The 60,680-nt window shown below is 41.8% G+C and overlaps 3 protein-coding genes and 1 long non-coding RNA gene across 5 annotated transcripts; 2 read left to right on the top strand and 2 right to left on the bottom strand.

Annotated features, from left to right (window-relative positions):
* Nucleotides 1-1,237: 1,237 nt before the first annotated feature.
* On the top strand, nucleotides 1,238-11,599 carry CDCA4 (cell division cycle associated 4). Its single transcript, XM_075150931.1, is given in 5 exon segments — nucleotides 1,238-1,458; nucleotides 5,287-5,367; nucleotides 7,442-7,601; nucleotides 7,604-7,719; nucleotides 7,867-11,599. Coding segments are annotated over 4 exon segments (1,071 nt in total). The 5' UTR covers nucleotides 1,238-1,458; nucleotides 5,287-5,328; the 3' UTR covers nucleotides 8,623-11,599.
* On the bottom strand, nucleotides 4,086-6,220 carry LOC142082675 (uncharacterized). Its single transcript, XR_012673783.1, has 3 exons — nucleotides 6,131-6,220; nucleotides 5,521-5,628; nucleotides 4,086-4,168 (listed from the first exon to the last, which is right to left on the bottom strand). It is a non-coding gene; the product is annotated as an uncharacterized LOC142082675 (long non-coding RNA).
* Nucleotides 11,600-17,511: 5,912 nt separating the features above from the next.
* Nucleotides 17,512-32,590, top strand: LOC142082677 (SERTA domain-containing protein 2-like). Its single transcript, XM_075150935.1, has 3 exons — nucleotides 17,512-17,693; nucleotides 20,738-20,856; nucleotides 28,969-32,590. Exon 3 carries the CDS (start codon nucleotides 28,973-28,975, stop codon nucleotides 29,822-29,824), a length of 852 nt encoding a protein of 283 aa, XP_075007036.1. The 5' UTR covers nucleotides 17,512-17,693; nucleotides 20,738-20,856; nucleotides 28,969-28,972; the 3' UTR covers nucleotides 29,825-32,590.
* Nucleotides 32,591-35,947: 3,357 nt separating this feature from the next.
* Nucleotides 35,948-49,639, bottom strand: CLBA1 (clathrin binding box of aftiphilin containing 1). Of its 2 annotated transcripts, none has more exons than XM_075150933.1 (6): nucleotides 49,343-49,639; nucleotides 45,898-46,578; nucleotides 42,223-42,371; nucleotides 40,588-40,717; nucleotides 39,186-39,299; nucleotides 35,948-37,725 (listed from the first exon to the last, which is right to left on the bottom strand). In XM_075150933.1, the coding sequence occupies exons 2-6, from the start codon at nucleotides 46,354-46,356 to the stop codon at nucleotides 37,558-37,560; spliced, it is 1,020 nt and encodes a 339-aa protein (XP_075007034.1). In that variant the 5' UTR covers nucleotides 46,357-46,578; nucleotides 49,343-49,639; the 3' UTR covers nucleotides 35,948-37,557. The 2 variants fall into 2 exon arrangements, with proteins under 2 accessions (XP_075007034.1, XP_075007035.1); XM_075150934.1 differs by lacking the exon at nucleotides 49,343-49,639 and adding an exon at nucleotides 47,862-47,961.
* Nucleotides 49,640-60,680: the final 11,041 nt, after the last annotated feature.

The raw sequence follows: 60,680 nt of genomic DNA on the forward strand, positions 1-60,680 counted from the left end.
CTTTCAAAATTTTGACTCGTATTTTTGCACCATGATGGCATAAGCACAGTGCAAGAAACTGTAAAAAACCAAGGGGAAATCCTGCACTTTGTAACCTGTCTTGTCCGAAAAGCTGATCTTGCTGTGCTATGGAAATGTTATTTCCTCCTGCTTTCTCGTATCAAGCTACAGCTCTCTGTTGTTTTACAGCCTTTCTACCGAACCTCAGCCCCAAGCCCAGCTGATGCCCCCTCCTGCTGCTGTCTAGCCCACCCTTTCTCCATTTTCTTTCTCTCCTCGTTCCCCGCCCCACCGCGCCTCCGGGGGCAGCAGATCCTCCCCCTGCCCCAGCCGCAGGCAGCAGCTGCCGTGCCTCTGCGGCTCCTTCCCGGCAGCCGCAGCCAGGGCAAGCCCGGCTCCCCCCCGCCCTCCTTCTGGCTGCTTTGGAGACAGCCGGCACGTAGCTGCAAGACCGAGAAAGCGACCGAGAAACGCTCGGTCGGCCTAAGTACTTGCAGATGTGCAGCAGCATCGAGCTGGAAGTCATAGCAGCGTTCAAAGCTTTCGGTTTTTTTTTTTTTTTCCTTTTCGCTCAGCAGGGCAGTTGGAGCTTTTGGGACGGCGGCTGCCTAGGGGAGCCCCTCCCTCCCCCTCGCCCCAAGGAAGCGGCTTCCCCGTCCTCTGACTCCGAGACCTGGGCTGGGAGGCCAGGCCCAAACAGGAAATGCCACAAGCCTTGCTAATGGAGTCATGAGGCTTGGCACCCCCCGCCGGGCGGCAGCACCGGGCGGGGGGGGGAGCGGCTGCGAGGGCGGGCGGGCCGGCAGCGGTCGGCGCCGGGGTCTCCCCGGCCCTGAGGGAAGCGGCGCCCGACGGCAGAGAGCGGCCGGGCTCAGCGGGGGAGGCGGCGCGCCGCGGCCCCAGGGTGGGCGCCCCCCCCTCCTTGCGGCTCCCTGGGCGCCCCGCGGGCTGCAGCGGGGCCAGGTCTGAACCTGTTCCCGCCGGAGCCCGTGGCCGGGAGCCCAGACGCGCCTCAGGGCCTTGGCTGCCGTTTGAAATCGGGACTCCGCCTCGCCCCCCGCCTCCGCCTCCCGCCAGCCTCTCACGGCCGAGGGGACGGGCTTGGGCGCCATGGCAACCCCGCAGCCTCCCGTGGGCGGTGCCTGGGGGCGGGAGAGGCAACTGCCCCGCCAATCGCAGCGGCGAGCGGCATCTGCGTAGTTTCGCGACAGCCAATTGCAGCTGTCGTTCCCTTGAAGGCGTGGCTGACGGGGAAAGCCCGCCCCCCAGCGGGAAGACGGGGGTGGGGGGAAGGAAGCGAGTTCCTTTGTGGGCTTTGACAATAAGATGGCGGGCGGGGGGAGGGCGGGGCTAACTGTAGAGCCCGGCCCCGCCCCCTCCCTCAAGCGCGGAGCGCTCGGTGAGGCGGGAGCGGGGGCTCCTGTGCTGGCAGGCGGCGGCGACAGCAGCAGCGAGGTGGTGAGTAGGACAGGTGGGGCTGGGTCGGGCGCGGCCTGGGGCCGCGGGCCCGCCCGCCTCCCCCCGGGGCTCCGCGTGGGGACGGTGCGGGCGGGGAGCCGGTGCCGGCGGAGCCCGCGGAGGAGGGAGCCGATTCAAAATGGCGGCGGGCCGTTTGCCGGGAGCGCGGGACGATGAGAACCGCCGCCCGGGACCGTCCGCCGCCGCGCGCGCGCCCCCGGAGCGGTGAGGGGGGCTGGGGCGGGTGGGCCAAGGGGGCCCGTTTCCCCGTCGGCGCTGGACGCCCCTCTCCTCCGCTCGGTCCCTTCCCCAGCCGCGTACCCTCATCGCCCGCGCCTCCGCCCCCGGGCACACATCCGGCGCCGCCGCACGCCGTGGCGCCGCTGCCCTCCCGCTGCCAGCGCGCCGTGGCTGGGGACCTCCCCCGGCTCCCCAAGCGCACGCATCGCGGCTCAACCCCGCCTCGGCCCCCGCCGCGCTCCTTCCCCAGCCTGCGTGCGCCGGGCCTCGCTCCCCGCCCCCGCCGCGCCTGCCGGTCACGCCTTTCCCTGCCGGCGCTGGCGGGCCGCCCCGGCCCCCGGCTTCCGTCGTCTGCGTTTCCACGAGCTTTCTGCTCCTCGCACCGCCTGCCGTCACCCCTGCCCTGGGCGCTCGCCTGCCCCAGCTTCCCAGCCTGCCCTTCTTCGGCAGCTAGTGCCCCTTCCCGAAGCCCTCGTGTCCTGGAGAGGTGCCTGCCAGCCCCCTATGCCTGGGGCGGGGGCAAACCCCAGTGCTTTATAGGTGCCTTTGTCCCAGTCCGAATGGGGATGTTTCTGGCCCTGCCAGCCCTCTGCTGTATCTGCAGCCCACCTTATAACTCAACACCACCATACGCATGCATATGCATGCCTAAAGAGGAGTACCTGGCTTTCCATCTTCTTTTCACCATTACACATAGCTTTGATTTCTTCCCACAGTTGTTATAAAGGACAATTTTGGAGGGGGGGGATTACAGTGGTAGAGGGGAGATACAATACCTTCTTACCTTCCCGTGCTAACCATCATTACTATACTTATGGCTGTACAAAAAGAAAGAGCACCCTGCTTAAGGGAACCTCCAGCACTGGCCTAGATAGGTCTTGTGTGCTTTCTCCTAAAGATGAACAGTGCTAAAATCTCCTATCTTCTCTGTTACCCCAACTCTTAGGAAGCGACTTTTTCCCTTAAGTACTTAAGTATTTGGCAGCATATTACTACGTGAATCTGAATTGAGTGTGAATCTGGAATGTGTAAGTTGATGCTCTAGTAAGAATTGGATCAAATTTCAAGCCCCTTATTTGTAAAGCAGACTGGGAATTTGTCAATCCCAAAAGCAAAACTTTTAATGAATTGCATAATACTGTGCTCCCTGTAGTATTATTTAAAAAAACCAAAAACAAAACAAAAAAAAAACCCCTAAAAACAAAACCAAAACTCAAAACAAACTCCTTTTTTCATGCTGTGTTATGCTACAGATAGCTGTTGTCTCCTTGACAGCTTTTTTTGTACAGGTATTTCAAACAGCGATTAAGTTTAACACACTGAGTTTGGGCTCTTGACACTTGGGTAATAGTGGAAGAAGGGAGATGATATAGCTAATCTAGATATTGCCTCTTGGGCAGAGACAGATGCTGCTTGAAATTATCGGGGAATTTTGAACACCTTGCTTCTAAAGCAGCAGCAATCTTGCTGTCATGTATCAAGAGGTTTTACACAATGTCTAATACCTTTTTGAGTATCTTAATATGTAAATCAATAGAGAAACATACTTACATTTTTAATTAATTAGGTTTTAAATTTAGTATTCTCTTGAGATGAGTGCTTGTTGGAGATAGTGCAGGGAAGTCTGGGGAAGGTTGTTTATTTGCAAGGTTTTAATTGCATCTGATAATGGCTATGAAGTTAATATTATTTTTAATGAGAACTTAGGTTCTGGGGCACACTCATATGTCAGTTAACAGAATCTGAAGAAATAATTGCTGTGATGGGCATATTCTTTAAGTTTATGCTAACAGAGGTCCACGTGGTTTCTTTATTGCTCTAGGGAAGAACCTGGAATTACATGCAGCAGGTCTTACACATTATTACATTGCATAGGAAAACTTTTCCTTCTTTAGTATGTTAATAGATTACAGACTGGACTGGTCTGCCAATATCCCCTACGTATTTTCGTTTGTGGACGTGATAATGGCTCTTTTACCGAGAACTCGTGCGTTCCCATCAACGGTCCCCTCCTGTATCAGTCTGCTATTTTGGGAGGCAAACGGCCAAAGCCTCTTCCTCTAAAATTCTCAGATGTCCAAAATAGCACCAGAAAATATTTTCATTTATTGTTCTCATGACTGCATCATCTTTATCTGTAGTTGTTGTGGGTTTTTTTGTGGGTTTTTGTTTGGTTGATGTTTTTTTTAAGCAAAGTTTATGCCCTTGTCACTTACCCTAAACTAAAAGCATATCTAGTTGGAATGGGGATTCAAATAGTTACCGTATACAGGCTCTCAAAGAGATTGCCCTTCATTTATAGAGTGTTTTGAAACTATATCTGGGGAGCAAAAACTTATGAACTTCTATAGCATCATAAGGTTTTTGACAGAAATAAGAAATCCTTTATTGCCTTGGTATTATGGTGTCTCACTGGAGTTGTAGTTCATATGCCTCATGACCCTGTCTTGAATGTTGCTGTGAGCTCAGTCTGTAAAAGAGAATGAGACTATGAGTTGGTTGAAATACAGTTTCCATGATATAACAGCATTTTAGTCGGAATATTTTGGGATCGAGTCAAAAGACTTGGCTTGAGAGTGTTTAAGGTTTTTTTTTTGTTGTGGTATTTTAATAAGTATGCAGCTTCTTGAGGAAAACCATGTGCACTCCACCCCCCAAGTCTTTTGTCAACCATCTCCTTCCCGCCCAATTTTGAGAGCAAGCACTCTTGAAAAATTTATTACCGGCCAAAATAGGAAAAAAAAATAGATGTCCATATGCATCCTCTACTTGTTTCTTTTCTAGGTATGTACTTCAGTTGCAGACACTGAACTGTCTTGTACTGTACAGACATGTCTAGAAAAATATCTGAATTGTTTTCATATTTTATCGTATAAGTTTTTGTAGCCTGTTGAAACGGAGCATTCTTTTAGGTTTCAGTAATTAAAGGAATTGTTGCATGTGTTTAGTAGTTGTATTTGGTATATCAAATCTTATTTTGCCTTAAATGTGTTTTAAAAACTCAGCCTTTATAATTAAAACAATTTAATTACTGTCATTACTGTCATTATTGTCATCTTGCAAAGTAAATCTTAGTTATAAAGTTTCTGTGCTGGTAAAGGAAAATTCTCCCTGCTTTTGCTATGTTTCAGTTTTGTATTTGTGTGTGCTTGCTCTGTTTAGATGCTGCAGACATACATAGTTTTGTACAACAAAGGTGAAAACTGTATAGTTTTGTGATAAAAGTAATGAAGACTTGCTTTCAGTATGCTTTTAAATTTTTCAGATGGTCCCTAAAGATTTTGTTTGCTCTTTAAATGGCAAAGGCGTAGGGATAAGGGAGAGGCTGGTCCAAAGGTCGGGGTAATAGCCTAGGACTTGGACTTAAATTGGCAGTTTCTGTCTCCTGCCATAGATTTTGCATGTATTGTTGGGCAAATCACCTTTGTGCTCTAGCTGTAAATTGTATTTAATAGTACTATTCAAGTTTGTAGGAGTGTTGTGAGGGTAGAGATACTGAAGCAATTGACAAAATACAGAGGTGTGGGATACTATTTTGTTCTGCATCTCCTGTACTTGGCTGACATCTTGCTTCCTGGTACTTGGTAGGTGGTGCTCTAACTTTTACTGTATGGACTCTTGCTCAGTAGCATGGGAGAAGAGGAAGGACTACATCAAACACAATTACTGGTATGTCATTTTTTGCTTCTTAAATGAAACCGTAATCTAGTATTTTGTGCAGTCTCAGGAACAGGGTGACAAAGAACTGTTTTTATGATGTAAGATACTAATTGGAAGTAAGCGTTATAGAAAAAAATCCAGTGAATGCTGTGAAAGGTTTACCTTTAAGAATCCATAAACATTTTTTCGTCTGCTTCTACACATCCAAGTGTGTGTGATGTATTGAGGTTTTCAAGTTTTCTGCTGTGTGCTGTTCTTCTGTTGGTGTGCCTTAGAATAGTAGATGTAGGAAAACCAGGTTAACATTCAATTGAAGTTTTAATTATTCTTCACAAGAATATAAGTTGAAATAAAAGAAGATTCAAACTCTGAACAGTGTTTAATGTTTGATGACATAATCATACATGGTTGATTAGTAGTCCCAAAAGATGTCTCTAGAGGTCAAGTTTCACATGGGGTGTGTGTGTTTAGAAATTACTGTATGTACAGCTTTGTAGTCAAAATTAAAAGGGATATCCTCCGATAGGAAGTTGCAGGAATATCTAAAATCTGGAAAAGGCACTATCAAGCAAAAACTTGGGTTGTATTTAATTGGAATAATGCAAATATGTTGGGTTACAGAAAAAAATTTTAAAAGAAACTTCCAAAGCATTTGATATATTGGTAATCCATGGATAGCTTTTAAAAAGTCTATGAAGAATGACCGTAAGACCAAGTTCATATACTCTATATTGTAGTTTCTGTATATTATGATTTCTAAAGAGTTTTGTACCTTTAGTGGAAAGAAATCTTTAAGAGTCGGCAAATCTAAAAAAGGGTTATTTCGTGGATATATACAGCAATGTAAGAAGTGTTGTGCGGAGTCAGACCAAATGTTTATCTAGCTACTGTGCCATCCCCAGGTTTTCAGAGTAGATAAGTATGTAATGTATTTTGAAAGGAACAATGTTGTTGCACTTTGGTGGATTTTTAGTGACTCCAAAAAACCTGAGAGTGCTCTCTGAAAATATGTGGAACATACTGTAGCATCCAGAAAAGCAAGGCAGAGGTTAGGGCTTACCGAGGGAAATGGAAAATGATACAGAAAGACGCTGCGATAATATTTTGGTTTTACCAGCTTTTAGTTGAAAAACTTTGTGTTGTTTGGATCACTAGATTTAAAAAAAAATCCCCAAATATTGGGCAAACAGGAATTCTAATGACAGGAGACTTAGAAGGGACATAACGAAGGTGCATAAATGTAAAGATCAGGTACTAGCTTTCATTTGCAGCCTAATTTTTATAAGACTAAAAGAAGTGACATCTACTGCATTTAAAAAACAAAAAAAAGTTACTTTGTATTTCAAGAGCTCAGCTGCAATATTTGCATGGGGCACTGTTGTCAAAATTAGTGCAATTCAGAAGAAGATCTGGAGGCTAGTGCTTGAAAGTCATACCTTGGAAAGTTTAGCGAGTGATTTTTAGATGTAAATAATGAGAAACCTGGATGCACCGTGCTTATTTTTAGCTGGTAGAATCATAGAATCATTAAGGTTGGAAAAGACCTCTAAGATCATCGAGTCCAACCGTCAACCCAACACACCATGCCCACTAAACCATGTCCCTAAGCGCCTCATCTACACGTCTTTTAAATACTTCCAGGGATGGTGACTCAACCACTTCCCTGGGCAGCCTGTTCCAAGGCCTGACCACTCTTACAGTAAAGAAATTTGGTGAACCTAAACTAGAAATACAGGAATTTTGCTTTCTTATGGTCAACTGGAAAGAAGTACAGAAGCCCATACAGAGGATGACTGTGCCTATTCTTATTGGACTTGCACAATTCATATTGGAATTACACAGTTCTGTTACTCACCTGAGTAAGGGAACCAGAAGGACTGCTTCAGGCACCTCAGTTGAATATCTCAAGTTATATGGAACAAATCTAGATCTTACTCTCCCTGTAGCCAAAATAAGCTAACCTTTTCAAGTATGCTGCCCATGGTATTTTTTTCATGTCACTCTCTTAGGCATGTTGATGTTCTGGAGGGGCCAAATCTTTTAAAGATGGTGTGCCAGGTTGTATTTTTATTTCCAAAATTAGAGGCTAAGCATGCCAGTAGAAACTCGGAAGGAGCGAGGAGAAACTGCCTCTCCAATAGGTGAAATACAGCCGTTGAGATGTTTGCTTCTGTGTGAAGCAGCAGCTCCTGACTTCCATCAAGTGTGGAGCTTAATGGGAGCCAGGAGCTGGGAGCCCCTGCCTCTCTACGATGCCATGACTTGTGGACCTGCTCACCCCTTGTTCCCGAGTGCCGTCTTTGGGACCCAGTCCATATGTTCCTGACCCCTGTTGTACCACACTGGCCATTCTATAACCTGGTATGAAAATTCTGATGTTTCTATCTTAAAAGAATTTGCTGTTTAAATTTAAGATTAAAGTTTTCTGGTTTGATTTTTAGTCTTTTTTTCCCTTCCTCTTGAGCTTTACATTGTACAAGAATTTTTTTTTTTTTTTTTTTTTAACAGGACACAATGTTTGTGCGAGGATTAAAGAGAAAATGTTTTGATGGCGAAGAAGATATTGAAGGAACTCTGGCTGGTATTAAGGCTATTCCTTCATATAATCTTCAGCGGCAGTCACTTTTAGATATGTCCTTGGTTAAACTTCAGCTGTGTCACATGCTGGTTGAACCTAACCTTTGTCGTTCGGTACTTATAGCCAACACGGTACGGCAGATCCAAGAGGAAATGACTCAAGATGGGACTTGGCAGATGATAAACACACAGAGTACAGGGCAGGCATCCCTGGATCGTCTTGTTTCAACAGATATCCTCTGTCGTTCATCTAGGGAACAAGCTGAGGGAAAGCATGTTCCAGGCTATAGTACTTTCAATAAAGACTTTGAGGGTGACCAGGCACAAGATAGTTCAGAAACTATGTCAACAGCCTCTTCAGTGCAAGCTCCAAGAAACCTGCAGAGCAATGTGTGGGAAATGGAGAATCCACAAGAAAATAAAGGAAACTTTCAAAAATCATTAGATCAAATATTTGAGACACTGGATAATAAAAGTCCTAATTCTGTTGAAGATCTGTTTTCAGAAGTTGACAATTCTTACTATGATCTTGATACTATGTTAACAGGCATGATGAGCAACACAAAAATGGGACACTGTGATGGGCTTGAAACGTTTTCTTCTCCAACAACTACAACTTCTAATTCTAATTGTAAATCTGATCTTAATGAGCTTGATCATATTGTGGAAATCCTTGTTGAATCCTGAAACTCCTTGTGTAGGAGATAAAGATCCGTTAATGGGAAAGACTCAAGAAAGCTATTTCCACAGTTTGTTCTATCAAATCTGCACAAATATCTATATATTATATAGATATATATTAAAAAAGCACTTCATATTGCAAAATAGTGTTAACTCTTAAAGTTAACCTGCAACTTGTAGTGTAATAATCCGATTTATTGTCCATTGAACTGTAAGTACATACGGTAAATGTTTTTAAGTTTGGGGTCCAAGGCTCTTGAAATTGGGTTCCTTTTACCAATTTGTTTTAGCCTTTGATGGGAGGATATGCTCAGTGAGAGGGAGTCTCTCATCTTTTTCTTATACTTCTCCCAGTAAAAATGGTAATAAACATAAAGAGAAGTTTTCTGTTTTCCTCCAGTTTCCACTGTTACACCACATAACTCCTACCATATCTGCTGCTTCTGTTCTAAGTCGCTACATCGCTCTTAAAGAGCAGTATGCAATAGTTCCTGTTATCCTAGCTAGCTTATTCTGTTTTTTGCTACAATTTTTACTTCAAAAATAGTTTTAAAGTGTTTATTGGTGTTTAGATTTTTCCAGGTATTTTCCTAAAATATATTTTTACTACAGATGTTATGTCAGCTGCTAACTTAGTAACTTCTGATCATATCTGCAGTTGATGTATTTTTTTGAAAGATTTTCAAAAAGGGATGGTTTTTTACCTTGAGCTACTCAATGTAGTTCAGTAAAGTGTATGTAAATGTAAATATACGATTTTATACTTTACATTAAAATGTAAGAGCTGTTTTCATCCTGTTTTATAGAGTAGTACTTTACTAAATTGAGAATTGTACAATTATACTTTTCATACCCCATATACTTGAGTATCATTAGAGGAAGAGCTTTGATCCAGCGAGATACAATTACATTTAATTCATTTCAGACCATATTTTTTGTTAACTACAAACCTAAATTACGTAGGTTTTTATTTATGTGTATTTATATGTAAATGTCATCAAGTGAATTGTTTATCACTGAAGTCTGCCATCAAATATTTGTTTATATGGGATAACTATCTTGCACTAATTACTACAAAAAGTGTTATTAGCGGCCTTTAAATCTCAACTGGTATGTCATGATGTCTTGTCATAATTAATATGCTCCACTCTTACCAAGGGTTTCCTCTTGGCTTTTTTTAATAACAAAAGATAATACAACATGGGATGGTGTTCTTTTCTTCAAGTACTCACATTTGTTTTAGAGTGTATATAATTAAGCTATGAGACTTTTTTGGGGAGAAAGGGATAGATCAAGTACAGTGTATGATTTTTGTTATAAAATGACAAATGTTTACCTTCACAAGCTGGTACTGGGGAAGAGCTCCGAACTGGCAGGGAGGTAGAGAAGGGGGAGAAGATTGGTTGGTGTCTGGAATGTGTTAGCATTGGTTGGGAAGACATTAGCTAGGGAAGACATCCGCCAGTAACTCAGTTGTTTTCTGTAGACCTGAACCAAGCGAGTCACTGAACACGAGGAGAGTACATTTCTGTGTCTGACAGACTGCCTTCACACAAGTGACCTTACCTATTATGCACTGTCCTTTTCAGATTCTCAAACCCCTAAAAAGGGGAGGGTGAGGGCAGGAGGGTGTTAAGGACATTCCAGTGTCACCTCCACAAAAGGAGACCACTGAGTATATGATTTCAACAAGTGCTTTAGAAGCATCTGGTTTGGGGAAAAATGACATCACTTTGCTAAATTTTTCAAATTCAATAGTTGAATGCATATTAACTCAGTCACATGAAACCATGCAGTTGGTGTGATTCTTCAGTGAATTTGAAAATGGTTTTTGTATTAAACTTGGACATGAGATAATCCATAGTTACTGTAGTAGTTAAACATCGCTTCCTCAGTTAAAGCTTGATTAATAACTTTGTATTAAATTATGAATTACCACATAGATACTTGCAAGTTCAGTCCATGTAATACAGCTGGACCAAAGAAACAAGACAATACTACATGTCTTAATCAATAGAGACATCACTCGTAACTGAAAGGTGTTGCAGTAGTATATCCTGTTTCAGGGGGATACAAATATTGATGTGAACTGTTATATCTCACAGTCACATAACAGTCTGTTTTATTTGGCATGCTTGTTGCACTATCAGAGATTCTTCCTTCAAAATTATAAATCCGCAGGAAATTTTTCTTTATGCTTTTATGTGTGTGAATAGATCTACTGAATTGGACAGCAGATGCCTTAGGGTAAAGCAGAAAGCCAGGCAGTTTCAAAGTTTTATGAAGGGAACATTAGCATTGAGTAGAATAACTAAATACCTTCTGTGTCTCTGGCAAAGTTCCCCAAAACTGCTATGAACTGTTGTTCAAAACCCACAGGTTTGAACAACTGTGGGTGTTCCCCTCTGCCCCCCCTCCCCCTCCATTTTTATTAAATGAGCAATTGCATGTTAAGGTATTTAAAAAGATGTTCTCCTGTGCCTCCTTAGTGTGCATCAGTCTCCATGTTACAGGTAGGAATTAGTATAATTTGTTCATAACTCTGAAACTATATGTCAAATGCATGTGTGTGTGTGTGTGTGTGTATGTGTAACTATATCTCACTGTACCAGGCATCTAGCTGGGTGCATTCCTTTACTGAGGAAGCTATGTCTAGTGAGAGCAATTAGTAGAGACTATTTGACTTAACAGGAAAGATATTAAGTAAGTATGCATTTATGTAGTTAAGCATTTAAACAGAAATATATATCCTGTTTTATTACATTCTTAAAACTTATGCCAAATCTTACGTGCTTTTACATGCCTGATATCTTCAGCAGGTATAAGAATTTGTATTGCTGAAACTTGCACAGTCACTGTATAGAACTGGTCTGACTTTTGCAAGGACCAGTCAGTGTAAAATCAGCTGGTCTCCCTACTGCTTTATTGGTGTGTCTCAGTCTAACTCAGCTGTTCTTTCTGGGTAGCTTCACTTCTCCTGTTTTTTTTTTTTTTAAAAAAAAAAAAGAGCTTTATTTTCTAACTCACATTGTCATTTCTTTGCTAGTCCAAAGAGGTCTTAGTTAAATATGCATCATTTAAAGGTTAATACAGTATATTTCCCCTCTATGTATTCCTCTAAGATACTGAGAGACATCAGAAAAAATAGGGTGCCTGTAAGATGGTGAATTTTAAATTACTTATTTTGTGAACGGTCACTACAAATAGCAAGAGATTATACTTGCTGATGGTGATTTTCTTAATTTCTACATATAAATGGGAAATAATTTAACCTCTGTTAAATTAGGAAAGGCTTCTGTAAGATTTTGCTACCACTTCTAGCAGCCTTTTTTCTTTTATGTGTTCTTAGGGAAAAGAGTCATGAAACTTGCACGGTAGTTAATGCTGTGTCTGAAGCAAGGCTGTTGGTCTGAATGACATAACCCAGCTTTAGACGTGCACAAAAAGAAGTACTTTCAAGCAAACAGCTAACATCAAATCTGCTTCCTTCTCAGGTAACCTCGAAAGTCTGTCCCCTTCTGCCTCTGTGCCTGTGGTTTTATTTCTCCTCCCTTGCCAGAAAATCCAGAACACCTGGAGCTTCTGGAGCTCGGGCATTCAGCAAAGGCAAGAAGTGTGAGGATCCAGGCTGCGTTAACAATGGCTGTGTGCATGAAAGCTTGTCTGCTTATCGCTTCCCTGTTTGTTTGATGTGTGTTGGGTTTTTTTTAATCGTCTCTCTCTTCCACAGCTCTGTGAGTTTATCTAGCAAAAGATATTGCCTGTCTCTATGAATGTAGCTGTATTTGCCTAAAGGACAACTCTGGTAAACGAAGAGGGAATCATTTCTTTGAATGAAAAGCACATTTCCAGACTGCCTCAGAGGTGCAGCAGTAAGGGGTTTCAGCCTTCAGCAGGTTAGGAATTCACATGCAGGTCTTCACATTCACCAGGAATTACCTGTTTTCAAAGCTGCCTTTAGACTGTTTTTGAAGTCTCAGGTATGTCTGGGCTTCTTTAGTAGGCATTTCAAACAGCATTATTGTGAATTGACTGGTAGTATAGTTTTATATTGTAATTATCAGACCATTATGGATGTCTTGTGCCTCAGAATATTGATTTGAGTGTATGGCTGCTTTACAGTTCTGCAACTTATTCCATATTCCCATATAAGTAAACAAACTGTCAAAAGCAAAGGATGAAAAAAATCCATTTATTTGCTGACATATAGGATAAGACAAATAAAAATGCTTTCAAAAGTGACTTCTGTTCAAAATGAAAGTATGTTTATGTCTCAGGCCTAGAATGTATAGTCCCTTATGCAAAAAAACCCATGACTGATCATGACAAATTTTGATTACTCATCAACTCTTAAATAAGTGTGATTTCACACTGTGTGACTAATACTAAAAACACCAAGTTCCGAAGAAATGAAATCTACATCTTAGGAAAATATGTATTTTTGTCAGTTTGGCTTGTTCAACTATAAGCTTTCACGAGGATTGTCTAAACTCCTTTTGGTGTCTCTTGCAAAGTTGGCAGTTAAGATAAATTTTCCTATTTTTTCAAGGAAGAACCACAAAGAGATGAAATCCCGCTGAATAATTCAAGTTGTCAGGAAAGAGATTTACTTCAGATGTCTGTAGTGACTTGACTTTTTCTTTTTAAAGCCATTGAAAAATCCTAAAATTTCATTATCTGACATGATTTTCTTACGTTTGTATGGTAGCTTTTTTTTTAAAACAATTACTCCTTTGCTTAACCAAGATTCCCCCAAAACAAGTGTTTTATGACCTGAAGAATTACTGTGGTAAATGTTAATGCACAACCAACAGTCAACAGGAAAATATAAAGCTAGAGGCAGCTTTCCATTGCAGGGAAAATGTTCAGTGATTTCAACTGCCATTTTTTTAGGGAAGAATAATTGAAGACACAGGTGATTACATGACTTCTTGCAAAAACAGAATTAAAAAGAAATTGTACCCACATGTCGGCTGTGTTTGGAAGTCCCCTAGGAGCACGTGGGAAGTGGCAAGTACGTACTGCAGTAGTAAAATGCTACAACAAAGGAACAGTATATCGTATTTTTTGTGTGCCAATTACAGACAAGTTTGGAGATCTAGAAAATGTAATGTAACTTCAACCTCGGGTTGTGCACGCTTCCAAAACAGGACTTCTAAAGGGAAGAGCAGGTATGTTGCTAAAAAAAAAAACACCAAAAGAGGTTAATACTTAGAGAAGAAAAACAGTACTTACAACAAATTCACTTTTCTATGTTTGAGATCATTACTGAGAGAAATGCTAGGTATGGAAAGTACTGGGTGTTGGGATTTTTTTTTTGTCCAGCGAACTGACTGAAGTTTAAGATAAAATTGTTGAATGGTTATTTGTTTTAATGGAAGCCCAGTAACGTTGTTTGCTTTTGTGTCTCTGCTTTGTTTGAAAAGTATAGGGAGAAAGCACTTTTTCTTGTAAATTGTGATTCTTTTGACAAAATAGAATAATGGCTTATTTAGTACTCTGACAAATATTCAATCATTGTGGGTTTTTTGGTTTGTTTTTTTTTGTTTTTTAATTACCATTTTGAGTCATGGCTTTTTTTTTTTTTTAAACTTGAGCAAGTGTAGGATTAGTTAGTAGTTCACAGAGGCTTTACCACCAAAAAGAGGTGGTAAAACTAACCAGGCCTTAGTGCAGTGGGCACTACCCTTTCTCCCTTTCCTATGGAAGCATGGCATACATGATCGTTCTGTCATTCAGCTTCAGAATAGCTAATTAATTTCAACCAAATCTGGCAGACCTCACAGTCACTACATTTTTAGAATTTTTTTTTTTTTTAAAGTGTGGAGGTGAAAAAGAGATGAGAAGAAAACTGCATTCTGTACTGAAATCCAGTAATCCAGATAAGGGAGAGACATTTATAAGTTTACAGGCATGAGACCAGCTTCAATTAGAGCTTGTACCTTAGACACAGAGGCAATTAATCACCAGCATAAATCCATAGGAAAGCAGTCTTCATTAGTTCCTGCGCTCCTGGAACTGTGTTTTTGAATAGATGCCTAGTATGAAGGTAAGTGGAAGTAGCAGACTCCAGTAATCCTTTCAGATGAGATAGAGAGACCCTGATTGGTTTGGGGGTTGGGTTTTTTCCTGGTTCGTGTGAAATTTGCTGCAAAAGCAAAAATGCCGCTCATGAGAATGGTATCCCAGCCTGCTGCGGTGAGTATAGTTATACTGAAAGACCGTATTTAAATCATTAAAAAAATCATATTGTTAAGTCCTCTGTTTGTCTTGACATTAGTTTAAGGCAAAATGGGAGAGCATTAAAGACTCCTAGAACATGACCTCATTTGAGAAAGTAAGGGCCTTTTTTAAAGACAGTTTTTGTCAAGAAAGACCTTATATGCGAGCTCAGACCTCTGAATTCTTAAGCCTGTGAGACAAGCATGGCTCCTCTAGCTTAAGATGCGAGTGGCACAGGACATAAACATCGCTAGGCTGAACTAGGTTCCAGTTCTTCTATATGAATCCCACTGTTGACACAAGCGAAAAAGTGACAAAAACCTTTGCAAATAATCAGTGTATTTTGTGTAATTTCTAACTTCTCTAAATGTTAGGCCATAAATCCAAAGTCCTGATGCGTGTATTTAAACAACTCCCTGTTAATTTTTTTCATAGATCTTGTCAGAGCAGGTATGAAACACAACTGACCTTTCTAAAAACTCATGCCGTAGAAGGCATGCGCACCCTTTCCTGTTAAACAAAAATTGGGTACAAAACAGCTGACCACCTTAGGTTAATAACTTAAGAAAGAGTGGGGAAAGCAGGGTGACCGGTGTTGGTGTCTGCCAGAGGTCTGCGGAATGGGGACAAATGTGCTTTACCCATGGAGGCTCCTGGCAGTGGCAGTCAGAAAGACGAGGACATGAATGCGAAGGGGCTGCGAGAATGGCAGGGTGGCTCAGGTACTGCATGAACTGGCTGTAGCTCTGGAGAGGAATGAATCGTCCGCTGTACCAGTGCTATGGGGTTGCTCAGAGAACGTATAGTTTTGGCCAACTGGTGTCAAGTCTAGAAACCTAATTTTTGCTCAAGTTATTAAAACTTTTGGTGGTAGTGCTGATTAAGTTACCCCTTCATATGCTGCATTAGACTTAATCCTTCCAGATATGTCCCTTCTGCACCAGCTACCTTTGTATGCCTATCCTGTATCTATTCCTTGGAGATAATCCCTAGCATATGGCAGGGGTCGGTCCTGGTGCGATACTCCTGGTTGCCTCTGGTTGACTTGAGCAGACAGAAGAATCCTGAACACCTTAGAGTTACTCTTCTGCTTAAGCCACGGTGGGTGGTGGGAAGGGAAGGGACCCGGGGTGGGTATTTGGACCACTCCTGTCCCTTAACGCTGCCGCCGGTCCCCCGTTTATACTTGGTGCAGCAGATGGATGGTGGGGTAGGGGTGTCACCCCTCACCCGCTTGGGGAGGCATCCTCCTCTCCAACACAGCCCCAGCAGCGTGTCAAAAAGGATTCATTAATGCTTCTTGCGCCAGCGCTCGCTCCCCTTCTGTGCTCCGTGACCCCCGGCAGCGAGGTCGGAGCACAGCTGTGGCCCAGAAATCGGTGGCGGCACGCTGCAGGAGAGAGGTGGCCTGGAGAGCCCGTCCCCTCGCCTCCAGCCGTGGATCCTGCCGGGGTCAGCTACGGCTTTCTGCGCCTCTCTGCCCTTCGCCCCTTCCTTCGGGTCACTGCGCGCTCCTACCCCTTCACAAATGGTTTCATAAAACCATCAGTTTTCTTTAGCTGAATAATCACAAAAAGCCAGTCATGTTTCATCAAAGTTGTAGTTTATCTCCACCAGACAACTGCAAGTGTTTCTCTAGTATTTATTAGACCAACATATAATTTGTGTGTGAATTTGGTCTGCGCGCACATTCATTAATCTAAACCCACCTCAGAGAGCTGAGCAGTTTTTGGGGGATTCACCAGGTAACCCATGACAGGGTTCGACAAGGGCTCAAAATCAATCCTTACAAATACTTGAATGTCAGATTTTGAAACCTGGTTTGCACACACACTTGTGCCAATATAACTTGATTACGCAAATGCCCGTGGAAAGCAAATAGAAGAGGTTTGAGCATAGCCAAAACCACCTCATCTTTAAAGAAAAAAAAAAAAAATCAAGTGAATATTAATGGAAGAATTGTGCAATGTTTGATGTGGCTTTATCACTGGTTGAGAGACGTGCGCGCCGTGTTTCCCAACTGCCCAGGAAACGGGAGTTACAGGCATGCTGCTTTACGGAGGCCCTTGCCATTCCTCTTACTGAAATTCGGCAATTTCGGTCAGAGACCGACTGCGAGTTTAAACCAAAAAAAAAAGGGCGGGGGGGCCGGTGCCTCCGGCGGTGGCTTCAAGCCCCGACGCGCGGCAGCAGCCCGGGCCCGGCCAGGGGACGCCGCCCTCCGCCGCTGCGGCCCTCGCCGGACCCGGGCCTGGAGCGGGGGGCGGGGCCGGGCCGCGCCCTGCCCGCGGGCGGTGGCGCGTGCGGCAGCGCCGCGTGCCGCCCCGTGCCTGCCCGCGCGCTCTGCCCCGCCCCCCCCGCCCCCGTCAGCGGCACCCGCGCCGCGCGGGCGGGGCCGCCTCCCGGAGCGCCGCGCCGGGGGACGGGGGACTCGGCGGCGCCCGATTTCCGATTGGGCGAAGCTGGCGCGCGGCCCCGCCCGCCTTAGCTCTTCCAGCTTTCCCATTGGACGGTGCCGCGGGGCCAGTCGGAGCCCAACCCCCCGGCTGGCCGGCCAGTGAGAAAATGGTTGCTGGGCAGGTTGAAAGGGCCGCTGGCCAATAGGAAGGCGGCCAGCTGGCGGGCGCGGTGCACGCAGCGGCTCCCTCCCTCCCTCCCTCCCTCCCTCCCTCCGCCGCTGTGGGTGCCGCGGGCGGAGGGAAGGGCGGAGCGCAGGCTGCCGGGGCCCGGCGGGGGTGGTGCTCGCCTCCGCCTCCTCCCGGTCGGAGTCCCAGCCCCGCCGAAGGGAGCCCGGCCGGCTGGCTAGGGAGGGCACGGCAGGCTGTGAAGGAACGGGGGGATTCCTCCGCTCCCAGGTGAGGCGCCAGGCAGGGTCGGGTCGGGGCGGGCGGTGGCTCTGAGGGAGGCGCCGTGAAGGGGCAGGGGGCGGGAGGGCAGCCCCCATCCTCCGAGGGCGTGGGGCTGGCGAGCCTGGGGGCAGGGAGACGACACGGCGCGGGGGGAGGGCAGAAACGGCCGCGGAGGGACGGCTGGGCACGGCGGCCGGCCGAGGCGGGGCAGTCGGAAACCCCCTGAGGGGGCAGGGGGCCCTGCCGGGGGGGTGGGGGCAGGGCACGGAGGCCGGGCGAGGGGAGGGCGGGGGCCCGGCGGAGCGTGGGGACGGGTTAGGGAAGACAGGTGGGGAGGGATGGCGGGAGCGGGGAGTGTGGGCACGGCGGGCCCTGAGGAGTTACGGCTGGGTACGGAGGTGCGCGGGGGGCGGGGGGGGGAGAGCGCGGCCGGGGTGGGGGAGGCCGGCGACCAGGACGCCAGGAGCGGGGACTGCGGTGGAAGTTGTTAGCGCAGTTATAATTAGCTTGGCCGGGGTCTCTGGTAAACTGGGGAGGAGGAAGGGGGAGGAGTGTAACTTTTCGCAGCTCGGGAAGCCCAAGGTTGTCTCTGGTTACTGCTGCCCGCCGCTGCGGGGGGAGGCGCGGGCGGCCGCCTGCAGGAAGTACCAACTAGTCTCCTTCCACAAAGGCCAAATGGTGGCAGGCTCCCTTGGGGTTTATTAGTACTTGTGCACTCGCAGGAGAGGCTGCAGGGGGGGTGGCAGGAAAGAGGCTTTCCCTGAATCGCAGCTTTTTAATTCTGGCACTCGTGATCGCTGCCTCTTGGTAGTTGCGACTTGTGTATTTGCTGCAGTTACATCTTTAATAGTTTGTCTGAATAAACGTGTATGTTAGTCTGAACTACAAGTAGGTGGGTAAGGCTGGAGGAGCATAAGCGTGGTCTCTTTCATGCATATTGTAAACTCATCTCATTAATAGATGCAGTTAATAATTTCTGCCCTAGATAGGCCTGGAATTTTTCAAAATATGTTGGAACAGTTCATTTTCAAAAACATAGGTAGGAGCCCTGTGCAGCAGTTTTCTACTTTGTTTTTGATTCAGCTAAGATTCTTTAGTTCAGGCAGTTAACTGCAATACGGGAAATACCATTAACATTGAAATTAATCCTATAATCTCAAATTTCTGAAGTGGCCCGTAAGCAGGTACTAGGAAACTGCAAGGGAAGACAGTGAAAGAAAATGAAAGAAAAAATAATCTGCTGCACATATAATTCATAGTGATTTACAACTACCGTGTGTCTTATATATATATTCTTTTTTTAACAGGTTGTAAAAACTAAACCTAGTAACCTTATCTCTGTACTTCTTCCTGACATTTGTCCCAGTGTGAAATCATATAGGGGAAAAATCATAACTTCAACAGTTGATTTCACAGCGAGTCCTTTAAAGTATATAATAAAGGAATAAAATTTGGTAACTTCTTGGACTTCAGCTCCTTCTAGCACAAGGTTGGACTTCTAAAATACAATTAACAGTATTAATTTTTTATCAAATGCTTTTAGCTTTTCTTTTTAACTAAGGTGCTGAAGTCTAAAACTTTCCAACATTTTAGTACACTTGTTAGCTTTTTTAGGATTCTTTAATGATAAAAAGACTTAACATTCTAAAACATTTGTTCTTTTATATTCATCGTATAGAAAATGCAATGAAGGTACATCTCCTAAAAGTGTACTAACAAATACACTTTAATAAACCTCAATAGTGCCCTTCTGAAGTCCTGCTGTTTCAAAGCAAATACGTTATGAATCTTCATTTGTCTATTTGTTATTTTGTATTTACAAATAGCATGGATCTCCTTATGATAGGAAAGAAGTCTGCTTCTCGAAGGAGGAGGGAGATATTAATGTGTTTATTGCTGTGGGTTAGATTTGGCATTCTTAGGTCACGGGCATTTTACTGCTGTTTTACCTCATCTTTACAGTTCTGAGATTCTGTAAATAGAGGAGCCCTTTGCTAGCATCACACTATGGGTTGCTATGTAAGATGAACTATATTCATTTACTTGTCCATCTGTCTAAATATAAGACTGCCTTTCGCTATGTATTATTTTAAGATTTGTAAAATAACGTATGAACTCTTGATCCTTGATCATGAAGGACTGTATTTATTTGGGTAAGTACTGATCCTTGCTCTTGTGGTAAATTTGTCAAGTAATTGGTTTGCTGTGGTTGGTGGGCAGGTGTCTCTTGTGTGTATGTATATATATTGTACACACACAAACATGTTAAATACAATCCAGATGGTAGGCTGTTAGCTTTAATTCTTGAAATTAAAAAAACTTTGATTCTTCAGGTGGAATTGAGACCTTAAGAGCATGGAACATGCAATTCCCTCCATGTCTAGCCTAGTCCATAGTTTACGGTCGCTTTAGCCTTTTCACATTTCCCAGAGTTTCCAGTGCCTTGATTTAATTCATGTGATCTCTAGCCAAACCGCAGATACTGCTTTATCAGGGTTTTGATCAAAATGATGCCACACTGAATATTATATGCAATCATAGGACATCCTGCCAGCTATCTTCTCATATTGGTTTTGTGAAAATGAGGAAAGTTAGGGAGTTTAATAGAAATCTAACTCCTTTGGCAGCTTGTAAATGTTAGGGGATAATTTTGAAATGTACTTCCTTACAGTTCATGGTATTGTCTCTCCTGATATGTGATTTCTGAGGTGATTACAACTGTAAATTGGTGTTCAGTAGCCTGAAGAAGTATCAATGCAAGTTCTTACCCTAAGGCCGAACGCTTAAGAGGATCAGCGTTCTATTCTGTAGTATTCATTTATGAAAGACAATTTCCATGTTTTGTGTGTTCATAGATGAAACTATTAGGTCCTCTTATTTCAGTGTGTTCATGAACTTCAGTTTTTCCTATTCAGTTTAACTGTTTTAACGGGATTTAGCACAAATTGTTTAAAGAATTGTATTGAATTGTGTGCTTAATACTTCTGGTTTTAAAAAAAATTCACATAGCAATGAAATACTCTGTTGTTTGTTTTATTTTTCCCCTTAAGTCACATCATCCTACCTCGGTGGATGGCTTGGCCTCTTGAATAGTTCAGGACTCTTGGATGACCACACTTTATGCAAAATCTGGAATCTTCCTGCCTGGACTCCTTTCTGTTTTCTAAGGGTAACTACTTGTATTTTTTTATGAAATCATATCTTATGTGCATAGCACATGTTCTGATAATCAGCTGTAAATGTTATTTTTGTGGGTTAGAATGGTAAACTGAAAAATAATTTTTAAAACCGGGGTATATAATATCAAGTGAAGTGCTTTAGGCTTACTGAATAGTATAAGCTCTTTGATTTGGACATTCTGAATTTGTATTACTTTTTTTTTTTTCCATTATAGTGAGGAAGTACTATAACTAACAAAGAATTTCATATTGCCATAAGATCACATTTCTTGGAAATGTCTTAACTAAGACCTCAATCTTACAGTGAGGTCCACTGTTCAGCTGCTGAAATTGAGTGTTACAGTCTTGTCCTGTGAGGAGAAAGCACTTTGGATACTGAAGAAAAGTTGTTGTGTGCTACTTTGTTAGAGAAAATTTAAAGTGATTTCTGATTTGGTTATTGAAAATAATTTACCTGAATATCCATACAGAGAGCTAGAGTAAATGCATGGTCCTCTATCAGGAAAAGAGAGCTTTTTTTTTTTTCCCCTTGGTTGCTTTTACTGTTAATGGTCCGATTTTTCTGTTAAAGTATGGGCATACTGATTTGATACAATTAATAGGCTATAACTTTTGTTATTAATGGATCTTTATTTAGGTCACTGTAACCCTAAAATACATGTCAGTGTTATGTAGGTGAATACATCCAATATCTCTGTATTTGAAGTAAATAGATACTGTAAAGAAAATGGATTGAGAACTGTTCAGTTGATTAGAACAAGCTGTGAAGAGGTATGTCATCACATTTGCAGTTCTAATGGTCATTTGTCCCTCCAGTGAGATACTTTAGTGGAACCCCGGTGGTTTGGTTCTTGTTGTTTGGGTTCCATTATGTTCTCATTTAATTACAGTTTAGTTTTACTGTGGGAGTTTCTGGATTTAGTAACTCTTGATCAGGTGTTAGCTTTTGCTAGCTACTATTGATCCTTAGTTTAAATGATGCCGGGCCCTTCTTCCACTAAAAAAAAAGTCCATCCAAAATTCCTGAAAAAAAATCTGCTAAACACGCTCACATTAAAAACATACACCTGTGAGCTTTATTTGTAAATGTGGAACTAAATCTACAAGTGTAGAGGGGGAGAGGAAGGAGAAGAGTAACAAGTGGTTTAGTTTGTGTTCTTTTAAGGATGGAAGTTTTTCTCTAGCAAACACTGGTGCTGCCTCAGCAGCTTTCTATATTAGCCTCTAGTGATAGATGTCAGCTGCTGAGAATACCGTTCATCTACTGTTGTAAACAGCCCAGATCCACTTGTTTTAGCTGGTGTAAGGTACGCATCCTAACAGAGGAGTTTCTTCTCCAGAGTGAAATGTTGTGCTCTGAAACTTAGCTGCAGTAGTTTGTAAAGCAAAGCTCTTACTAGTGCTTTATGAAATAAAATGGGAGTAAGGAACTTAGGAAGATGTCCTTTAAGTGCAGGAATTTTCCAGATCCCATTAGACATAACATAAATGGGTTGTGTGTGGGGGGATTCAAACTAACTTTTAAATCAAAGTAAAAATTACTCCCGAGTGCTTTGTAAACATCATTTCAGCTCCTAAAATATTAGTGTATGATACATATTTATTCTCTATGTCCACAAATAGTGAAATGACAGTGGGAAGGTTATGAATTCCAGACTAATTCTGTGCTAGACTTGGTCTCCCTCTCATTCTTTTCGTCTACTTAATGAATACCATTCGGCCTAATTTTCAAAATGCAGGAATGGATGTTAGGTACATCCATAGATGTGGGTTTTTTTCTGTGTGGTTTTGGGGTTTGTTTTTTTGTGTTTTTGTTTTGTTTTGTTTTGTTTTTTAAGTCTGAACAGCAGCATATCTTGGTTCTGTGTTCCAGAAGTAGTAACAGTAGTAACAGACTCAGGTGTATTATAGGTCAGGATTTGGTGACCAAAACGTTGACATTAATTCTCCCTTTTTTGAGCAGCTATTTTGTGGTCCTTTCTAACTCCTGTAAAGAAGTTGTTACATAGGAGTTTAGGTATGGGAGTAAGCTGGTAGGACTGCACTCCTCCCTGTATGCACACTTTTAGCCACTTGTGCCTTCTCCAGCAGTTACTCATCTTGGCTAAACTGGGGCAGGGCTGGGGGTGTGGGGAGGCAATGGACTTAAATACTTTTTTGTGTATTTTAGAGTGTCTTCAGGTCCAAATTACTTTTTACTTCAGTGTTTTCTAAGGTGTTTAATCCTCCTTCCCTCACTTCCTCTTAATTTTTGCTAACAGCCACGATGTGATGTTAGGGGAATCTCCAACACTTGCTGAGGACACCAGATCAGATACGCTGTTCTGTGTAGTCTGACAGCTTACAGTGTTACGTAAGTCATGTTTAAGTGATCAGTGTTAAGTCCAGATGGGAGGAAAGGATTTATACTGTGTCTGTTAACTGTACCTTCAGCCTTACCTTTTTCTTGTGCATGGAATACTAGTCAAGAGTCAGTCCACCACTTAATTAAAACTATTAATGAAATTGTGTTGCCTAAGCTAAAATGTATGTCGGGTAGGGGAAAGATTAGAATTAAAAATAGTATGCAGCATACATCAAATAATTCTGGGAAGTAATGATATCTGTAGGGATGTTTGTCTTCCTTTGCACTGCCTGCACATAGATGTGTGCTTGTGAAATGAGTGTCCATGGAAGAGAGGGGAGAGCAGGAAATCAGGTTATCAATGAGCTTCGGTCAGTCACTAACACAAGTTTACAATCCAAAGAGACTTCTGTCTGTTTTTCCTGTTACGTGCTTTCTACAGTTATGAGCCAAAGGAGACTTTGAAAGGGAATTACCCAAATTACAATAGCAAGGAGTCTCTAATTTTGGCTTTAATACTTAAGTTGCATTACTGAAAACTAGACAGGCAGCTTTCACTCATGAGGTGCTTACACCTCTTCAAATCTGCTATTTCTATCCTACAAGAAAAAGTAATTGATGACTTTGAGGCAGTCTTCGGCTGAAAAATGCAATACTGTGACTGTATGAAAAGGATCAAGCAAGTCTGAATTTAATAATATCCTAAAAAGAAAAGCCAGAAGGGACCACTATCAATGAAATGATTTTGACCTGTGTAGTGCAGACCAAGTACTTTATTGATGATCTTGCTATTTAAACATATTCTTCAATGGTAAATGAATAACTCCTGTGTAGTTGATTATACTGCTTGTTTTGTGCACGAAAAGTTCGTGTTCAGACAATACTGTGGCAGTTCTGTTTTATATATTCGTTTTTTAAAGCTTTTCTTTACAGAAAATTAAAGCTATGTGCGGTTCTGAGTTCTAAACATTGTTTAACTTGCTCTTAAAACCTTTTTTGGAAGGTGAGGAAGAGGAAATTAAGAAGTAGTTTGCCCACATAGAAGTAATTGAGGGTTTTCACATGTTGCATTCTTCTTTGTGGCTGTTTCCAGCTGTACTTACTAACCATGTGTCAGTGGCAGCTGCACTGCACTATCAGACCCTGTGACAGATGGAGCTGTGTTTTTCCTCTGAAATGGTGGCACGAGTCCTGTATTGTCCACAATGTATCGCAATGTGAATTTTTCTTGGTAGCCTGGAACATTTCTTCTGAGTAGCTGCACATTCTGACCAAGCCTGTTTGTTTGGTATTCTGTGTGGATTTGCCAACCAGGGATGTGCCTCTTCCCTCCAAGTTTTTTCAAACCCTGGTGTGGTGTACGATTACAGTGCATGGATGCTTCTTCCCACCTTACCAGGGAGGAGTTTCTATGAAATGTCCTCCATGGAACTGGAAGAAACTGAGGAACGTGCTGTCAGGGGCAGAATTTCAATGTACAGACTCCTTTGTAGTTCAGTGACGTGGATGGAGAGTTTGGCACTCCTAAACATTGAGTTCACTTTGCTTATTTTTCTCTATATCTGCAAAATAATTTTAATTAAAAAACATTCTGCCACAAATGGCTTGTGGCTCAGTTTGCATTACTGTAATGAGAGGAAAATGCCAGAAGAAAATTATTGAGATGTGGTGTTCCTCATTGTTCTTGTTTTTTTCATGACAAAAGATTCTGAAATAGAGCATCTGAACTCAAAAAAATGCGGTTGTTGAACTTTTTCTTAAAGTTCAAAAGAAGAGTGACTTACAGCTGGCTTCTTTTATTATTGAACAGCTATGTATAGACCTCACATTTGAAGTTGGCATAAACTTTAATTTTTGTTCAGTTTATTTACTTAAAAATTACAGAGTTATCAGATTGGCGCATTCCAAAATCCTGGTACTTGATCCAATTTTTTGAGATCTGAGTAGGTTCCTGGAATTAGGCTGGAGTAAGGAGAGTGTGGTTTCTAGACACTTTGTGTTTTAGTATGCCCAACTTACGCTTCTTTGAACTGGCTGTGCCATTCTGTCAACTGACTGAAAGGACTGACAACTGTGCAGCAGTCACTCAGTAAGACAGGATTGTCTGGGCATGGTAGCGTGGATTTTTGTGTGGACTTCTGTTTGTTTTCCTTAGTACCAGAAATTGAAGTGGGGGGGCACTGCATAATCAAATAATGTGATCAACATCTTATATTACAAAGTAATGCTATCAAAAGAGAGCGTTTGACTGTGTGTGAATTTTGGGTTTGGGATGCGTGTGTTAATACACAATGCTACAAAAGGACAAGTTACTTAGAAAATACGGACTAGTTTGTTAAGGATATGACTGTCAGAAATTCTTGTGCTAGAAAGTAAAGCAAAAGGCCTGATAAAATGTAGATTAGCTGGTAACAAAGGGGCTTTGTATCTTTTGTAGGTCAGCAGCTGAGTGTGTTTGTCAAGAACTGAAATTTAATGTCTCCTGTAGCAACCATGACACTAGTCATTTTTAAATCCACTGTACCAGTGATACTCTGGTTTTCATTAGCCTTTTCCAAATTTTTATGTAACCTCTGAAGTCATCTAGCTCCTGGAGGGAGACTTGGGGATCCTTGCAATTAGGCAAAAATCATACTAAACAGGCAGAATTTCTAAAACATAAGATAGGACTACGTTTGTGTATTAAAAAAAAAAAAAAAATTTTGACATCTAGAGAGTGGGGAGTCTGTTAAGTAGAAACATTTGAAGTTGGAGCGAATAATGTTTCTTGCACTTCATTTTTATAGTTCAGAGTGCTGTTATGCTCAAGCTTTGTTACATATTTATAGAGTGCTTTAGGACAGATTTTATGAAGGAAATTTGAGGAATGAAAAGGAGGGTGTCTGCATGTATGAGCATGAAATATTTAGTCTAATTAGACTACTGCATGAGTTTAAAAGTTAAACGTTTCATTTTAAGTTGTTTTTGTGAAATTATGTATCCTCGCATATGGTAGTTTGCTTGCTCTTTAAGCTTCCTTACAGAATTTAAATACTAGCACATTTTTGAGATGTTAGAAATTAACATTATTTATATAATTCAAATAGATGAGTCTAGCATTTCCTGTGTGTCTACAAAGTGTAAATATATATATATATATATATATAAAAAACAGTAAATTGTCAAAACGAAGCCTTCTGAATGTATAAAATATCAGAATTACTGTTCCCTGCATGGTCTTAATTTCGTTCCCTTGTGAGTGTGACTTTTGGTCTGCTTTAATTAGTGGAGACAAAAAAAAACCCACCCCCCTCCCCAAAACAAGCAAACAAACAAAAAAAACCCAAAAAACCAAAAAAACCCACACCCAAAAACAAAATAGTGTGCAGTGTATGGGAAAGATGGTGCTTAGTGAACAAATAGCTATTTTGATGTATATTTTTATTCTTTGTAGTAATGGTATGGGGTAATGCCTTAGGTAGTACACAACATTAAAATGCTACTTAAAATGGGAAGTTAATAATTTTATTGTGAGTTTTCTATGATTTGTAGACACTAATTGTCTTCATGATATGTTACGAGTTGGTATATTTAGCAACAGTTTTACTGTAAAGTCCTGCATAATCGTGATTGTGTCTAAAATTACCGGTTGCTGACAGTGTTTTTGATAGTCTGACTGAGGATGCCTCACACACACACACACACACACTGCCCCCCCAAATACTTCTTGTTATTATATTTGGTGCCTGAACTTTGTATCCAGATTTCTGCTAATTTTGCTTGTAATTGAGTGCTCAGTACTGTCTGGTTCTGTTTCCTCTAAATGGAGTGCTGGCATGGGGGAGCGATACGTGGTAAGTGTGGGAAGATCACCTAGGTGAATAGGCACATCACATCCAGACACCTTATGTTTTTTAAAGAGATTCAGCTGGTGCTGTGGCAGTTTAGCAGAAAACTTTGGAGTAAAACAGATTTCTAAAGTTAAAAAGTTGCAGCAGTGGTAAAATTACAAGTACTTAAAGTTTTTCATTGTTGTTTTTTTAATAGTGAACATGTTAGTAAACTGAACTATAGGCCAAACTACTACTTGTTATGTAAAAATGCATTCTTACGACAAATTTGATTTCATCCAGGTATGTCCCTAAAAGAAAAAGTGGGTATGATTGAGAAGTCTTAAACTCCTTTACCAACTTTTTTTTCCTGTGTGTCTTACTGAGAAGTATGCACTGCTTGCTTGCTTTCTGTTCCTCCAGAGGAGCTGAGTTCTCCGACAGCCTTGTCTAGGCAGATGGATGTAGCCATGGAGCCCTGCAGTGTTTCCTGCAAATCTGGAGAAATCCCAAAAGCAAAAGAGGCTTTATCCTCCTGCCTTCTCCTTGTCCCCAAAAGTCTAGCAACAGGCTACCAGCTGGCAGCTGCGGCAATCAGCTGAGCTATTGCTGGCAGTATCCAGTGCTCACATGAAAAGGAAGTTGGGAGGCCCTCTGCAGCATGCGGGGTCTGGATCATTGTCTATGAAGGATCTGCCCTTAATCTGCCAATGGGTGTCTAATTTATCATTGCTTAATTTTTTTTTAATTGTTTGGGAGTGAGGTGTCTCTATTCCATGGACACATCAAGATGTGTGTAATCAATATTTTACCAGTGTTTCCTGTGCATGGTATACTCCTTTTCTGTGTTTATACAAGTGATTGCATAGTGCTGCTTGCCCCTAAGAAAACACTTTGTATTTTGAATGGTAATTGCAAAGTATCCAAGCATGTATTTGTTTGGATCACGTGTATTTTAGGTGTGCGTGCATACAGTTTTCTGTACCACAGTGTTCTAGACCTACGATATTTCAATGCAAAAGCACACAAAGCAGACTGAATGCAACTAAATCCTATTTCTTTTCTTTTAGCTATTTACCAAAATTGGTCACTTTTAAAATGCCATTTGATAACCTCCTGCTGGGTGTCTTTAGTGTTAAGTCAGTAGCGGGTTGTGAACCAGCAGCCACAAGCACCGATCATCATTCTGTGAGCTCTGTGGCCCAGCCAAATTTCCTCCCACCATTGAGCTAAACTACTAAGCTATGGAATGGATATAAGGATCCCATGGGAGGCCCTGTTGTTGGTCTTGCTGGGTGGTTCAACTGCAGTAAAACAACTTTTAAGTCACTGAAGAAGAGTGAGAGAAAGAGAGTTCTCAGAGACAATGAGCAAGACATTAAGAATACCTTAATGAGATAAAAATGGGTATTGAAACTAGCTTTAAAATCTTACCTGCTGTACCTAGGAACGAATGCTAAAATGAAAATGTTGAAATATTCTGTATAGTTATTATAATCCTTAGTATAAGCATCTATTTTATTTCATGTGGACATTCAGATATTTCTCATTAATGAATTTTTGTATGCTATATAATTTAAATGGATAAGAGGCTAAAAATCTCACCTATTAAAGATTTTAAATAAGTAAATTCATATTCTCATGGTAGAGTTAAAAGTAAACCTTAAACCCAAAACTTAGAAGTACATAGCTTTTTAAAAAAATAGTTACTATATTTCTTTTATGTTTCCTGTTTAAAAAAAAATTGTTGTGAAACAATAGAGCTGGAAAGTGCATCTTCTCAATGGAAGTAGTATCTTGTGTAGGATTTTATTCTGTCTTTCAATGTTCTATGGCATTAGAGTCTAAGTTAACCAATACGTTGTATGCTACAGGCTTTTCAGAAGTGTCTGTTGAGATCTTGCAGAAGAAGTCTTGCCCATGGTTAATTCATAATTTCTCTCTTTCAGGTTCATGTTGGGGAGAGGTCTAAAACGCAAGCTGAGTGACTATGAGGAGAACATGGCTGGTCTCTCGAGTGCCTTTGATTCCAGTCGAAATCTGCCATATCCGCTTAAGAGGCAGTTGGTGCTTAATATGTGCCTCACCAAGTTACAGACGTACAAAATGCTGGTGGAACCGAACTTGCACCGCTCTGTCCTCATAGCCAACACAGTTCGGCAAATTCAAGAGGAAATGAGACAAGAGAGTAATCAGCAGCCAGTTAATGTCTGCCCTGGCATTACTCCTAGTTCTCACAGCTACACAGGGATGGAGTCATCTGGGATTTCTCTTCAGTTGCCTTCAGGTATTAGTCAGCAAGAGTCTAACTGTTGCGACTTGCGGTCTGTAGAAGACCCAATTGAAAATAGCCTGCTGATAGTTTCAGATGATGATATGTCATCTGCTATTTCATCTATTCTGAAGGATTTAGACTTTGTAGAAGACATAAGCCCGCCTACTTGTCTGGTTCCTACTGGAGATGACCAGCCAAAGTTTCCAGAAAATACTGGTCTAAAATTAGAAGATGATAGACAGGATTTGAAGGGAACTGAATGTGTGTTTGGTTCCTTTGAGATTTCAAATTCAACTAGTTACTTGAAGGATTTGGCAATAGATGACATTTTTGAAGATATTGACACTTCAATGTATGATTCAGACTTCTCTTGCCCTCCACTAATGCCACCCAGACCACCATCTCTTGCTACAGAAGAACCATTGAAAACCTTTCCATCTTGTAATTCTTCTTCAGCAAGCAACATTCAGATATGTAGAACAGATCTGAGTGAGTTGGACCACATCATGGAAATTCTCGTTGGATCCTGATACTTGTTTTACCCAAAGATACTTTTTAACTGCCACTTTCATTTGGTTTCAGGATAAAAGCCACTGGAAAAGTTGTAAAGAATTCTTTAGAACACAAACTAAAAATAATTTGTCTGTAGTGGGATTTTCAAAATAATTCCAAAACTTACAAACCAAAAAAGTGGCAGATTTTTTTTTAAAAGAAGAAATATTTATTTATCAGAACTGTGCAATCATCTTTTTCCTTCCAGGGTATATGTGGAACAATGGGCACATACCCTTATCACCCCTCATGCCTCTTTCAATAAACTTTTTTATGTGCAATTTTTAATTTGTCAGAAGAATTTACATGCAAAACAAATTTCATATGAGATGATCTTTTACAAAGCCTCCACTTTATTTTTAATATCAGAGTCTATGCCAAGTTGGCATACTTCAAGTTGCATAGTTGGATTGCGTGCATTGCAGACGCATTACTAGAGATGGGTATATTTTAAAAATGAGACACACTTTGCTTTCTTTTGGTCAGAAAAGCAGATCAAGACACTTATCAGCGAAGTCTCTTGCATTTTCTAAAGCATTCAGAACTATTTATTTTTGTAAATTTTATAGTCTTTCTACGTTTTACTACGTTATTTCATCATAGTTCAAATATAATGGACTTCTAGTTGGATGTGTTTAGCACTACCTCTGAGCTGAAATGCTTTAACTCTTTCCAGTGCTTCATCTAAGACTGCAGATCTCTTTGTTTCTATTTTTTTCTGGGGGAAAGTTCTTCTAACTCATTAAGCTGATCCTTTGACAGTGACCTAGCTGATTTGTGAAATCAAGGGTATTCAATGTTTAAAAACTTTTAAGTATTTACAAATGTAATTTATATGTAGATTGTGCAATTTAACATTTTTTCTGTCAGTATTATGTGCTTAGATTTTGGATAATCTTGGCGTTCTTTAAATTAAAACTTACTATGTACAGGTAGCTTTTTAATCTGTTTTGGAAAACACTGTCCTTCAACCCTGCTTTCACTACAAAGTTTAAGATGATTTTTATGTGCAATATTATTTAAAAAGATACACATTTGTATACCTGGCATTGTGGAATGAAACGCTTCAAACTTAAAACTTCCAGCACCTTTGGAGGATACTCAAAAGAGTCAACATTTCTGTATCCTTTAAGAAACAAAGTTGAGAACACTTCTTGCTGCACCAGTGCTTACTGCTTTGAATAGTCCTGAAATACTCATTGATATGCGGTGAGCCCGTGCTGATGGCTAAGAACCATCCTGCCGCCGCGTCCATGAGAGCTGGGGGGTCTGACCGCTCCGATGCAGCATCAGGACTGGGGCCCGTGTGGGCTTTGGAAGCATCGTGGTGGTTGCTGCTGATGGTGCTGCAGGTTGTACTGGGGAAGGAGGGGGGGTGTGTACGGCAGGTGTGTACAGAAGTATATATAAGCGCACTCATTAACTGAAGATCAGATTTGCAGTGAGAACTATTTTTTGGATACCGTTTCAGCTTGAACTGAGGTCTATATTGATCCTTGCTATCATCTTCTGAACTACACACTTGCACATTAGTTTGGGGTTTTTTTTATTTTTTTTTAATTGTAAAACTTTTACTTTGTTCTTGAAAGCTGCAGCACCTGTCTTGTAAAAGCTTTGCTTTGGTTTGTTGTTTTTTGGGGAGGGGGGTTCTTGTTCTGCTGAGACTTTTCATGAATGGGACATCGGCAGAGGAAAAAAATGTTGCCCATGTGTTGCATCTCACAGAAGTTGAAATCCTGGCCCTACTGAAGGGGCCAGGGTTTCACCTAGTATTTCTAGTCTTAACTGATGCTGTGGCACACCTACCTTGTGCAAAGATCTCCATTTTTTACTGTGACTGTTTTGGTTAACAGTTAGCTGCCAATACAATTTGGTATCCCAAACCAATGGAGAACCAGTTCAGGTCACGTCCTCGCAGCCATCTGGGTTGTTTAGCAACCGAAGGGTATAAATGTATTTATGCATATAATGTATTGATTCTAATATAAAACTTCTGATCTAAAGTATTTTGAATTGCTGGATAAAGGGATTTGTTTGAAGAGTGTATAAATAGTTCTTGAAGAGGTACAGCTTGAGAATGTACACAGATTGTGCATTGTGTATAGACTACTCTGGCTTTTCCTCAGCCTCTACTTTTGTATTAAAGATATGACTGAATAAATCCTTGAAATATTAAGGGCCTTCTGCACTGTGATGAAGCAGAGTTGTGGTTAAAAATGTCTTTAAATTCAGTGATGAGGAATAAAATAAAAAGACTGCATCTAATTTCTTTTTGCATTTGAAAATACGGAATGTTACTATGCAGTAAAGATATTTTGGTATGAAAATTGTATCATGTAGCAAATAGTGAACACTTAATAAATCCACTTACCTGCAGCCCCTACAGAAACATAAGAGAAGACAACTTGCTTTTCAGCATTTACGTGCTAAAGTTTTTTGTATACGTCAGAAATAGATTAAATTGTTGGTAGATGTTTTATCAACAATTCAAAATGCAATTTTTACTCAAGTGCTTGCTACAAAGCTCTCTTTCTAATTGGTTGCTTGCATCACAGTGCCAAGACCATAAGCTGGTATGTAATGCAGTTCGGTTATGTATGGAATTATGTGCAAAGGGAAGTTTAATTTTTAAATATGCACAAACTAATTTTAAAATCCTTCCATGTAAAATGAAGTTAGAGGCTAGTTGTGGTGGACCTATTTATTGTATGTTTGGAAATAAAAGCCACAGTTTTGCAGTTTAATCGTTTATATTTTGAAGCCTTCAGTATTTGACTGTTTTAAAAACAAAACAGGAAAAACGCGGTACCTTGCCACCCTTCATTTGGTCTTTTACTCACAAAGATGTAACATTTTCCCTAAGTGACTGTTTTTTATACCTTTTTTTTTTTCCTTTTTTTTCTCTCCTTCCTTTCTCCCCAGAAATATTTAGAAATACTAAATACCATACACGGCTTTGCATCCCCTTTGTGCCCCCCACAGAACAAGGGATGGCCCACAGAGCATTTTTGCCGGCTGGTGGGGTGGGGGGATTCCCGTTGTCTCAACTGCCCCGTGTAGTCTTCCAGCCCCTGCAGTCCTTAGTGTTGCTTCAGGGGCTGCCATGCTTGAAAGCAAGTGAAAGGTACAAGTGTCCTTGATGCACGTGCTGCTGACGCTTCAGACTTGTATACTGGTCAGTCTGGGGCAAAAATACTGCCCCTCAGTACTGGTAGAAGGTTGTTTGCTAGTCTGCACTAATACCAGCAACTTCAGGTTTAAAGATTTCCATCCTCTAAAATGACATCCTGACTCTTCTCAATGAACTTGGTTTTATTGATGAGACTGCATTAGCTGCTGCTTACAGAACAGGAATTCTTCCTGCCTTTTGTCCTGGAGCCTGCTGACCACAGCGTGAAAAGGTCTGGAAGCAACTTCTTCACAGAAGTCCGGTTTTGGCTGTGAGGTCGTTACCATCGTGACGTTAGCCCTGTGACTGCATTACTGAGCAGGACGCTACCGATGCTGAGCACAGACCTGCTCTTGTAGTGATGGGTCTTGACGTCCAGCAATAGAAAATGCTGCCTTATGAAGGCATGCTGGAGTTTAGTCTTTTAAGAAGATATTTTTGAAGTATTGTTTTCAGGTCATGTTGAGACTCTTTAAAGGTGGTGTAATGTTCCATATACTTTCATTAATTCTAGCCACACTGAAAGATCTGAACTTAAAAGTACGCTGAGCAGCACAGCTCAGTGCAATGCTGGCTTAAAACAGGGCTAGCTGGGGAGGTGCCAGTACTGCCCAGGGTGCTCTGTCGAGCTCAGTATTCTGTATACTGGAAGTGAGACGTAAAAAGACTAACTTTCCAGCTCAAGCAAGAGTAAAATACATGAAAGAAAATAATCTATCCATTAGTTCTGTGAGGAAGATGAGTTATAATTAGTTGCAAAACTAATTTTGAGCTATTAAAAACCAGTATTAGAAGTGAAGAGTTAAATTATTAAGATGCAGAAGTGTGTCTATAAAAGTATGTATTATTAAAGCCGATGTTCAGGGAAGCCGGGAGATTTTTGGCATTTAAGTATTTGCCCAGCATTCACAGGCATCTTGCCTTGATTGAAAAAGAAAAAAAAAATGTTGCAACTTCATTCCATGCATTTTTCCCTCATTAGGACCCATTTATCCCAGCAGAGCGCTAAGCTAGCGGGGCTGTGCTCTGGCACCCCGGCTGTGCTGTGGGATGGCAATGCCTGAGGTTCTCGTCCGTATTTCAGTGGGATAAATGGGGAACTGCTGTTAGATGTGACTGAAGCAAGCCTGTTGCATCTGCTGGCTGGGTGGTTTTTGTTTTCTTTGAATCATCCAGAGTGGATCTGGCAAGTTAAACTTGGATCCACAGAGAAGTTTGGGGTTTAACAATTAATTTGAATGCAGCTTGTTTTTAGCCAAATTCCCTCTGCCATCTTAATTGGAGTAGGAGTACTCCAGGAAGTAAAACTGATCTTCACTATTAAAAAAGATCAGAGTGCTTTTAAATCCTGTAATGGCTGTGGCACTTTGAAAAGAACTTTTAAGTTTTTACAAGATTTTTGTTTGTTTTTTACTCCAAGTCTCCTGCATATGTCTAACCAATGGTGGGCTTATGGTATACTTAGAAACCATCCTAGGGTCTGGAATGCTATTTTTTTGTTGGTAATCAAACTCTACATATTATTTGGACTTCTAAAAATAAGTCTACAAATACTAGCAATATGCTGTTTCTAAAACAAAACTTCCCCAAACTTCGCCTTCCTATTCTGCTCAGTTTCTTGTTTGTTGAAGTAAGTTCCCTAAAATTTTACTTACGTTATACCTTTGAACAGAATATGCATCGAAATATTTTCAGTCTTTCACAATGTAGTTGTTTTTTTTTTTTGCAAAGCTGTTCACAGTGTTCCTTCTACAAAGGAAACATTTCCGTAATTACGTTGCTGATTTGAACTTTTTAAAATTTTGTTCTATGGGTATATTTTTTCTCTAATCTCAGTTGAAGAAAAAGGCATTTCTGTCTAGCTCTGCTGTCTAAAACTCTTACCTTGCTTTGGTTTTCACCTTTTCAAAATCCTAAGCAAATGTCAAAAGTCTACGGTATTTGCTTTCCGCAAACACAGAGTACAGTAACATGTTTAGTTCATCAAAACTCAGTATTTCACAGCTGAGAGCTCACAACTAAGATGAGAAATGATGAAATTTGTAGCTTAAAACGTACTAAGATACAAAGTTTTATTTGCTCCCTGCAACATTTTCACAGAATAAACACCTGCTGCTGCTCGGTGCAGCCGCGCAGCCGGAGCGCGGGTGCGCAGCGGGGCTTGGCACGCTTGGCTGGGTGCCGGGGAGGGCAGGAACGAGGAAATGACCAAAGGAAATGAATAGCCAGCATTTGTGCAAAACGCACCCCTGGGGTTTCTGGCACCCCTCGTTTCCCAGGATAACAAGAGAGGGCAAGGCTGCTTTATACTATGCAATATGCCTGAAAACGGTCGGCTAAAATTTGGTTTGTCTCCCTGAGCATTCTCTCTTGTCAGTTAAGAGAAACGGAGTGCGATTTTCTCTTTGCGAATACCCCCAAATACACAGATTGTGTCCAAATTCTGATAAGGGCTGGAGGGCTGCCAGGACTCCACAACCTTGAAGCTGAATTGAATTGCTTTGTAATTTCCAATCTGCTAGTCTTTTTGTTGGAAGAGATGAACTTGTTCATCTCAGACTGAAGACGGGAGTCAAGGGTCTCTCCACTCTCCTGTGCAGCCAGTGTTTGCAGGCAGTGAGGGCTCAGGTGGCCCAAAGCATCTGTCCAAGAAGGAAAAACCTGAAATGTGGAGCCCATCGCCTTTGGAACCCCAGTAGTTTTTTCCCCACCGAACCGTAAAGGGCTGACACTTTTTCCCCAATCTGTACTTTGGACAGGGCTGTAAAACCTGCTGCTGTGAGGGCACGATTACGTATTCACACTTTTCCCGGGGTAACAGTGCAAAACGTTCTTCGGTACGTTCATCTGACGTTAGCCAAAGGAAAGGCAAACTTGAAAGCCCAGAAAAAAGTGGGCCTCTGGGGTCTGGTCCATCAGCCGGCGTCAGGCATGCTACAGATTGCCCCCTCAAGCCCCTCTGCAGGGGCCTGCTCATCTGAAAGCATAAAAATGGGATTTTATTCATATAATTTATCTCAATAATGTTTATTACCAACCTCAGCTATCCATTCCTCATTTATTGGCAATTTACTATTTTGTGAGTTTATGGCTACAACCTCTTCAATACATGTTTTAGTGCTCTGAAAGAATACAAGGGAAATTGAAAATGAATTCAAATCCAGCATTAAGTGAAAAAGTTAACCCTACTCCTGCATCCACATGGCGTTTTCCATCTGGCGCTGCAGAACTCCTCCCGGGAAGGGCCCGGGAAGCTGCTGAGCCGCTTTCAAATAGCACTTTTCCCAATGGCCTGTTACCATTTACGGAGTAACCAATACACAGATCATCCCATGCTAATAGCACTGAGGTATCACAAACATTACTAAAGTTGTAAGTTATTATAGCAATTGTAATTTCGCTGCTGAACAGTTTAGCAGATTAAGGGTTGGAGTCTGCCAGTGCTTTATAGTATGCTTAATTCTAACAAAATAGGCACATAATTAAATAATTAACTAACTAACTTTGGGAATATCCAAGTTTGTTCCCTGCTTTTAACACATAAAATGTCAGTTGCGGTGCTTAGCAACTCTTTAAAATAAAAAGCCATATAAAATTCTCATATTCAGAACGGCCAAAGCAGTAAATAGATTAGTATCTTGCTTAAAAGTTATTACCAGTGAATAAATAAAGCTGTTGCAGTTGGCAAGGAAGAAGCATGGATTATGTGAATGATAGTGAAGTGCATCCCCTCTGGCACTCGGGCGTGCAGGAAGATGGGCAACATAGTTGATAGTTGCTGTAAAATTTTAAAAGAGCAGCAATTTACAGCATTGTGCAGTGCAAGCCCTGATCTACAGCGCAGTTAAGCTTTTAACAAGCATGGTTGTGCGTGGTGTAAGTGTTTGGTAGCTGAATGAATCCAAGAAGTCCTGTTACAATCAGCTTCAGAAAGGTGTTTTATTTCAGTTAGAAACCAATGCCGGAACAAAACGTTTCCCTGACTCTACCCATATTACCACAGTGGGCTTTATCAGACAGAAGTTAAAACAGTTTTATTTTCCTGAACCCCCGTGAAAGCCACCAGATGTAGAAGGCTCCTCTCGTTTTGTTCAGCAGTGGCAAAGTAACAGATCCCAGCTGATCCAAACTGGACCAAGTAGGAGGAGAGATGGTGACAAGGCACACTTTACCACACACCTGAGGTGCGGAGAGATTTTGGCAGGGAAACAAGGTTTTTGATCGAAGAGGCATTAAGGCCTGAAAGGTCAGTAGTTCAGGAGAGCAGTCCACCAGAGTATCTTTAAAGTGTGACTGCAGCTGGATTTACTGTAACAGACATGACTCCGCAGCAGAACTTAGCAGGACAAAATTACACCTTTGACTTCACAGCTAATTAGGATAAATATCTTCTAATAACGTGGCTTTAGGTACTTCATACACAGTAATATGTCACTTTCCTAAAGAACGTATGTACTCTATAGTACCAAGCCAGTAACAAAGTGCAGGTAAACTGCATTCAGTTCAAAAGGAAAAAAAAAAAGATTAAAAAGTGCATTTGGTTCAACAAACATCACTACTGAAAAATTTCATTTTTAGGTTATGTGTAGCGAAAATGTGCTTCTTCCTTGGGATTGTTATATATTGTGTGTTTCCATTTGACGATGTGGTTTTCAAAAAGAGGTTACAGGTGAAAAGATCACCGTGTCTGGAATCCGGTGGTACAGAAAGCTGAGTGAAAAAGAAAAACTAAGTTAATTTTTTTCCATCCTACAGTAAGTTAATCACTTAGCATTTTTCAATCTAATTTTTACACAGGTTTCCTAAAAATAAAATTAGCATAAGAAAAAAAATGACATAACTAGAAAGATAAATGGAAAACATCCCACTATATGATTTAACTTGCTTAGAAATTAGAAATGGCAACATACATTTCCTAATGAGCTTTACTTTGAGGCACCAAGCTGCAGGGCTTGTTCTTTCCCTTCAGAGGCTACTCCAGAAAAATACTGTCCATTTACCTTAACATTGTATCACGATTCTTTTTACTTTTACTCCTTCTTCATCTACCTCGAATCACTTCTCCTTTGCCTAAACCCTGTCTCTGTATTTTACACATTTCCAAGTATGCGTCAGCTACTGTGATCTCGCCCTCGGGTACTCACTGAAGAAAGCAGAACTGAATTATGAAGGAATGAGCTGGACAGTCTCTCTTGGTTTTCCTTCTGAATTCTCCAGCCTAACATCTCTTATGTACAAGGCTCCCAGAATGGTTATACATCTTCACTGTCCAAAGCAGTAAATAGAATAAAACAGAGCAATGGAAGTGTGCTCAAACTGCATCTCCACAGCAACAACAGTTGCTCAAGTTTATTCTCCACTGAGGAAGGGACCTCGGGTTAAGAATATTCATCCAAAATACATTGTTAAAAACAAAATGCGACTGATTTTTTTTTAAAGCAATGGGGAATGACAGAATTTTCCTTCCAACTTGCATTGCTTTAGCAAGAAAGAAACAGCTTATTAAGGCCTGTTTGACCAATGACATAAATGCACTAACAACAAAGTGTTTCAATTTCATTTCTCTGTTTTGTAACACAACTTAAAAACAGTAACGTTCTCAAATCCCTGTAATTATAACATCAATTCTGCCTTCCTCCTTAAGTAGCTCCTGTTGTCTCAAGTGAACAGACCAAATTGAATCATTCTGAATATCTGAAATGCAAGCTTGAATGCAATTTTTTCTCTACCAGCTTTGCTTCTAATGTCTCCTTTGCCGTATATTTTAGGAGTGAGTTACAATCATCGTTCTCAGTGATTGACGTGTTGATCCTTCTACAGACACGCTGATCTTCCTTTGCCATCAGAGCATCCTGACTACATTTCATATATCGCTGCTCTCTCTTAACCAATGAGTAATTTGGCCTAAAGTCCAGCTTATGTAATGAATAACCGTACATTTCAGTATCCCCCATATTATGTTGTTTTGCGTTTGGTACATTATATTGTACCTTTTCTAAAGCTGCCAGACAGGTTTCAAAGAGCAAAATACAACTCCACATCCAAACAATTATATCAGGACCAAACAATTACATTAGGACATATGCTAGAACAGCCGGCTACAGCACAGAGGAAAAGGTAAAATACACTCTGTGGTTCGCTGAAGCGCTTACTTTCAGAGCAATTCTTACCTTGGTCTGGATCAGTGCTTTGCAGTCATTAATACTGAATCCATCAAATCTGCAGTCCTCATTATCTTTAACATTTGAGTCCTCAAAAATGTCATCCTGGCTCTCCGAAAAGTCCTAATAAAACACAATTTACATTTTCTTTACAAATTTCTATCCGATCTCAAAGCATATAACCTAAAGAGAAGTTTCCCTCAAATAATAATAACCACTAAATTTTACTTTCTGAAGCTGTATTTTGAATTATCGTGTGCCCCCCTTGCATTAAAACAATTTTATGCCAAAACAAGTTCTACACACATTAATCTAATTGTGAATTAAATTAATAAAAAAGCCATTTCCAATTAAAATTAGTCTTAACCTACACCAGAAAATAGCTTAGAAATACATCTTCATCAGTACTGTTAAAAGCAATGCAATTTTCCAGTAACAGAAAAGTAATAATGACATAAGTTTAAGCTGCCTGGGCATTGATTTAATGCCGGTGTATCTATGGGCAAGAAAGGAACAGAAGGGGAGTTTAACTATGTTGGAGAAATGTCTCTCATTCTCTCCTGTTAAGTGACAGTTCTATAAAAGTGACTTTCAAGTGCAGAATAGGTCCTATACCTTCAGCACTGTCGTTCTGTTTGTATATAACTTGCATGAAAGGTCAAATATGTCCATAAAATTAAAACTGAATGCAGTAACTCCCCCCCATGCTTCAGCAATCAAATTATCAATTGAAACAATTACTTCTGAAAACCACATGTGACTAATTCATCCCAACTAAATAACCAGGTTGAATACTAAACCATCTCTGATACCTTTATCTTCTCAAAACAAGAGATTAAACAGAGACATTTCTTTTTGAGATCTTTCAATACTGTTGGTTTGTTCTCCATTCAATTTGAAACATACTCTCCTTCAAGCCTTGTAAAAACAGATAGAATAATCTGAGGAAGAGGGAAGTGGAACACACTTTCAGGTCGTATACAGTAAAAACATCCAGTAATTACTTTAACAGCCCCTCTGATTCAAATCCGATTTTCACTTAATGGAAAGATATTAGAGGCTAACAATTTTCTTACACTCTGAGCAAAAAAGAAAGCCATCTTACCGCACACACATCTGAAAGCTAATTCTACATCCATACTAAAGCTGAATGTAGCACCTAATACAACAGGGCGCTACACAATGGAGACTTCCATGTAAAGACAATCAAAATTCAATCCTGCATAATTTCATAGTTAGTTACACATAATGATGAGAAAACACTAGACTGTAATTTTAAAAGGCTCTCTGTAAAAAAACTTATGACTCACCCAGATCTAGTTCCTCATGCATCTGCATGTATAGCTTACAGAAAATCAGATTCATAACCAAGTGTTTATACTGGCATACCAGCAAACCGTTGTTCAATTACCTTTTGATTTGCATCTATTCCAAGAACACTCAAGAGGTTTTCTTGGCAATGAGATTTACTCCAGGGATGTCTTAAGCTGGGGGTATTATCAAAGTCTCTTAGTGTTCTCCATATGTTTCCAGAATCAATGCTAGGAAAGAAAACACAATCTGAGGTTATAAGGTGTACAAAATTTCCAGTACTTGTATATAACTTAGTTATTTTCACTACATATAGCCATGTGCGAGCCCACCTTGATCTAAAAAGCAACTATCTTAAAACTATTTCTCATTTGTTCAAACTATCAACCCAATGTACTAATAAGCTTGCATGACAATTAACGGAAACAGTAAGTCAACATAACTGTATGTTTGGGCTTCTCAGATAAGAAGTGCATCAGAAGCATACTTCAGAGATTGTTATATGCCAACAGCTCGCATTATTCAATTGCTTCTGTGAAATGTGGGTAGAGTTCAGCCCTATTAATTCTGCACTTTTCATTTTCTGTCTCTCAAACCTTTCTCCTTCCTATCGGTCATGCTTCTCCACTGCAGCAGCCTGCTGCTCAGGTAGGTGACCTGCATCTGGTCTGGGCACGTAGGTACTACAAAACAAGCCAACGACACACACTGCGGGAACAGGGAGAATTAGAGTTCTCTCTACATAGTACTTTGGGTTCTTACATTGCATTCATCCTGCATAAATCCATCTGCTTTTCGCTTAGTACAGGATGCAATTATCACTGATCTTAGTTATTCACCACAGTGTTTCAGGGCTTTTTTGTCTGTAGTTGGTACTCTGCTATAATATGGCAGTCCCTTTTACATATATATCATAATTCTCCACAAGTTTGAGGCTGATTAAAATATAACGCATATGCAAGGAACTTGCCGAAAGAATGCCCATGTTAAATGTTTTAATTACATTTCTTGTCATTCTTACGACATTTCCAAAGTATGGTCTGACCCAGCTTTCTAGATACAAAGCCTCAGATGTATGCAAAAATAACTACAACAATGTTCAATAACTACTGCTCAGAAGCTGCTGATCTTCAAAAACATGTAACAAATCTAAAAGCGTTCCAGCTGCCTTAAGAGAGAGCTAAGTTAATGATACTAATTGCTATTAACATAACCCCAGGAAAGCAGCCAGATGCACCACAGATTCTGAAGCACATCTGGTTAAACGTGAGAAGTTACCACCTGGGGAAACTGGAGAGGGGAAAAAAAAAAACGAGTGGGTTGTCAGTAGAAGCAGCAGCAATCCTCCTCCTGCCTCAGATGACGGAGAAATAAGTTGGATGTGTTGTAAAGAAAGGACAAGCGAACAGGAAGAACAGGCTGCCTGTTGGGTGTTCTGGCATTCCAGAGGCTTAGTCATAAGGCAGCACACCAACAGCAGGAAAAACCCCAAGCAGGAATTTGTAGTTTTTATATATTCCCTTCCTTGTTTTTCAATGGCTAAAACACAATCTGTTTCCTTTAACAATACAATACAAAATAGGTAAGACCTATATGCTGAAAGAACATAATGATTAAAAAGATTTTTAGGTTCACCTGCAAGTGCCACTGATTTTTAAATTAAGAAGTAAACAGTATAACTGCTGAGGTACTACTTTTTTTTTTTTTTAAAAAACTGTTGATCTAAAGTCATTACCAAAGTTGATTCTTCATAAGTTCAGGAATCCCAACATCTTCATTATTTGTATCAAGTACTTGATCTAAGCTTCTTATGCTCTCTCTGGACTGTGATACAAAGATCTCTGGAAAGCCCAATTTAAATATATCCTCATAGCTGTGGTTTGCCTAGAAAAAACAGAGTTTTATTACATATGTTATACAGGCCAGCCCCACAGTTCATGAAGGACCTAGTCCAAAGACCAAATGTTTCCAGAGATTGTATTATTGACTGTTTTTAAAATTTGTATTAGTATTAATGGCACAGAGGCGCTGACCCCATAGTTCAGTGTTTTGGGTATCTATCTAGAATTAGAGGAGGAGAAGCAAGAGTCCAAGAGTTTCTGATGAACCTTAGTCTCTAACTTCCCAGTTGCTACGTTATAGACTGGTTTGCCTACTAGCACTCAAGACTCCTTCTGTTCAGCTCATTCAGCCCAGGTCAAAACTGATGTATATATCAATTCAAAAGCTTGTTTTGCTTACTTAGTATTCGAACACACCTAATTCAGCCAAATGTAATGTAACTACTAAATGCTATAGTTACCAATAAATACTTGCACTGTGTAAGTCTGCAAAAAAGCTAGGGTCAGCATGTCTCTATATCCTTGCATTTGCACCAAACTTTTTCCAGCCTATGTTAAAAATCAGATTTACATACTTATTCCTCCTCCAGCAGTGATGAGGAGGAGGTTTGGAGGACTGAACATAGCCACAAGTGATCCAAACAGGCCTACTGGAAGTAACAGGGTTATCTGAAGACTAAGAAATACACATACAAGGAAAAATGTGCATAATTTACATCCTATCCTAAAGGGATGTTATCATGCCATCTGGTCCAGAAGCTTTGTCCTTCTATTCCTTCCAAGAAGGAATTACTGCAATTTTCTAAATCAAACCAATTAATTGACTTCAACACCCTGCAGAGGGTCTGCAATCCAGGAGCAGCAATGTTGTGTGGAAACTAGAGAATGAAACCAGTCAGTTTGTTTTCTTTGCCTAGCAATCAACAATTTAATCTGAAAAACATAAGTATGGATACTCCATATTTTGACAGTTTCATTCAATTGTAATTCAAACAGCTGAAATAAATTGAGATATTTCCACAGTTTCACTATACTGAACTCAGACGAATGCAGTGAATATTGAGAGAGTACGGATTTAATCTAATGGGTGAGTGGGGAAAATCAACAAAGCTGGCAGAAGGCTTCTGTACTTCTGAGCATCCTTCTAGAAATAGAATTTGTGCCCCATGCTGCTCCCTCCTTGCTAAGGCCTTGCTAAACTGCCTGTCCTGAAGGGCGACTGCTGGGACATTTAGACAGTCCTGGGTAAAATCCTTTGAATCTCGCCCAAAGTGTCATAATACTTCAAATCGATTTGTAAATTATTTCAGTAGACTTAACTTACAACAGGGATACTATATGGAGGAGAAAAATGTTTGAGAAGCACCATTCTGTGAAAGCACATGTGCTAATGCATACATGGACAGTCACGGCCAAGGGAAAAAACCCTCCAAGTCGGTACCAAGCCCTAAATGGGACAGGAGCTAAGGAGAAGTCAGGCAGCTGGCTCTTGGCTTTGGGGTGGGGGGGAAATTACAGCCACAGAAGTGTGAATCAAGGGAAGCAGAGGCCTGCCTTGTTTGTAACATCTTCTTAGAGCCTGTCATGTTACTCCAACACGCATACAAGTCGCTGGCTTACAGTTTAGCCAAGCCACATGAAAAGCCCAACATACAGAAAAAATTCAAGATTTTTTTGTATTATCTTTATTACTGTCTACTTCAGCGGGTGTTTCTATTTTGAGTATATTTTTCAGCTGAGTATATTTTCATTTATGTTGTAGCTTTGTACTGATTATAAAAATATAAATGCACAAATTTCACATCCGTGCTTTTTGAACAAATCCTCTATATCCGATTATATCAGAATACTCTAGTGCTTAAGCAAGTGCACTAGTCCCTCTCACAATGGCCGGTATTTAAAGAACACATGAAAAATCCTTGAAGTTATTCAATCATGCAGGCAAAGTATCCAGCTAGTGCAAGGAAATTAATGATTGCTTTCATCTTAAAATACATGACTCTGCTCCAGACTGACATCGTTTAATTAACTGAAGCATTAGATATTGAAGGTCAGACCTCTGACCTCAGATGATCTCTAGAGGTCCCTTCCAACCTACCTGGACTTTTTTCTATTGACTATACAGAAGACAGAGCTCCAGCCTGAAGAGTTTATGATCTCAAACAAACAATACAAAATGCACGGGGATGAAGGACAGGCTACATGTATGTTCTACACCCAAAGAAATCTCAAACAGCTCTGCAGCTGTTTCTCTACCCTGAGACAAGAAAAGACAACTTGAAACTCTAGGCATGGTTAACTTAGTTCGTACTGGACATTTCCTTCTGCCTTTAATAAATGCAAAAATAAAGCAAAGGCTTCAGTAAGATTAAGATCTACTGCCTTTGGAAAGAAACCAAACAATCTGCTATATTCTATTTCAGCTCCAGTCATTACATACTCTCTTTTTTTTCAGCATAAGACTTCTTGTCCCCTATTTCCAGCATTAGGAGCAATTTAAATTCTCTATTTATGCATACCAATAACCAGGTATCTTGTGATCTCCACTCCATCAGTGCTGGACAGCTTACCCCACATGTATCTTTGTGCTTTCCCTAGTAACACCTATTCAATAGGTAAAGTTCCCAGGCAAGGGCAAGAAAACCTGTCTCCAGAAAACCCCCAGTTTCCAACGCACGGGAACTCAACCAACAGACTACAAGCAGTAACCTATTACTGCTACTGATTAACTCCGTGGAAGTCTTAGTTGATTGGTCTCTTTTTTCAAATGTTTTAATTTAGGATAAAAGTAGCAAGAATGAGGGCGTTCTGGTTTTTTAATTTGTACATTCTTATTTTCCTTTTGTTACTTTGCTTCGCTTTGGTGATGCATGTTTGGTAAACATGGAAACACATTAATTGCAATAAGGTATAACCCTTAACCTGAACCTTTTTTTTGTGCTGATAAGGACACATTGTGTTATTTATTCAGATTATTAGTTCTAACATTGTATGAGGGAATGTAACATCCTACGCCAGAAAATGAATATTTAATTATTTCTATTCATTTTTTTGTGTGATTAACTTCCACCTCAAAAAAAATTCCAGAGACTGTTGGATTATTCAGGCAGCATATTAAATAACAAAAGTTATTGGTTTTGCCAATTTCTAACTCAATTTTATGTTGGTTTACTTCAATAACCTTCAGGCAGTTCGTAGAATTTTTGTCCACCCTGTTTTTGTTACCCACCTTCCCGATTTTGTTTCCTATGCTCATTCTTGTCTAGCTTTTAAATTGCATGTGCTTCAGGGTAAGGTTCATCGTTTCTACATGCTTACTTATTCCTAGTGTCTAGAAGCAAAGTAGCGCATTACATTCTTTAAAGCTCTCAAGCAGGATAGCTTAAGTATTTGTCAAACACTGTAAAGAAGTTACTTTTGTACCACTTGAGTTAGCTGCATAGTAACTTGACAGTTTCTCTCCCTGTACAGCGTTATCCTCTATAGAGAAGACATTAAGATACAAACCTTGAGATGTAGGAAGCAGTAATACAAACATTTCTGGTCTTTGGTTTACTATTAACACATACCTCATTTAAAGAGCTCCAAGCCTCCTGTATCCCACTGTGTAGAGATGGCTCAGAACGTAAGTGGCCAGCAGAAGCTCTGCAATGTCCTCTGCTTAAGTCCGTACCACCTCTAGAAGTTTTTGTTGACTTCACCAAAACTTCAAGATTATGACTGAATCTCTCTGATTTGTCTAAGGAGTCCTTGAAGCCTTCAAAATCACCCCAGGAACCGCTCGGTTCTGAGGTACTATAACTGCCCTCAGAAAACCCCTCACAACTTCTCCCTTTGCTATTTACTCCAGGGAGGCTTTGCTGCATTACTTTAAGATTAATAATTTCTTCATTATTTGCCTTTTCATTCGAGTTACAGTCGCTTTCAACAAGAGACGTACCACCTGCTTCAGCTGCCAGGTCTTTTAGAGACATCCGGTGTGCTGTGTCTGTATTAGTAAGATTTTCTATTACTGACAGGTTCTGCATCTTTGTTTAAGAAAAATTTGTTTGTTGAAATCTGTACTGCAAAAAGGCTACTGAAGTTCAGCTGCATTAGAAATCTGAATATTTCCAAAACAGAATCAAATTCTTCATTTCACCCCAAAGAATAATAACACTGCTTAATCAAAACAGGATGTCCTTCAGCCTCTCCTCCAGTAATCAGCATGTGCATGTTACTCAGTCTCACTTTCTGTGTAGGATATTAGCCTGCAAAGAAAGAAGTATAAATAAATACTTCTGTGATAAGGGCGGTGTAGGAATAAAGAAAGATAGCTGATATGGTAGGAGAAAGAATGCTCAGGTTAAAATAAATACATTCCAGTATTATACAACTGAAAATCGCCGTAGGCAAAATTGTTTGAAATTGACGCTTAACTATCTGCCCACACCACAAGAAAGCCATTACATTAGTGAACAATATTCAGAAAGCACTGAACAGAAGTTGTTGGATATTGAGTACTGATTGAGCATACAGGAGACAAACTGAAATAATTATAGACAATATCCAACACTTATTAAATATTTTCTATTACTATTTATTTCATCCATCTCGTGCATACTCAAACAGTGCTCTTTTTGTTTGCATGGGCTTTCCCTGTCGGAAAGATTACTGAAGGGGTGAACGTGACTTGCAGCAACACGGGAACTGGCTGTTTAATCCTGTGAAAAATATAGTGCTTCCAACTATTTAAGCAATTAAGACAGATTTAATAAGCTCAGTTTGGTATCTGTAAATTATACAGGCAATACTGCATTTATCATTTTAGATTAATCACATCTCCTCAAGCATTTTTCCTGCTGACAAGCTGTTCTGAGGGGCGGGTTAGGAGCTACACTAAAACCACTTCTGAAAGACTGGCCGCTATTAGACGCCGGCCTTAACAGACCGAACAAATCTTGTTTTTCTTTTCCCCAAGTTCACTTCGAAGGTGGCACAGGACCACCGGAGGGGCGAGCCACAGCCGCGGGCGGCTAGACCCTCGCTGCCCCGCAGCGCTGGGCTCCGGCGGGCGGCCCCGCCGCCACGGGGCTCGGAGGGGCCAGCCAGGACACAGGGGCACGGCGGAGCCGCCCGCCGCCGGGGCCTCCCCCGGGACCCCCCTCTCCCCCGGGCGGAGCAGGGCAGGGGAAGCCCCAGCGGGCGGCGGCCGAGAGCCCGTCCCCGCCCGCATTTCCCACCGCCGGCCCGGCCAGCCCGAGCCCCCGGCGGTGACCGGGCACCCCGGGCTGGGCGCCGGCACCTGCCCGGCGCGGGGGAGCCGCGCTCCCGGGGAGCAGGAGGCAGGCGGGCGGGCGGGCAGGGCGAGCCGCCTCGCTCCGCAGCCACCGGGGAGCGGAGGGCCGCGGCCGTGCCTCAGCTCCCTCTGCCGCGGGGCAGGGGGGGGCCGGGCAGAGACGCCACCAAGGTGGGCGCGGGGCCTGAGCGGCGCTGGCCGTTACGGCCGTTGGGGCAGCTCGGGGCCCCGCCACCCGTGAGCAAACCGCCTTACCGCCGATCCAGGGCCGCGCCGCCGCCGCCCGGCGAGCGCCCCGGGCCGAGCCGAGCCGCGCCGCGCCGGCAGGTCGCCAGGGGCGGGGCCTAGGTGTGCCGGGGCGGGGCCGCGGGGCCGACAGGGGGCCGTTACCGGCCGGGGGTGGGGCCTAGGTGTGCCGGGGCGGGGCGGGGCCTGCGGGCCGTTACCGGCCGGGGGCGGGGCCGCGTGGGGGCGCGCGCCGTGCGGCAGAGCAGAGCCCCCACCCCCCCTCAGCCGGGGCGCTGCTTCCCGCGGCGGGCGGGAGAGGCTCCCCAGCGCCCAGGCGATCCCCCGCGGGCCTGCCCGGCCTCCGCCTGCTCCTCCTGTCAGGCCTGTTCCTGTCAGGCCTCCGCCCCGCCCAGGGGAGCGGCAAGGGGCAGAGGAGCCTCAGCCCTTCTTCAGGCTTCTCGCAGCCAAGTCTGGCTGTGGCCCTGGGGAACGCCCCGTTCTCTCCCCTTTCTCTGTTTTGACAAGTACTTCCCCGGTTCTCCAGCCTTGCCCCTGGGCCTCTGTCGTTGCGATTGCCTTCATCTTCACCCCCCTTGGGTTAAAACCGCCCCACCGCTTTAGACCCGAAAGCCAACTCCCGCTTTCCAGAAAGAGGTAGATTTTAAAATTGTGATGTGAAAAAGAAAAGTATTCACATTTTTCCAGCTTCTTTCTGCGATCTGGCAGGCTAAGGACGTACGGTTTGATGGTGGTGGCCCGCGTTTGCTTTTAATTTGAGAATAGCTAAAATCCTCACATAATTACAAAATTCCAGGATACGGACTTAAAAAAAGCGACAATCAATCCACCCAGTAATATAACCTCATGATAAAATGGTTGGAACAGGCCAGCAACAGTCTCTCAGGATCTTCTCTTCCTCGCTCCCTCCTTTTGCCCCCCGAGGTATTTGGTTGACCCCCCCCTCGGCTGAGGCTGGGACTTGATCGACTCATTGTATGGAATAAAGCCAGACGCTGTGGGTCTGGTCGCTGTGGACAGGTCACCCCGCAGGCTGGGGCGACCATCTCTTCTCGCCCATCTCTTGAGGAGCAGAGGTGTGGGCTGGAGGCGGCCTGCCCACGGCTGGCTGCTCCCATGTCTGGGTGGCAGAGGGAAGAGCGTGAAGAAAACTCCTCAGCCTCCCTGTCCTCGGGGTTGGGTTTAACATTTGGACGGTCCCAAGCAACAGGGGACAGTTGTAAAAGCAAGGAAAAAGGTTTTCTTGGAGCAAGGCCCAAAGTAAAAAGCATTTTCTAGGCATTACAGTACATATGTTTTCCAGCCCAGACACAGATACGTGCACTCCCCTCCCACGCATCTGACTCTTATTCCAGGCTATAGTGCTTTATCTGAGGGCGAGAGGCTAAATTTGGGAGCAATGCCCAGATGCAGAGTCAAAGAAACTTTACTGGCAAGTCTCTGAAAGATTTTTTAATTTGTTTTCTTTCTGCTTTGGAGCAGTTTCTTACCTTTCGTGGCCATCCCGTGGCAGCCTGCAGCTCTGAGGATATCCGACCAGCTCAGAGAGACCATGATTCAGCCCCGAAGCGTCTGACATTTGTTAGGATAGCATCATCATCCTGTCCTGCAGTAAGTTTGTGCTGCAGGGACCTCTGCAGTTCCAGGTCTCTTTTCACTTTTGAAGGGAGCTCAGCTTTTTTCAGCTACCGGGATTGTTTTGCACAGCTTTGTCTTCTTAAAGGAAAAGGCTACAAACAGACTGCGCAAAGGCTGAGACACTCCTCTCTGTACCACACTTTGCATCCGGAGGGGAAGGGGTGTGTGGGTTTTGCAAACTTGCCTCTGCCTTGCCAAGTTCAAGCTGTCTTTGCAGTTGTATGGAGCGGTGGGAGAGCTAGTGAGCATTAGAAGCTGCCCCACACCTTAGAAACCTCAGTGTAGGAACAGAAGAAACTGTAGTGCCGTCTTCCCAGAGTAGCAGCAGTAACTTCATTCAGGACTTGTCACATAATGGTGGTGTTTATTTCTCTCTCCAGCACATCTTATAACCCAGGGAAGGTTATAACCAGTTGCTAACCCTGAGTGCCTGCAGAGGAAGCAATCGGCTGCACCATCTGCTGGATGTACCTACTGCTGCTCAGCTCTCAGGCAAACACAGCTGAAAACCCACAGAATCACCCCAAGAAAAATCTGCACTGGTGCGTTTTGGGCAGGTTTTCAAATCAGGAGTCAGCGTGAGGTACGGCTGCCCTGCAAAGTGGATTTCACCTGCCCTCCTCTGAATTCATGTCTCTTGACTCAGCCCAGCTGAGTGAGAGTGTGACAGCTGCTGATGAGATCCCTAATTCGTTGTTTTAAATTAGACCCTCTCATAGACTGACTCGTTTAAGTTAAAAGCATTATCACAGCTGGATTAAGAGGTTTCCCCTCTGAAGGATATTGGGGATGAAAATCATGTTATCTGTTTGGTGGATAAGTCTTATGATTTTGTCTGACATATACCAGGCCTTGGCATTTACTCCATAATTCCTGCATTGAATCAATAATTTCTTTCTGAACGATCACTTTTTTTTTTTTAAAATGATCCAGTCTTTATTTACAGGGTCAATATGCCAAAACCTTCAAACAGAGACTATAACCTTATATTTAGACACTTAAATGTATGCATCTACAAAAATTCACAAACACAAACAACTGAATTGACTGAACTCTCATCTGCAGCTGTTATTGCTGCTCCTGCCACCATTCTATTGGAAGATTATTTGAGTTTAGTACACATACTCTAGAATTATTCTTTTTTTCATTTTGGCCTTTGGAAAAACACCAATTTGCAATGGAAAAAATCAACAAAATAACTGAAAAGTATTTACTTTCAGAGCAAATCAGTACCACACTGCTGTAATATGAATTTTTATTTGTTCGTGAAAGATCTGGTCCTGAAGTATTGAATTGTGTGGTTCCCCTGTAAATGACTAGGGTGGTATGGATGGCTTTTTTCTTCATTCATTTTCTCTCTTGGAAAAAAATATAAACAAGCAGTATCTTTGTATGCAGAATTTTCAGTAGGTTTTTTTTTTAATTGAAGCATGAAGATTAGATTGCTATTTAAATGACTGAAATATTTTCTTTAATTCGTATTAAATATTTGGATGTCTTTTCTTGTAAAAAAGAGTAAGTTACATTTAGCTAAACTGGCTTAAAATGTCATTTAGAAAGTAAGAATAAACATGTTTTCAGAAGTTGATAAATAATTTTGGTTGACTCAAAGCGACTTTTCATTAACTGAACTGCCTTTTCAATAGATCACTAAAAATTTTTTTCTCACCATAAGTTTCCAGATTTTAGAAGTGTAGGACATCAGCAGTTCTTTCATTTCGATAGTAATAGAGAGTGCTCAGCTTTTTGAAAAACATTGCAGATATCAGGTCTAAACATTGATTTAATTGACTAGCTATGGCTTAAATTTAAAAATGTCATTCATAATTCCATTAAACTCCCTCCTGGTGTTTTTTGCCATACGTTCCAGCTTTGTATTGTTGTTGATGTCTCAGCACGGAAGTTTCAAAATGTCAGTAAAACCCTTCGGCTTCTTCCTGAGTTAGAAATAAGAACAGCAGCACTTCAGGACAAACTTTACTTCTCCCCAGTGCCCCCTGTGAAATATTGCTCTGCGTGCTAAAACAGTGGGATGGGAGTCACTGGCCTTAATGAGTCACCTGCAGCAGTTTGTGCCTGGGCTAAAAGATGAACCAGAATCTTTCCAACAGCAGATGGCAGCTCTCCCTTGTCTCTCTTGCGTGCACACAACAATACTGTTCATCTTCTTGAGCAGGGGAAGTAATTCATTCATCCCCTCTACACACTACATTAAAAAGGTATCGGACCACAGAAAAGCCATTTCGCAGGACCGCTACACCGATAGGCTGTCAGTGTAGAAAGACTTACCCATAAAAAAGGCAACATCCTTTGCCACGAGACGTAAGATATACTTTAGGTCCCTCTTTTCTTCTTTCAGGTGTGGAAGATAAAGGAGCTGTAATCCATCTCTCAAAAAAGCTAGATGTGCAAGAGACGTACGTGCCCTGGGTTCAGTGGCTGCCTTTAGCGCTTTTGTCTAGCCCAGTAGTGTGGTTTCGAAGCAAAGCTCACATTTGCTTCTATGGTTAATCGGGTTCTCAGAGTGATTTTGAGGAGCACAAACTAGGTGTCTTCTGGGGAAAGGCAGTGAAATGCCATTCCACTCTGGTACTTCATGGAAACGTCATCTTCCAAAACCACATGTGGGCTGCACTACTTTAAGATCCTCCAGCATGTTACCTAGCACATGTGCCAAAAGAAGACTCTTAAACCATTCAGAGCTCTCACAAGATCCTGAAGTGGTTCTTGTGCTATATGTAAAGGCCAAGTGCCATAGGCACCTTCCTATTTGCCAGCATCTGCCAGCCTTCAACTCTTTGCCACCGCTCCATCATCCACTGACACTTCCAGTTTGAAATCCTTTCCTGTCTTTAGCTGCTTTCCCTTTTGTTGTCAATCCCACTTGCTGAATCCCTCATTTCTTTTAGCAGATCTTTTTCTTACTATCCATTTGCCAACTGTTCTCTCTTCTTCCTTTAGCCTCCTGAAAACTCAGAGTTGCAACTTGGGCCCCTTATGGAGGTGGTAGTGCTTGTTATTCCACGAGAGGGACATGAGAGGGACAAGGTTTCTTGGATAGCAGAATAATTTGGTGGCAGAAGCAGGAGGTTGCTAACCTCATGACTGCTCCTGCTATGAGAGCACTGGCAAGCAACAGTCCACAGATTTCAGGAGAATAAAGGTGATCCTCTTGAAGTCCCAGTGCACTTCATTGAGAGCATGGCAGACACGCACCTACTATGCAAACACAACATGGCAACAGCGGCTCACATGGACTCTGTCACCACGGTGGAGAACCTGGAGAAATGACGATGCTTTGATACGGCTCCAGGGTTCCTATTCCTGGATCTCACAGAAGATCTCTTTGATGTCATTCTGTAAGATACCTTTTTTACCTCATCTCCACCATAACTGGTATCAGCACCCCCATATGCATACTCCTGTTTCCAACACCGAAAGTGTACTGCTTTTCTATACATGTACCTTGGCAGAGGGGACACAAAGCTTCTGACGGAATTACGTCTTTGGGCTCAGATCTGCAGGGCAGCAATAAATATCACCAGACTGCCCAGAAGAGCTGGCACACCTTTAAAAGCAGTTCCCCAGTTGCTGTGAGCTGCAGGAGAAATCATTCACACAGCAGCTACGTGAAACTATGAGCAGCGATCGGAAACTGCCTGCCTGGTCCTGACCCAGTATGGACGACTTTGCCTCACAGCCACACAACAAACATTGTAATGTATGCGTGTAACAGATATGGTAAAACGGCTCCTTCACTCTTTCAGCAGGGCTGACAGCTATTCCAAATGCCAGACTGGCTACTCAGAAACAAAGGCTCTGAGAGGTGTCATGGCCCCGCAACGGTGTCTCCCTCCAGGGCCACCAAACTGCTCCGAACACGCATCCTGCAGGCAGGCCTGTGGCAGGAGCCAGAGGAGGAGGGAGTTCAGCACCTTCCAGTGACTGATGCGCGAGTCCAGTCCTCCGAGAGACAGTCTTATTGAACCAAATTATTTGCTACTGTAGGCATAGCCAATGGCCATCTAAAGGTCTTGCTTCTCATGATCCACCCAGCCAAGGAAAGGATCCTCAATTACACATCTCTTGAGCTCTGAAACCTCCAACTCCTGCTTCTCTTACTGCTGTTTTCTTTTCCTACTTAAATCTCTCCTTGCCCTGAGCGTAGTCAAAGCAGAAAGACTGGGAGGATATCTCCTCCTTACGGTAGGAGGAACATAGGTGAAAGTGTGCCCTACACTCCCTGGACCTGTGAGGGCTTGTAGAAGGATGCTACATATCCCACATCTCAAAAGGGTGGTTGTTTAAATGTATGGCAGTAGTGTGAGGTACCACAGTTGAGTTGTATTCAGTGCTTCACAGTCACCTACCTATACCTGCTCCTTGCTCTATTATCATTTCCCATCAAGCTACTGTTCTGTGTTGCTTTTTCTGCTGATCATTCAAAATTGTCGTATATATATATTGAGTATAAGTCCAACAGTCTCTGCTGCCCACATGGGTTTTTCAGATACGTAGACATTAATTTATTGAAAGCATGCCTTGTAATTTTTGCCAGTCCCCTGCATGCACTGTAAACTGAGTCGCGATCGCTGCAGTTTGCAGCTCACTAATCCTCTGTTTTAATGCCTGATTAGGTCCCAAATCCATTATTGTTAGTGAGATGTGGGTGTGGGGAGGGTAGGAGGATTTCATGCTCTTGGCTGAGAGTTAAGCTGCTAGAGGTACATCCGACCGCTGCTGTACCAATCTATTAATTAGCTTGCCTGGAAATTTCGTCGGTGCTGTCAGTGAGGTTGTTGAAAGGTCAGACACTCCATTAGAAGTGTTGTGCTTCAGCTTTAAGTCATAGCACTTGACCCTTTAACAAACCTCTAGGAAAAATAATCAAATAAAGCATTAGCATAAAAATATTTTTAAAAACTCGAGTCCCCACTTCAAGCAGCATTTGAAAGAACACTGAATCATAATAATTAGCATCTTTGTAGCTCCTTAATTACAAGGATCTCACTTCTTCATTCTCCAAGTGAGCTTCACAAGGGCTCCAAGGTAGGTGGAGTAGTGGTCACCACTGCACTTTGCACAGGGGGAGACACCACACCCACCTTGCACAGTGGGAAACAGAATTAAAGATCATTGAAGTTACCTGCCCCCAAAAGAAGACACCAAGTCCCTGGTGATGTCTCCATGTCCCAAACCCTGTGAAATGAAATTAATTATCAGTAAAGTTGTCATTTTATTGCTTAAAGTGTAGCACTGCAGTATGAATGAAAAATACATGCCATCCTTGCAAAAAAATAAAAACATGGAATTAAATGGCAGAATTTGTGTGAGTTTTACATATGTGTGTAAGGCAGTCACCTGCCTTTCCTGCCAGACGGTGCCACCACTGGTAAGGCAGTATGACTGTGGTACAGACAACAGGCAAGGGCTTAGCTATCAAATAAAATAGGTGACAATCTCTGAAGCTGAAATAAACTGCCAGCTGAACTTTCAAACCCTTGCTGTGCCTGCTCTTACTCCTGGGAGGTGGGAACGTGCTATCTCGGACCTCTCGCTCTGACACGTGTATCTCATAGCCGGGTGAGCGGAGAATATGTGTCCAAGGTGTTACGGCAGCGCGGGGGGCAGCCGGCAGCTTGTGGGGCTGCGGGCGAGCCCGGAGCGGCAGGGCAGGCTGCCAGCTGGAGGGTCTGCGGGAACAAGCCCTTCTCTCCCACCTTCACTGCCAACATCCTATGTGTGCTCTCGGCTTGTCTCTCCCTTCCCATCACAGCTAAAAATACAGTCTGTACCACACTCTGACAAATGTTTTAGAAGTGTGCATGTGTGCATATGGCATATGGTCTGCATTGAAGCCTCGTTCAACCACCTCCTTGAGCCGTATCTCCAGATGCTCATTGCAGCGTGCAGTTAATGAGGCAGCAGCCTTTAACCTTATTTTGATGTATTGCAAGTGGTAAGCTAAATGGATCACAACGTAGCCGGTTTTGAAAATAGAAAACTGTTTAAACCCACAAGGTTAGAGCTAACAGTCAGGAGCTGGATGGGGAAAGGAGGCTGCTCTCCAGCTCCGTGTGTGTAACACCATAAACATAAGGCCGAACAATTTACAGAGAAGATCAAAAGAGGGCAGGCGAGAGTACACAACCAGTTCCTCCTGTGCTAAGCGATCACAGCTAAAGCTGGAAGAGGGCAGCATGTGTTTTATTTTATGGTTTATATTGCTCCATTGGTGAGGTCACATTTCTGAGAGCAAAACAAATCAGCTGTAAAAGCAGGGAACCTCTGCTGTAGCAGCTGGCTCTGGTCTGGAAATTCAAAGTTTGGGTCTAGATCCAAACTCTCCCCAAATGCCCAAGGACTTGCATTTTAAGATTTAGATTGTGTTCATTTCTATTTATGGTAAAAAAAACAGAAAAAGCTTAGCACGCATCTATTAGCAGCTGGCCTAGGCTTCTTATGCCATTGTAAATGAGGTTAGCAGGACTCTGCAGAATATTATCATAAGGTTGCAATTAGCGATGAGAATTATGCCACACACATTTTACATGAAAGGAAACAGTTGCAGTAAAAGAGTCTGTTCAATTCAGACAATGTCAAAGCACGCAGTTCATTTAAATTAATACTACAGCAAAATATAAACTTTAGACACAGACACACCAAGAGTTTATTTTTTAAAAAAGCTCTTGTTGAGAAGTTTGATCACACTTCATATTCATTTTCCATTTTTGAATATTTTATAAAAGGGCACTGATTTATTATTGGCTTGAATACAGACATGATTTATATGGGTATGAATGTGTCAGGGAAAAACATGAGCTATATGGATATGAACATGTCAGTCAAGGAAAGGCATTTTGTTAACTAAAACCCTCTTTAAAAGTAAATTTACTGAGCTATTAAATTTTATAAAATACTTAACCATATACTAGCCCGTCTGTCTATTCACCAATCACTCTCTACTTATAAGCTATTGATGCTTTATATGCTGTTTAGGAGTAGAACCTTGCAGAATAAGGTGACTTGAAAACTTCAGATTTTTGAGTTCATAGCTAACACCTGGATGGTGTTTTCCCTACAGTCAGTGAGATCGGTTTGCTAGCTATAATTGGAAAAAAGATTGGGTCTTCTTTTTTGAAATAATGACACCAAGGTTTCTATATTTAAACCAATTTATATGGAAAGGCTGATTGGCAAAAGTATTCTGAATACAGAGAGGACTGAACTGAATATAGTGGGGTACCTTTAGTATTTGAGATCTTTGCCTTGTTTAATTTTTAATGTATTAATTTTGCATTTCTACACAGCATCTTTCAACATAGAAGTACTGGGCTAAATTTAGTTCCAGTTAATGCAAGCTCCACTAAGTAAGGGCCATGAATGCATTTGACATCATCTTCATGAAGGGCTGTAACAGCAGAAAGCACTTTCTTGCAGAGAATCCCAAATGGAGACTCGGAAGTCAATGACATCAGATGGCAAATGCACACAGTCAGTGCACCTGGATCAGCACATCATGACAGCATTTGCTGCAAGGGGTCCCTCCCAGCCACAGTCAGGTTCAAGCTGCTGTTTTCCAGGCAGAAGCTAGGAAAACAGCCACGCCAGCAGTCTGCAATTCAGAGCACTCTATGTAAGAGAGTTGTCTGTTCTATCATGGTTTTGCTGTTATTTTTATCCTTTTCTTTTGCTACACCTCAAAAAAATCTGCAGAGTCTTAGCTAATTTGGCTTCTTTATTGCAAAGATTTCAACATTCAATGAACCAGACCAAATTACTGATTTCAAATGTCTAATCTATAGCATGGATAGAGTCTTGAATCAATTACAACTAGCAGAAATGACATGTGTGCAGAAGTGCAGACTGGTTCTAGCACCATACCCCTTTCTGTCTCTATGCCTTTCCCACGAACTGAAGAGACTTTTTCAATAAAATCTGGAGTCTATGATTTTACAACAGTGCTTTCTAGAGATCAGTTTGCTGGCTATGCTCTGAAGTCCCTGACACTCTAAGAAACAAGGCTGAGCAAGAGATTTGAGAATAGTGTGTCTGACAGGAGCATACATCTTGTACGAGGAGACACCTGGGGATACAATTTTCCTGAATATTCTTTGTGAATGGGCAGTTACCTTCCCAGCTGTTGTATAGTCTATATTCTAGAACCACTATGAATAAAACCACAGAAAGTGTAACTGGCCACTGCTATTGTAATTTAAAGCAATTTCAGACATCAATGGATCATACTGCAAAGCGTGGGTTTTCTTAGAGCTCTTCCATGAGCAAGGGGACCGTCATGGCTGAAGGAGCTACCTGCCTTCAGCTGAGCCCTGGGAGCTGGCCCCATAGGCATTTCCTGCGGAGTTAACAAGTGTGTTTTGTTCCTCGGGTGAAGCAGATGGAAAGCACAGGAGAGACTGTTACCAGGGTTGTGGCACCTTAGTAGCTTTTGATGTTTGTCCACACCTTTCCCATAACTGTGAGTTACCAAGGTCAACCTGCCCACCCCTGCAGGTCTCAGCTGCAGAGGAATAAGCCTGTCTGTGTGTTTCACTAACAACTATTCCTTCATTTGCCCAGATTTTCTACCAACTTTATCACAATTTTGTAATAACTAAGCTCAGGAAACAGATTTGCAAAGTCCATACTAAAAGGTTCTTCTCTCTTCTTAAATAACAATTTACCCTAACATCATATATGAAATAATTGTATGATATGATAAATTCACACTAAGTTTTGGTTGTTCCAATTGATCCAACAGTTTTCCGCAATTAATGACAACAATTTTTCTGTAACATAAAAACAAATCAGGTAATTTTATAGACTTGCAAGCTGAGCTTTTGAATGAATTCATCCAGAATTTTACATTTCTGAGGTGGATTCATAGTGCTAAAAGAGTAGGTGTATATGCAGCAGTTTAAATAATCAGACTGAATGATTCACAGTGTATATATAAAGTTGCAAAATAGTCATCTTAGGGAAGACACATGTTTGAAGAACACTTAATGTTTATTTTCCCATTATTTGAGTAATTTTGAAAGGCATTTTTCATGGATACAGAGTGTTAAGTAAGAAATATGACAATATTTTGCCTTAGGAGGATTGTGTTCTTATCTTCTGACTTGCGAGAGGCATGGGGTGAAATGTCCAAGCTGTTCTAGCTGTCATAGCTACATAATACCACTTTGAAGTATGTTAATATTCTTTCTGAGCTATTCCACTGCTCTCCACTGAAATCCTCACGTTACAAGTTGTCTTCAAATAGCAGAAACAGCTTGAAGAACCCTTAATCGGCAGGGCCATGCGATGCTGCTTTAGACATGTTGCAAAAGGGGACAAAAAAAGACAAGATATTAAAACTAACTGATGTGGTTAAACTGTGGAAATTCATGTGTCTTGAATTCCATGGACTTACTTTAATCAGTTCTGCGATCTGTTTAGTTAAGCTGTTGTAAATCCTAGTGTAAGCACTCTGAGGGATATTTAGTAAGGCTAAGACAAGGAAGACTTGTTTCCCTAGGCTCTTTCCACAGTCACGGGAGAGAGAATAAGGCTTTACTAGGAGAACAGCTGGAGCTGTGGATCCACTGAACTGACCTCATGAAAACATGCAGAAGGAGCGATATCCCTTCCTCCAGTCTGTCTGCTCCCTCCAGCTAGCTCTTGTACTCGCTGGGCTTTCCCATCAGCCAGATCAGCTTTCTAACACAAAAGAAAATGATGCCATATTTTTCTGCCAGGTTAGTCGGCTGGTGGCTGAACTGGCACAGGGGGTGATCTGACTTTCTCCAGGCAGGACTCCCCTCACAAGGTGATGAGCAGTACTTTGAATCATTGAGCATCTTCACAGAACTCTGTGCCTTACAGGGCATCATGATTATTCTACATTAAGTATACGTACAGATATATATACACACATATACATACATGGACATATGTTAAATATGCATATATGCCTATTTAAATACTAACTATACAGATATACATAGCCCTACATCTGCCTAAGAAGGGGTTACATCAATGTATAAAAACTACGTTGAGGAGCAGTTTGTTTAAAAAAGTGTTGCTATGGCTGCAGTGGCTTTTGTGTATGGTTATTTAAAAGTGGGCTTATGCAGAACGAAGTGACAGACAGATGTGTAACTTTGTGTGGTCAGATTGCCACTGGTGGTTGGTTCAGCTCTGCTTGCTAATTATGAAAAGGACAGCATCTCTCTGGTGTCCTGGGTGAGCAAGCCTGGAGCTCACTACTCATAGCCATCTTCGGGCAGCTGTGATTCAACCAACCACTCTGAAAATGTTTGCTTGCTTGAGAGAGGAGGTGGACGTGTGTCATTTCCTTGCATAGACACATAAGCATCATTTTTCTTTCTCCTTTTTTTTTCTGTTTTGTTTTTTTTTTTTTTATGAGATGGCAAATCACTTGGGACCTACAATGCGGTGCAAACTGCATAGGAACGCCAAGGCTTCTGAGCATGAAAAGACTGAAGGCTCTGAATTTTTTAATGGGTCTTCATTTGAACGCCTAAAAAATCCAAGAGGCACCTGAAATGACAAGGCACTTCAAAATGTTGTCCTTGGATTACACAGGGGAAAAGCAGTCAGTGAGGCTATCAAGTCATGAAACTTAACTTAAGAGGCATGGGAAGGAAATGCGGCATGGAGTCTGGGGCTGAAGGGACCGCAGGAGAAGTGATATTAATGAAGAGCAAGTGAGTGCTTGGCAGACACAAAAGGAATACTTGTTCATCTCTATGGGATAGTCCAGCTGCCCAGAAAGAAATATTTTGATGGTCTGATATTGAGGATTATTTTTGTCCTTCTTGTTTGTTGTCTTCTGGGGAATTAAATCAGTTAGTGGCATAATCACAGATTTAAACAGTATGATCCGTATCTGATGGGCTGTAATAGTATTTTCAATGCTCTGTTCATTGCTCTGTTGCTTTCCATTTTAATTTACCTTCTTAAAAAAGCACACACAAGAAAAAGGCAAAAATAGAATAATGAGAAAAGAGAGGGAAAGGAGAGCAGACATTCAGACTTCAAAGATCTCAACACAATTGATAAAGCCCTGGGTGTAAATACCGAAATGAATATAATTCCTTTCTTACCCCAGTCTTGAAAACGTTTATGAAAAGTATGCTGTTTTTCACTTGCTCAGAAAGTCCAAGTCCAAGAACTGTGCCATTA

This window comes from Calonectris borealis, chromosome 5 (assembly GCF_964195595.1).
Source record: "Calonectris borealis chromosome 5, bCalBor7.hap1.2, whole genome shotgun sequence".
In the NCBI taxonomy this organism is placed as follows: domain Eukaryota; kingdom Metazoa; phylum Chordata; class Aves; order Procellariiformes; family Procellariidae; genus Calonectris; species Calonectris borealis.

Bases quoted from the DNA above. Each gene is read 5' to 3' on its own strand.
- LOC142082677 (XM_075150935.1), top strand. From the start codon at position 28,973: ATGTTGGGGAGAGGTCTAAAACGCAAGCTGAGTGACTATGAGGAGAAC.
- CLBA1 (XM_075150933.1), bottom strand. From the start codon at position 46,356: ATGCAGAACCTGTCAGTAATAGAAAATCTTACTAATACAGACACAGCA. The intron at 39,300-40,587 runs GTAATTGAACAA...GTGTTTTATTAG, and splicing joins GAATAGATGCAAATCAAAAG to GACTTTTCGGAGAGCCAGGA. The intron at 37,726-39,185 runs GTAAGAATTGCT...TTTTTCACTCAG, and splicing joins AAGCACTGATCCAGACCAAG to CTTTCTGTACCACCGGATTC.